General features: G+C 44.9%; 1 protein-coding gene across 1 annotated transcript; it reads left to right on the top strand.

The window, feature by feature from the left end:
- The first annotated feature begins 29,208 nt into the window (after positions 1 to 29,208).
- LOC101284510 (guanylate cyclase soluble subunit beta-2-like) lies at positions 29,209 to 64,997 on the top strand. The gene is given in 20 exon segments (XM_012534728.1): positions 29,209 to 29,258; positions 29,482 to 29,551; positions 30,359 to 30,361; positions 33,067 to 33,160; positions 33,971 to 34,170; positions 35,176 to 35,221; positions 35,224 to 35,283; positions 36,482 to 36,585; positions 38,392 to 38,521; positions 38,524 to 38,595; positions 42,550 to 42,660; positions 42,663 to 42,869; positions 44,483 to 44,571; positions 44,573 to 44,640; positions 45,181 to 45,325; positions 51,223 to 51,377; positions 52,406 to 52,579; positions 52,713 to 52,770; positions 64,361 to 64,448; positions 64,789 to 64,997. Coding segments are annotated over 20 exon segments (2,133 nt in total).
- The last annotated feature ends 203 nt before the right edge of the window (positions 64,998 to 65,200 follow it).

The raw sequence follows: 65,200 nt of genomic DNA, 5'->3' as shown, positions 1-65,200 counted from the left end.
ATTCACTTTGTTATAAAGCAGAAACTAACACACCATTGTAAAGCAATTATACTCCAATAAAGATTAAAAAAAAAAAAAAGCCACATACGGCGGCCTCCCCTCGGATGGAGGAATTAATTACACCGCAGCCCGGTGCTATGTGGTCATTGGGCCACACGGTGACGCTTCACGCCTAACAATTCCGCTGCTTCTTTTGCCGTATCACGGAGGTTTGAAATTCAAACGGAAAGCAGAGGAGGTGTGCCCTTTCTCAGAACAGCATAGATACCGTTCCCAGGGAGCAAGGGGCTGTAAGGGAGTGGAGGTGAGCTGGGTTCAATAACTGAGGAAAAGCCTCTGTCCTGCTTTATAGGATCGTGGTAAGGATGAATTAATATTAAGTGCAATCAAATGAAATTGTCGATATCCAGCAGCCTTTGACCCACAAGACCAGCAATTTCATGTGGTTCATCCTACAGTGCCTTGCGCCAGGTCCACAGTGAGACTTTGTGGAAGTGAGCTGTTCTCACGGCTAGCATGACAAGAGTACAACAAGCCCTTACTATGGACATTTAGAAAATAAGCTGCTTTGTCTTCTGGAAATTTTTTCCTGAAGATTCTTACTAGTAGGGGACCCTGTTGTTTCCATGGACTAAAGTTCCAAATATGAAAATATGCCTGAAAGGAATCTATATATCACAGCTATGCCGTTAGCCAAGCCATTTCTACCTAAAGGCTTCCTTCAGCAAGGTTGGTCCCAGCAAGGTTGAAGCATGGTACCAACTCTTCTCTGAGCAAAGCTGAACTCTCACCTTCTCTGGGTCCAGGGCCCCCCTCTGCCATCCCCTACAGAGCTGGCCTCTCCAAGAGGGCACTCTATGCCCTTAGCTTTCTGATGCACACACATCAGAGTTTCTCTCTTCTGTGTCTCCTTCCCTCTTAGCAAGCCCAGCAAATCCTAGCTGATCTCATTAGCCCAAGGAATAGATACTATTTTCATTTTGGCAGAATTGTCAAAGCTGTAGCCAAAAGCAATGAGAATTTCAGGTACCTGGCAGGCCCATGGAGGTGGGGGGAGCGGGTGATATTTTTGATCAGAAGGGCGTCTGGGAGTCCAGGAGTTTGGCCACGTCCCACTTGGTGGTCCTGCTGTATTAGGCCCTGAGAGGGAACCAGAGGTAGGCTGGGGGTCCCCAACAAGAGTATGGCCACTGCAGTCCTAGGAATTCAACAAGCGAATAAAAACAGATAGTGGTTATATTTTATCAGAGAAAGTTTTCTTCCCAGATACTCTTTCTTCGCACTCTCCTTCTCATTTCTTTCCTCCATCTATAGAGATATACCCCTGGAACCTCCCTCTGATAGCTCACCCTTCCCCCCCTGTCATATGAAAAAGGAAAGGTTTGTGTTTCTCACTGCATGTCAGACACAGACCACGGGAGATGAGCGGGTGTCTCATAGGATCTCATTACATATCATTGGTTATGTATCAAATGAGGCTGCGTGTTTACAGACTTATGTTTAATGTGGGGAATGGGGTTTGAACTCTTCAATGCACCAAACATGGGTTAAAAGTTAGAATCTGGACACCAAAGAGAAACATACTGTATGATTCAATTCGTATGGAGTTCAAGAGTAAGCAGAACTAATCTATAGAGCGCGTCATCAGAACAGCAGTGGCTGGGCGCGGTAGGGCAGGCTGAGAAGGGGCACGAGGAAACTTTCTGCCACGATGGAGATGTTCTATCTTTTTATTAGGGTGTGAGTTACACGGATGTAGACATTTGTCAGGGTTCGTGGAACTGCACATGGAGGGTCAACAGAAGAAGCAGTGAGAAATGGTTCTCAGAACCACAGTCACAGTAGGGGCAGGAGGCCCCTTATGTCATGGAAGAGAGAGGGAGTTTCCATGTACTGCAACTTCTCACCAGGCTGTCTACATGATGGAAAAACATATAAAACGTCAGCCAATTTTCCAGACAGTTTCAAAATCCAAGGACGTTTGTCTCGGTGCTCACATGTCCTATGTCTTTTCAAATGTTTACAGAGTATTTACAGGAAGTAGTCCTTTGGGTGGCAGTTGAAATTAGGAAAACTGGCAGCGAAAATTAACACATACCATAAAAGAGAGATAATTGCTCCACTGCCATATACAATATTATTATCAAATGGTATTCACCGAGGCATCCAATTGGTCCCTACCAACTCCATCTCATTGTTCTAGGAAAGATCCCCCTTCCTTGTTACCCTGAGGATGAAGCTGCCACAGCTCGAGAATGGTATGCCATATGGTACTAACATCAGAATCAAAATGAGCTTGTGCTTTTTGTGTGAGATGCTGAAATTTATTAGAAAATCAGAAAGCCTCATTTCCACTGAGTTCCTGAGACCTGCCATCTGCTGCATGAAAAAGAAATGGAGATTTTTTTTTTTAACCATTTACTTATTGTGAAATGTGAGAGTACTGGTGTGTTTGAAAAAGCAGGGTTGGGGGCCGGGTTTAGGGGGGTGCATAAGACCCGGCCAGAGCAAGCCCACTTGGCAGGGAAGAAAGGAGACTGTCAGCTGAATGGTGGCAAAGGCTTGGGAAGCATAATTATGGAAATCACCTATTCCAGAGCCTTTTTTTTCTCTTCCTGACCACATGTTTCCTTCCACATAGGAACAGCCCATAGGCCAGCTTTCGAGATAAGCAGTCTCTGTTTCAGAAAGGAAGTAGAGGGCGCTGTTTAAACGAGCACCAGCCTCTCTGAGTATTAGGTCTCTCTGGGGAGAGGATAGTGCAAGTCAGACAGGAGGGAAACAGACAAGGGAGCCAAAAAGGCTTAATGGACGGTGACGCAGGGAGGGCTTTCTAAGGGGAGACGCAGGAGCCGGGAGGCAAGATGGGAGAGTGATCTGATGCGCAGGGGACGGTGATGTAGTGCCCAGTGAGAAGGGAGAGATCTTTCAACATTGTCTGGGATTTTTCTGTAAGTGTTGGATGCTGAGGATACAAAGATAAAGGTGCTTTGTACTTTAAGGAGGGCGTGTCAGCTGCCTGGGAATTCATTTCGGGGGAATGTCTCCGTCTCTGGCATTGCTGGGTTTGCGACATGCTCCCTTGACCGTGAGTCACATCCATGTGGCTGTCCTGTACCTCTGCAGAGCACTGCAGACTGGAGGGCTTACCTAACCCCTTGATTTTACTATAATTATTTATTTTTACTCTTGTTTTCACATCAAAGCTGGCGTGTCTGTTGGAAGTGCTGCAGGCAGCATTCACTGACATGATTAGTGCCTGGGTTTCTCACCTCTGATCACAACACTCAACAAATAGACCTCTAGGGCTTCCCTGGTGGCGCAGTGGTTGAGGGTCCGCCTGCCGATGCAGGGGACACGTGTTCGTGCCCTGGTGCGGGAAGATCCCACATGCCGCGGAGTGGCTGGGCCCGTGAGCCATGGCCGCTGAGCCTGCGGGTCCAGAGCCTGTGTTCCGCAACGGGAGAGGCCACAGCAGTGAGAGGCCCGCGTACCGCAAAAATAAAAATAAATGGACCTCTAGCAAATAGGCTACCAGAGCCTGAAAGGGAGCAGCAGTGGGGGAGGTGAGGTGGAGGATAAAGCTTTAAGGCACCAGGGAATTTCACATTATAACATTATATAGTCAAGCTCAGGAAAGGCAGGCCTTTCCTGGACCACATTCAAGGAGGTTTAATTAAAGGAGAATTAAAAAGACCTCTCACTAGGCAATGTCATCTCGGAGGCAGTCTTCCAGCAGGACCCCAGGCGCATCCTCAAAGTCAAGTTCAGGTTCTGGACGTGCTCTGCGGCCATGAGTGGCCCCCTGAGAGCACAGCCCCAACCTGCCTCCATGCTCCCCAGATGCTCATCATCACCGTGGCCTCACGCAGGTAGGGGACCAACAATCTGACCAATGAAAGGATGAATGACTGCAAAAGCCTTGGGTGGTTCAAGGATCTTGACCTCCCCCATAAGCCAATCCAGGAACGAAGCCTTCATAGAGAGTCAGCGCCGACCTCGCTGAGGAGGAACTGACAGGGAAGCGAGCAAAGTGAGTTTCTGAATTTGCAGCGAGATTAAGTGGGAAGCGACCATAAGCCCCAGGGTCCAGCATGATCAGTATGTGCTCGTCCTCCAAGCCTTCTCCCACCGCGGGTAGCAATCGGCGAGGGCCACCTCCCCAGTGCTCGACTCAGGCTGGCAGAAAGGTGCTGCTGTGGTGTCGGCCCCTCAGGGAGAAGTTCAGGGTCAGCCTTGGGGTTGTGCCTCCGGGGCGCCTGGCAGCAGGTCCCATGCACTCTCCTGGGGTGGGGAGGCAGCCTTACTTTTTACTCCCTTGGTGAATAAGGGCCCCACGGGTAGCTCCTGACCTGGGGGCCAGGGGTCAGCTCTGATTTCCCCAGGGTGGGTGTAGGGGTGCCCGACCTCTACAGGACAGGTTTCCGCAGATACCCAGGATTCTCCCAAACCACTGGGGGCAGACAGGATGGTCGTGATCGCTCAGACCTGAAGATGAGGTGGTGAGGACATGGTAAGCAGCTCTCAGCATCCTCTGCCCTGACTTCCCCTCAGCTCCCATTTGTCCAACAGCTATTAATCAAAATGCTTATTATCTAAGAAGACTGTCTGTCCTTTCCTGAGCACTTGCTAAGTGCCAAGTGCCTCTTACCTATTATCCTGTTTAATCCTTACTACAACCCTGTGAGGTGGGGACCATTCTCATCCCTATTTTCCAGATGAAACAATTAAAGACCAATGAGATTTGGTGAAGGGCTGCGGTCAAACAGCTGGTGAGACATAGGGGTGGGCGATCAACCCCTGCAGTCTGGCTCCAGAACTATTACTCTACAACCCCAGTAACAGTCCTCCAAGAGTAAGCACTCTGATTTCCAGTTTACCTTGTGAATAGACTGGATTCAGAGAGGTTAGGTAATTTACCCGAAGCCACACAGCTGTAGGGCCCAGAGACAGAAACCCCTCTGGCTTCAGAGCCCAAGCTATTTCCTCTCAGCCACACCCCCTGTCCCGGGCTGTGTAGCATTATGGACCCCCGTCCCCCAGCCAACAGATGGAAGGCACGGTAAGCAGGATTGGATTTGGACTCTGCAAAGTCATCTTTACTGGAGATTTAGTGAAACCTTAACATTTTTGGACTTTAAATAAAAAGAAACAAATTGCTTCTTCTGAACACTGATGTTTCTCAGAGGTGCCATGGTTACTACTCAAGTAGCCCTGGAAAGATTTGGATGCCATCAGCCAATGAGAGCGCCTACCTGTTTGATGAACTAACCTGTTTATCAGCTAGTTCCCAAGTGTTAGAGAACTTGGGTGCTGTTTGTCATGCTTACCCATTTCACTTAGGCCCTCAAATGTATAAGGAGTACGTTAGGGAAAAATCCCTGTGACCTGGTATATGAGAAGTCAATACAAAAGACCTAAGACGTACATTGAACAAATTATGTGGGACCAGACTTTTTTGCTCGCTCTGGGGACAGAGGAAGCCCCATGATTTCAGCGCCCAGGAGAAAGGCATGTTTATAATCAGCAGAGGGTGAGGGGGTTGAACTATATGCTCAGGGCCCCCAATGATTAGTTATGCCACCAGCTTTGGGGGCCATTGAATGCCCCCAAATGACTTAGGGTGCTAGACTGACCCTAAGTAATCAAACTGAGCTACGTTACCCCATGTGGTTATAACCCAGCAACTGACAGCTGGATTCCCCTGTGCCTGGTTTCCTTTGTCACACGCTAGGAGGCTTAGGCATGATGTTTTCATTGGACTTGGCACTCTTTTTGCTAAGATTGCTAGGATGAACAGTTACTATCTTTGTTAATGTTGGAGTGATTTTAAATGCCTTTAAAATGTATTTAACAATTTTCATGAGTTTGGACTTGAGGCTTCAATTCAGTATTTATTTATTCAATAAGTATCTATTAAATACTTCTTTTGTGCCAAGGACTGTCTTGGCACTTTAGTTGAAATATAGATAAATTATATCTACTTTTTGATCCAGGAAGCTTGTAATTTAGCAAAGGAGAGGGGAAAAAATAGTATATATGTATGTATACATATAGCACATACATTTTATGTGTTGTGTGTGTATATGGGTGCGTGTGTTAGAGATAGGTGGATAGAGAGGAAATATGCGTGTGTGTGTGTGTGTGCATGCACGTGATATTTTAACAAGTCAACCCCATGGTGATGAGGACATAGAGGGGTCTAGTGGTAAGCCTGGGACACAGGGAAGGTCAGCCAGTGTCCAGTGCAGGGAGCAGTAACGGTCTTAGAGACAAGATGGCAATGGAGCCGAGACCTGCCACAGGTGACTGAACAAAAGGGGGAGAAGACGGTCAGAGAAGTGCTCTCTGTTTGGGGAAGAGCAGAAGGCATTTGGGTTGCCCCACCACACGGTGGGGCAGGGAGAGCCAGGAAAAGATGAAGCAAGGGGAAAAGACCACATCTAAGGGGAGCTGAAGACACAACCAAGCAGGACACACGTTTTGTTCCCAGAAAAGAGCTGCTAGGCTTTAGAGCCCTCTCCTTCCTGGTGGCATAGGCCTCGTTCCCTTTGAGAAATCCCCATAGATGAACATTCAAACTTATAAGATAAACCTTCAGGCTGATATTTGTGAGACAGGACGATTCTTCACTCTACAAAGATATCTTTTTAAAACTGAGCCCTCTTGGTGCTTTTAAACAGAATCCACTCATCCACAAGCCCCCTGGTTAGGAGCCCATATTGTGGACAGTAGGCTGACCTGCGTCGGTTGCACTGCCCTTCACTCAGCAGAGGCATTCGTGGACCCTCTCTTTTTATTAAAAAAAATTTTTTTTAATCTGAAGGAAGGAAGAAGGCAGATCACAGATGAAAGAGTAAACCCAGTAGAAAATTCTTTTTGTTAATTCCAATGCTTGCTCTTTATTGTTGGTATCTGTCTCCCTTTATTTTCCTGCACTTTATATGTCTTCCTCCACAATCACACCCATCCCTAGATTCTTTTTTTTTTTTTTTTGCGGTACGCGGGCCTCTCACTGCTGTGGCCTCTCCCGTTGCAGAGCACAGGCTCCGGACGCGCAGGCTCAGCGGCCATGGCTCACGGGCCCAGCCACTCCGCGGCACGTGGGATCTTCCCGGACCGGGGCACGAACCCGCATCCCCTGCAACGGCAGGCGGACTCCCAACCACTACGCCACTAGGGAAGCCCCTTAGATTCATTTTTATAAAGGAAAGAAAACTGTACTTTCGTTGCCTTCCTGACGTGACAGGAGATGACAGCCAGTCCTCGTCCCTCTAAGCAACCCCTTTGCCACCGTTGTGTTTCTGACCTCTTTGTTCTATCCAAACGATTTCCTATTTCAAAGATGATTACAATGAACCTCTTCCAGTTCTAATCTGATTTCAAATTTAGCTCACGTTTTCTCTATAGAAATGATTTTTCCCTAAGTTGGGAACGAGCACAGTAAACTCACGAGAAACAGGAAAAAGGTATAATTCACTTCCCATTCATTTTAGGATGCCATTGCACGTTTCCTAAAAGCAACCCTTCAGAAGTCTATGACTGGGGGCTCCATGCTTCAGTGTCCATATTTCTCCTTCGTTTCGTGTTCTAGTATGGATTCATCAACACCTGTCTGCAGTCTCTTGTGATAGAGAAATTTAGTGAAGAGACATTGGGAAAAGCTGAAGTAAGTATATTAAAGGAAAAATGAAAACCCTCTGGTACAATTGGTAAGCCTCCAGTGTTTTGAAGTTTAAAAGGTTTTTTACTAACCTTTTGATTAAACCAGTTAGTTGTTACTAGGGAGATCAATTCAAATTCCTTGAACACACTAAGTAAATACAGAAAAACCTGGTATCTCATATTTGCCTTTAAGGAAGGTTTCTATCTCAATTCCCAGAACCAGCCTTAAAACAGGGCTCTCATGTGAATAATACCAACATTATTTTACCTTTTATTTCATGAATGAGTTCTTATTTACTCTTTTTAATTGCAGAAGAGGAAGTAACTGCATTATTTCCATGATACAAAAATGGAGCTGCCGAAATCCTATAGAAGAGGGGATGTCCCTTTTAAGTTTAGCCAGAATCCCTCCTTAGGTTTTCTTTAGATAACTGTTATAGTTTTCCTCTCTGCCTCTGTCTATTAAACACTTAACACTGTTATTTACATCTTCATATAGTCTCTTGTCTGATTCCAGTAATCTTACGCTGTCCCTCGGCTTTCTTGGAGTCTCCCAGCCTTGAAATGTTAGGGGAAGGGGTGGAAGGGGTCTCAGAAATCTCCTGGTCCTATGAAGAGGGAGGAAATGAAAAATATGGAAAAATGATTAGCTTCCTCAGTTAATGAAAGACATGCAAATGGAAACAATTAGGCAGTGCTTTGCCTATTAAATCTCCAAAAAATTTAAATGATAATAACCAATTCTGGTTAAGATGCAGCAAAATGGGTAATTGCTGATGGCATTTTAAGTTAGCGCAGCCCTTTTGGAAATTTGACAACATGTACCAAAACTATGAAGATGTGGAAATCTTTTGAAGTAGTAATTTCATTCTTGAGAATTGACTGTTGAGAAGTGATACCCTTAGAAACACACATACTTATATACAACATATATATGGGTGGGTGTGCATGTATATGTAACATAGCCTTACATTTATAAATAGTAAGAGAAAAAATTCTTTAAATGTTCAAAAACGAACCAACAAACAAATGGAATGGCAAAAGGAACATGCACCATTATTCGGATGATTGCAAAGATCGTGAAGCAACCTGTAAAATTTTACAATTTAAGTAAAAACAGCAGCAACAACAAAAAACAAAAAGCTGCCTCAAAACAAGACACCAACTTACAAAGCCACTGAGTAAACTACACAGATGAAAAAGGAACAAAATAATTAATTATTCATAGTAATGGAGTCAGCAAGATAAAATGCTAGATGACTGACTTTTTTTTTCCTAATACCTGTATTTTTTCATTGTTTTTGTAATGTAGAAACAATTCAAAATGCTTAGTGCAAACTTTCCTCACCCCGCCCCCATTTTACAGGTGAAGTAATTGGAGCTGAGAATTGTGGAGACTTAAACAGGGGACTGAATTGGGGAGGAGCCAGGGGAGCCCTACAGCCTCGGCCCCTCTGACCATGTCACCGCAGCCACTGCCTACACACGTGTGACCTGACCCACTTGTCTAGGAAAAGGCAGCCCGGGCCATTTCCACAGCATCCCTGGGGTAACTTGCTTAGCGTGCTACAAGTTTGGGTGGGAAAAAGGAGCTCTGGCCTATATAGGCAAAGACTACTCATTTCCAAGTATTTCAGAGAGAAATGCTCTGCTGCTTAAGACAGGTCATTTCACCTCTCTGAAGCTCTGTTTCCTCACTGATGAAAGGGGAAGACCCTGTCTTCTAGGGTCTCCTAGGGTACCCCAAGTACATAGTAGGTACCCAGTAAGTGTCATTCCTCCTCCAATATCCAGGTGCAGCATTGGGATTAGGCTATATTTGACATTAACAGGCACCATTTTGCTGCTGGTCAGATAACCCTGCCTTCCATCTTGAAGAGGCAGACGTTCCTCTAGGGCCTCTGCTTTGCCCAGAGGAAACCTGGCTCCTAAAATTAGCATCATTTGGTGGATGGCATTGCCTCTGCTCCTCTTTTCGGACTAATGTCCCCGACACCCATTGTCCACACCTGCCTGGAGGACCCCCAGTGACCGGCCTGGGAGAGGGAGGGAGGGATAGGCGTTTGTTGATTGATTTTTGATTGATGAACCTTATACCAGCTGAGCCTTAGCTCAGCTGGAGGCCCAGAAGAGTCTGTCCTGACTAGGAGAGAGGTCAGGGCTCTGGAAATAAGTGAAAATAACCAGAAGTAGCTGGAGCACTTAGACATCATTGGAGGTAAAACGGTGTTGTCTGCCTATGACAGGCAGCTGAGTTGTGTTATTTAGAGAAGGCCTCCTGCCCTCCCTTACATGTGGAGCAGACGTAGCATGACCAGCTCTCAGGATCTTGATTGGTTGAGATATTCAACGGATCTTTGCAAATCTAGGGGAAAAAACCCCAGCTTCCCATATGTAAGTAGATGGAAGAAGCTTTTTCCATTTTGGATCTTTGGTGTGACCTCACTGAAAATGGTACATTTTCTCTTCCTGCCCCAGTGGGGTACTTCTCACAGCCTCCCCAAACAAACGGCCAGCCTTGGCATCCACAGGCACCAAAGGTGATCAGGACATTTGAGCAAGAGGTGCAGAAAGGTGCCAGGGAATCAGAGGAACATGTCCAGGGACAAAGAAGCTGGCAGGGCCATGTCCTGAGTTTGTGTCACTAGATTTCACCTCTTTAATCTTGAAGTACCAATTTTCTGCTTAACTGAATCTCAAAGGATGTGTTTGTATGTAGAGCACTAGACACTTATGTGATCGCATTGGAAATGCATCTTTAAACCAAAAGCAAAAAGCCTATCTAACAAGCTCAACCAGTGACAAAAATTGCATCGTATTAGAACACATTAAAAATACACAAAACCTGTAGTGCAGAAAACTCAACTTATGAAACGCAAATTAAGGCAAGGTTATTTGTGTGCAAAGATCTCCTTCAGGCTACGTTGAAATAACAAGTTCCCTGGTGCTTTTAAAATAGAATTTTAGCTAAAAAATAAAGCCCCATCAATTCCTACAGAAATTTTAAGAAGAAACGATTAGGTAAAGTAAAGTATGTCTCCAGATTTTACAACATAACTTTTATTTTATATGGAATAATCAGAAACAGACGTTTCTCCTCCTTTGTCTGCATTGTTTATTTCCCTCTCATATGCCCTAGATTTATAGATTTCTAATTATGAACCACTCTTTCATAACCTCCTGGCTAAAACCTTTATCAAGACTTAACGGTGAGAAACAACTAATAGATTAAGTATAGTAAGACCCCTGGAATCAGATAAACATTTACTTTTTGCCTGGGTCATTTACTAGCTGTTTGACTTGGCGAAGTTTATTTACTCAAGTATTTATTTAACTCCTAGTGTATGCCAACCAGAATTCCTGGTCCTGGGAATAGTGATGGAGGAAACAGATGAGGGCTCTGTTCTCTGAGAATGTGTATTCCATGGTGGGATGGCAGACTATAAACCAGTAAATAAAGAATAAATAAAAGAAAATCTTTCAGATTGGGCTAAGTGCTATAAAAAGTATAGGGTCCTTGATAGTGACCAGAGAAAGAACATGCCAGTTTCCCTGATCAGAAAAGACCTCTCTGCAAAGGTAATATCTGAGCTGAAATGCAGGGAGGAGCCAGCTTTGAGACAGGGAGGTACATGTGTTCCAGGTGAAGAGAACAGCAAGTGCAAAGGTCCTGAGGTCGGACTGAGTCTGCTGAATTTGAGACCCAGAAGGAAATTCAGTGTGACTGAAGTTAGAGTCTGGTAGAAGATGGAAGTGGAGAAGTCGCTAAGGATCAGAATATAGGTGAGCAGGAGACAGAAAGCAGTTGAAATTTTATTCTAATTGCAGTGGGTTACTGAGGTCCCTGAGCTTCCGTTCCTTGCATGTGAATGGGGATAAGAAGGGGACTCACTTATGCACTTGTGAGGATTGAGATGGCTAACATAGGTGAAGTGTTTGGCACTTTGGTTGCAGAACTTAGTCCAGGATTTTGCTTTCAAGGATGAGTGATTCACCATGTGAACTGAAGTTTAAAGGAGTTAGTTGAAGGATTCAGGGGACTCACACAGTTCCATTGCAGGAAGTACAGAGAGACCTCAGAGGAAATGGAAGTTCAGAAGGACTTGGTCCATTTCTGTGTCTCTCTTCATATTTACTCCCTTCTCCTGGCTCTCTCTGCAAGTCTTTTAATTTCTGTTTCTTTCAAACTTTTCTATATGTCCTTTTGACTCAAGAGATTACCATCACCTGATGGACTCAGTTTCTCAGTGTCTCAACTCCAGATGCTCCGAGGCAGGATTTGATGGGCCAGGTTTGGTCAGGTGCCCACACCAAGCCCAATCAGGTGTACTTTGGAAGGGAGGGTCCCTAAGAAGAGTTATGTGTAGCGCCACCGTGATTGGCATATCTTCTCCGCTGCGTAAACAATGCGTGGAGAAGGGATGACTGATGTATGTATGAAGGGGAGGTAAATTCATGAATGGTAGGTGGGTGATGACTACCAAGCCCAAACCAATCCATTTAGGGAGAGGTGGGTGGAATTACATGGCTTCTCTCAGGGTCAGGACTTCTTAACTGGAGGTTTTTGAATGGGCTTGGGAGGGTCTGAGAACCTCTGAAATCATCTATGAAAATGTGTACATGTGTCTACATGTATTTTCTGGGGAGAAGGTCTATAGTATCCATCAGAATCTCCAAGAGCTCTATGACCTAAAGTCAAGGGTCCCTGCCTATACATTCCTGGCTTTTTGTTCTTACTGAATGAGAAATGCTCCTAACCTTTTGACAACTTGAAAAGCATCCCTTCAAATCTACTGAAAAACTATTTGAGTAAGAAACAATCAGGATTGTTCCCGTTCGTGTCCCTTCTTCTTTACCTCCTCTGTTCCCATTGACTCACTGAGCCTCTCAAGCCTTCCTTAGAGACCGAGAGCACTCCCTCCCTCCAAGTTCCCTACTTTTTCTGTAAATAATGTCTAGTTTAAAAGTAGTTGAAAGCCAAGAGTTTCTATTTTTAAACTTCTATCCAGGAACGCTGCCTGTCGTGTAACTCATCCTCCATTTCTGGCCATGGATGTGTTTGCTGGTTTGTCTAGCTCCCTGAAATCATAGGTCATCAGAACTAGAAGGGCCCTGAGAAATCAGTTTGGTTAGGATATCGCAACTGGGGGGACTTATTCCCCAAAGATCATATCAGAATATTCAAGGGCTTAGAAAATTTTAAAATACCTATTTAATATTATATTCTTATATATATAATAGAAATTGTTTTTCTAGTAAAGACCATTGAAAGTAAAACTTGAAAAATATTTTTGTTCAGTGGGAAGATAGATAAATTTAGCACGGGTGAAAACAGATATTATAGGTCTCGAAGCTTCTATAATTTGGAGAGCCTCCTTTAAAAAAGAATATAAAATTACAGATAAACATGTAGTTACAAAAGTGAGCACTTATTTAGAATGAGAAAAAAATTAAAAGCTGACAGATAACAAAACATCAAAGGCCCCAAAGGTAAAGTTTATTTATTATTACTATCATTAATTAACTATTGATCCACTTTTATAACATTTTTACTCACACCTTTGGCTGCTTTTGGTTTGCCCGTTCATATGACAATGATTTAATAAGATCATTTTCCATAAAGAGAATAGAATGAATATTCCTCTGACATGGCTGGCTGAAAATTATTTTTATTGTTTTATTTGTATTGATAGCTTAGACAAATTTCTCTCTGTACATCTATAACTTTCTCAGCAGTTTCTTACCAAGGCATGCTTCTTTCCTGGTAGCAAGTCCCAGGAGAAGGCCAGCCCTTCATCTCTACCTGTCTCCCCGCTTCTTCCCCCACCTTCTATCAAGTTCTCTGGGATGAGATGGTCCCCAGTTAAGGGACTGTGGCCTTTCCTTTGGATGTCTTTTTTGGGGGTCACATTAAGGTGTGGATGCTTGTTGAGTCTTCCAGGGGAAGGTGGCCCTTGGAAGCTGGGTGACCAGAAGTCCCTCCCACAGGCACCCAGGACCACCATCAGGGCACACAGGGATGCCCCCTCCATGCTGGGGATGGCTCCAAGGTAGAGGGGGCTGGGCAGGGTTGATTCCTCCAGCTTCAGCCTCGTTGGCTTCAAAAGTAAATCTGATTCACTCTGGGTATAAAGGAGAAATTCTCAAACATTTTTGTCTCAGGTAGCCTTTTTACTCCTAAAAATTATTAAAAACCCCAAGGACTTGTGTTCATTTATTGGCATTTACTATATTAGAAATTTAAACTGAGAAACTTTAAAAAATAGTCATTTATTAATTGATCTAAAAATACAATAATAAACCTATTACATATCAGCATAAATATTATATTTATGAAAAATAACTGCATTATCCAAATAAAAAAATTAGGGAGAAAATTGAAATGTCACTCTTTTCAGATTTTCGCAAATCACTTTAACATTTGAATTGCTAGAAGATAGTTGGATATTCTCTTCCATACCCTGTTTGCTGTGATCTGTGGTTTTGGTTGAACTATATGATGAAAATATAGGACGAAGTATTTTGATGCTCTTTTTAGATAATTGTGGTGAATCGTTTAAACCCCACCAAAGCTCCACAAGTGGTTGTTTCTCAAAGATCTGTTACAATATTGAGTGTGAAACCACACCAATGGCCCTTTTTGTACTCTGTTATGTGCAAGTCCCAGGGCCTGTGTTACCCTTTGAAATAAATATTTTATCATCGTTTTGAGCTGTCATGCATTTGCCATTTGGAAAATACTAGCTCCTTGAGTTATGCAGATCTTATGAATGTTGACATGATACAGTACATTATACAATATCAAAATCACATTTGTCAATATCACCACAATCTCACCAAAGCCTCTTAGAATTGGGGAGCTAATGAGCTCACAGTAGCAGATGCAAGTTTTCCAAAATTCCAATTTTCACTTGAAAGCTTGAGTTTGATCATTGGCAACAAATTCTGTCAGTTACTTTCCTTGAAATGACAAGCTAACTTTGTTCTTTTCTTAAGAAAATGTCTGTCTGAGTAACCGTTATTTGTCTATCAGCGGTTCTTTCAAGTAGAAATGATGTTCCATGAAAAAAGTGGCTAATTCAGCTCACAAAAACAATTGCAGAAGTGCTTTTCCTTGAGGTGACCCTCTACACTTCTGTATACAGCAAAGTGCTTTCTGTGTACACATGCTTCCCACTTTGTCATGCAGAATGGTCAGAAGATGTGTACTCAAGGCCAAGATTTAATAAGACATAATTTTTACTGCGTCATAAAGGATGATCTGAAGTGAAGCTGACCTTTCCTCTTTTGTCTTTTTTAAACCATGAATGTGTGGCAGTGAAGAATTCAGGGCTACTTAGTACAGATTAATGCCACTGCTATTCATGCTAAGGCACCAGTTGTTTACCCACCAATGCTTTTGTACCATTAGCACAAATATCAACCAGTGAAGAGGGCAAATAATGTCTTGATTTTATTATGAAAGTGGTTTTGAACTCATGGACCCCTAAAAGCATCTTAGGGACCCACAGGGGTTCCATGGAACACAGTTTGAGAACTGTTGGTTGAAGCATCAGAGTCTTTCTCAGTGAATTCATCATGTCATGTGCTGGCTGGGGAGAGTGGAGGGCACAAGAGGGGAGGGATGGACCTCAAAATCTCCATGGAAACATTGACCTAACCCAATACTATCATTATAAAGATGAAGAAATGGAGGCACAGTGAGATCTGTTCCAAGTTACCCAGCTGCATTATGGCAGAACCAGGATTAGCTCCCAGGTCTCCCGACTCACATGCAGGGAATGTGTGAGCCTCTGTCAAGGTAGGTGTCCCTCATCTGCTAAATTCTCTTATAAATATCCATCAGGCCCTATTGTGTGCCAGGTACCATGGTAGGTGTTGAAGATATGAAGTCAAATGACATTCCCCTGCCCTTTGGGACTCTGTAGTCTAGGGAGCATTTGGACAGGTAAATCCAAGCCTCCACTTGCAGCCAGTGTTAAGGCAGGTAAACACGGGGAGGCTCTGGGCTCTGAGGAGGGATGCCTGCATCTGACTCTTGCTCAGAACCACCAGGGTCAGTGATTCTTAGGCTGAGCTGGGAAGGAGGAACAAAAGATAGCCAGATAAGAGGGAGTGAGGGCCCTTCCCACGGAGGGAGAGTCTGTGGGAAGGGAGGGAGGAAGAATGGGCATGGCTGGAATTCTGAGTAGCTGGAGGAACGGCTAGAGGGGAGTCTGGAGGAGAGAAGTGGGGGTGGTCCAGGTGTTAGGTCATGGAGGACTCTCTGCAGCAACCCAAGAAGTCTGGACTTGTCATGAAAGCCTGGGGAGCTGTGGACACCAGCCAGACGACTGGCTGGGTGACAGGCTGCTGCGTCTTCCAAATAGCAGATGGCCACGACACTAGGACAACACCCCTCCTCCCCCACCAATTCTCAGCACCTCCCCTTCCCCAGCTATACCTTGGGTCACGCGGTGACACTCAGATTTGTTATATGAATTCCCCACCTGCCATAAGGGAACTCATGAAGGAACAATTTCCCATGCTTTAGAATCAATCCCATTTTCTTGGCCTGAAACTGGCTACAGAGTGCTATTTATTTTTCCTGTGGGCTTTACGGCTCACTCTGGACTCTTAGAAACCATTACATCAGTTTAGTCATGTCGAACAATGTAAGATCTATAATTTGTAATCCTTTGCCTTGCCAGATTGAATCCTAGAAAGTGTTTCTGAGCAGTGGTATCCAAGCCTGGAGAGTCATCAGAGACAAGCGGTTAAAAAAATATGCATTTCCAGACACCACCTCCAGGGGCCAGGAATCTGTACGTTTATTTTGCTCCCCAAGTTATCCTGGAAGAGGCAGCCTGGCCGTGGTTTCCTGCCCAGATATTTTGGGTATCATTAGCTGGAACTAACTAAAGAGGAACATACAGTTAATGGCTGACTGTTTTAGTTAAATATTGACTCGCAGGATCTCCTGAGTATGTGTCTATGTGACCACCTACGTGGTTGGCACTTTTCGTGTTACGTGAAATACTCTGCTCTTTTTTGAGCTGGAAACACTGACCTCTCACTTCGTTTCCCGCATTCATTGATTTTCCAATCCCCAATCCCTTTTAACATGTTTTCTGATGGCCATTTTTCTCTCCTTCTCTTCTTACCAGAGGCTTTGCATCTCATTAGAAAGATATCAATTGGCTTATTTATTTTTTTAATTCTTGGTAAACACACTGTTTCACTAAAGCGATTCAAATGACTCTATATGTAAGCACGCACTGACTCTGTGCGAAGTGTTAGATGCAAGATCCTGGGATCAGTAAACAAGGCTGACAATCTCTGTGTAATCATAACAGTCTGGGCATGTCTGGCATTCCAGAAATGTGCAACATATACACACTTGGACACTAAAGTGCTAAGAGCTCAGCCTACGGGAAAGAAGAGGCTGCCAGGCCCAGACAGGTATGAATGGGTGGTCCCACCAAAGGCCTGGGGATGCCACAGAGTTTGTTCCATTTCCAAGGGTCCTGGAAATGACATAATCTTTCTGGGGCCTTCAGAACAAACCATGGTACCACACCAAATTTAAATATGGGTCTTGCCCATTACGTTTCTATTTTGCTCATAGACACAGAAGCAGGGCACGTGTTTTCACAAAGGCCCACAGGCCCTGGGGAGGAGGTGGAGGGCGATGGCCACATGGCAGAGAGCACCCCACTTAAGGGAGAGGTGGTGATTTAGATCCCCCATCTGCCCCGGGCCCCACCAGTTTCTCTGAAGAGCTGCATCTGCTGATGCTTAGGGACCACTGTACAGACATGCACCCGAGCAGGAAGCCTTACAAACAGAGGGAAACTCAGGGAGCTTCTAGTTCAGTCATGTACGACCGCAGGTCAGGGCCCCTGGGGCTGTCTGAGAATCCCCAGTGAGTATGTATATGAAGAGGAGGAACATGGATTGAAAAAATGGTTGAGGAACACTGAATTCACCAACCACCTCCTTTATTTTACAGATAAGGAACTGAGGCCTAAAGAGAGGGAGTGATTTTTCCCTCAGAGCTCATTTGTGTCAGGATGGGCCTGGGACAGTCTCCTGCCTCCCACCCCGAGTCACTCCCCAGTTTCCCAGGTCACCTCTGTGTCCTCAGTACTATTGCAGCTCCTCCTGGCACATGAGACGGTGTTTCTTATTTTCACCAAGCTCTCTCCCTTTGGTCATCCTCTTTTATCCATACTCCTGTCAGAAAGGTGGGACAGTTATCGTTACCGTATTTTGCAGTGAAGAAGATGAATTCCAGAAAGATAAAGGAGAAAAATTTAAAGATTTAGGAGTGAGTAAGGATCTTCAAATACAGAGGGCTAGGTATCTGGAGGTGGGACCAGCCCAGTTTGCCTTTCCCCTAAGGGCAGAACTAAGGCCAGTAGCAGCAGCAAAATGCAGGATGTATGTGGTCTTCAGAGATCCTTCATTTGTCCACTGGCTGATGCTGGCAAGACCCTAACCTCTCTGAGCATCAGTTTCCTCAACAGTACAAGGGGTCATTAGAAATAATCTGTCATCTGTGGCCAAAAGCAGATGCTCAACAAATAGAAGGTATTAATAGGGCTCAGAAGTAGGTTTCAGCTCAACTTAAGAAAGAACCTTCTTTCAGAGAGAGTAGTCTGTGAATAGAATGTACTGCCTTCCAGGGAAGTGAGATTCTTGTTAGGAAGAAACTGAGTTATAAGGTGGGAAATTGGACAATTAGGAAATTTCTCGCCTCCCCCAATTCCGAGATTCTACAGTGTGTTCTGGGATCAACTCAAACGTTCTGTACTCTTCGCTGCTCTTCAAATGTGCTCTCTGCTGCCACGAAGCACATTCTCTGTGTCCAGAATGCTCCTCTTGGCCTACCCATTCCTCAGTTTCAATGAAACCTCCCTGTCTCAGAGAAGCATTCCCTGACCTGCCTCCTTCCCCCTAAGTTGACTGAATTGCTAACTACACTTCAGTGATTCACACTAGAGCCAAGCCAAGAGTGCAAACCTTCTGACTCCCAGGTTAAGCCTCTCTTCACCAGGTCTGGTTAGCTGTTGCAAGACCAAAGTCCAGCAGTAACTCCTACAACCCAGCCAAGCACAGTGTAAAACCGTGAGCTACTCTACCTGCTTCAGAGAAGGAGGCTCCATGACCACAGAGCTCCAAGTTCACTACCATGTATTAGGTTCTTAACACATGCCAAGCACAGTGCTGTCTGCAGGGTCTTCAAAGGTGTCACAATAAAAGTCACAATCAAGGAACCCAGTCTAGAGGGTAAGACCAATAATCTGGATAGAAGTTGGGGAAACTCATAGCCTGCTGTGGGTACTCAAGAAGGGAGCTCTTGATCAAAACTGGGCTCCAGGGAAGCCTTCTTTGAAGAGCTGACACCCAAACACTCTAATGCTTCCCATCCCTTATGATCAGGAGTGTTCTTTCTATATCTTGCTGGGTCGGTGGATATATTCCTGGGGCAAAGCTCCAGTTGCTGGATTTCCATTGCACCTTGATTTATCTTTCAGAGCTTCTGCAGAAGTGCAGGATGCCTTCATGACTTACACAGTGTATGATGACGTCATCACCATTAAGCTCATCCAAGAGGCTTGCAAGGTTCTTGGTAAGTCTGAATAGGGCTTTTTTTTGGCTTCCTGGGGCTGCTGTAGCAAAGTATGTTCAGTTCTCATTATTTGCGGTAGTTCTGGTCTGTAAAGTTTACAAACACTGAATTAGCAAATACTGAGCCATTGTTCCTATAGGAAAGATAAGGTTAGGCTCCTGAGAGCCTCTGGCCACAACCATTTTCATTTGCATAACTCATAAATACATAATCTTATTTTGTGTGTGTGTCTGTTTAAAGACACATTTTTCCATATGTATTGTTGATTCATTAACATTGAACTCACGGCCAACAGCACTGTAACTCGTGCCTGAATGAAGCTTATCTAAGGCATGTATTTTCTCTGTAAGGCACATCACAGCCTTCCTGTGATTAGGACACTGGACAGCACTTCAGCACCAGGCTTTGGAGCATTTTAAACAGCAGACCAACAAAAAGAACAAAAATGCAAAAACGTAGTACTACATAGGTTGCCGAGAGGACACTTGTTTATAGTCTGAGAACCGAGTCCAGAACGCAGAGCATTGCCTCCTGTGACCTTAGCCAGAAACACGCATGTTCAGTGGCTCACTTTTTTCCCTGCTCTGTACACATCCACGAATGACCACGAACGCTCTGATGAGTATTGATTTGGGGGTTACAAGTACACTTTAGGGAGTAGGTAAATTTGCAAATACGGATCTACAAATAATGAGCCTCAACTGTACTACTAACTGGGTGGCTTCAACAACAGAAATTTATTCTATCATAGCTCAGGGCCCAGAAGTGTGAAATCAAGTTGCCAGCAGGGCCAAGCTCCCTCTGAAGGTTCTAGGGAAGAATCCTTCCTCTTCCAGGTCCTGGTGACCCCAAGTGTTCCTTGTGACGGCATACTTCCAATCTCTGCTTCCGTCTTCATATGGCCACCTTTCCCCTGTGTGTCCATGTCTCTAGGTCCAAATTTCCCTCTTCCTATAAGGACTGCAGTCGTATTGGATTTCAGACCCACCCCAACCTGGTAACTCATCCTTTCCATTTGAGTAACCTTATGCGTCTTATGGGCAAAAATTGTGAGCAACACAGAGTTTCATCATCTGCAACACCACTGTCATATCTGGCCTCGATGTTGTCTCTGACAGATGTTGTTATATCTTTGAAATAGATCGTCACAATGACTTCTGGCTGTCAGAAAGAACAGCACTGAGAATCCCATTGTGTTTCTCTGGAAATGGATATGGTGTGCTTTGTGGGGTGCTGAGGGCCATTCTTCCTCATCTGCTCTGCCATGGGACATCTTGCCATCTGCCCAGACACTAAAATGCCATTGACAGGGTCATAACTGGGGGGACAATATACGGATGGTCCCATTTACAATGCACATGTACTCCCAGAATGGATATATCAGCAAGGGATGGTTTATTATATTAACTTGCTCACTCCCCAGGCACTAAGGGGCACAGCTACAGGACAAAGAGAGACGTTAGTTCTTTGCCTTTCTAGTTTAAGGACCGAGGACAACTAACTTATTCTGTCATAGTTTTCTCACTGTTCAAATGAGAATAATTATAAGATCTACCCTTCAGAGTTGTTTTGAGGATTAAATGAGATAATGTATGTGGAATATACCAAATGTGGTACCTGGTGTATAATAAGTTCTCAAAAAAATCTCCTCCCTTCCTTCCCTCTGTATTAATTTCCTAGGGCTGCCTTAACAAAGTACCACAAATTGGGTGGCTTCAAACAACAGAAATTTATTCTCCCATAGTTTTGGAGGCCAGAAGTCCAAAGCCCTCCAGTCTACAGTATGTAGTTAAGGCAGCCCTGACAGACCAGTACCGGAACGTAATAAGTTTTTATATGTCCAGAAAGAAATGCTACATACGTCTAATACCATGCCCAGGCTGTTATCGTAACTATGTATGATTGTGGACACCATGTGGTGTAGCAGTACCTTTAGCAGAGAGACCCTGTCACACACCTGCCACAGTGCATTCACAGTTCCAAACCAACTAATCCGTTCAGAGGCAGCAACAAGTTTATAGACCAATGTGTGGTCTGACTCACACTGCCTTTCTACCAAAGGCCAAAGTCTACCGCTGTGATTTCTATCTGTCCAGCTTTGAAAATCAGAAGGGTGTTTCCTTCTTGTTTATCTCAACGACATCTATTGACCTATCCCTGAAATGGTATATAAGAACAGTGAATGCATTTTTCAAATCAAAAGTTGAGATTCAAATCTGAGTAAACACATGCTTGAGACTTGGAGACAGGATGGCCCTGGGAAGCGTAGGCTGTGTAGTTTCTCTCCACATCTATCTATCTATTGATAGAAATAGATACAGACATAGATACAGATATAGATATATAGACTGACTACGTCTCTAGCAAAGGCTTTGGAATCAGATAGACCTGAGTGAGTGCCCTGGTTGTACATCTACCTGCCTATCTATCTATCATCTATCTATCTATCTATCTTTCTATCTATCATCTATCTTTCTATCTTTCTATCTATCATGTCTAACATCTATCTCCCATGAATCAGAGAGAGCAAATCCCTGCCGAAGGAAAGAAGTCTGCAGGAAGGGCATTTCACTGTTTAATAAAAGACACTTGTCAGTTGAGACAAACTCTTCCCTTAGACAAAGAAAAAAGCACGCTCCATTACCACTCGTTAGTGCTTTGCCTTCCAAGTGGGCTCCAGAATGCCGTTTTTCTACCTTTAAGCAATTGTTGGGACTTTTCCAGACCACTCTGCCACTGCATAGCTCTGTGCTTTCTAATTAGCATAATTCAGGATGGGACCAGATGGCAGGTTGAGCCTTGCATAAGAATTGTTCTGTATATGAATAAGTGCCTACTTAGTCTGTAAGTGGGTTATTAGTGATCTGAAGTGACAAAATTCAAAACAACACACAACAGCCATTGGACACAGTCGTGCCCGTCTAGGCTTTGCTCGCTAAGAAACCAGTAGTGAAACGCATTTCAACAGTTAGCCATTGGCAAGCCTTCTCCGCACCTACCTCTGTAAAAAGAAGAGTAACAACATAAAATTTTACAAAGTCCTCAAATCAGGCCTCATCATATTTGATCCTTACTGTGACCCTCTGAGGTAGGATAAGCAACCCAAACCCTGCAACCAACCAAAACTGGAGCTGGAACTCAGGTGTCCCGGCTCCAAGGCCATCGCTGCAGCCTGCGGGCGGGAGGGGCAGTTGGCTGGGTGGGCATGAGATCTCTGGTGAGGGCTTTGGAATCAGCGAGCCCTGGGTGAGTCCCCTGGCTGTATTGTCTCCTAATAGGGTAACCTGGGGGCAAATTCCCCATCGGTAAACATCGCTGGTACCTACAGCACCTACCTTGGATGGTTATCCTGAAGATGATGTCCAGTAATGTAAGCAAAGTGCCTACCACAGAGTGGGTACTCAGCAGAGCAGGCCCCTCTCTCTCAGTGGACCAGCAAAGCAGGTCCACTGAGACCACCCGGTGGACCCCTAGTTGGGCCAACGTCTCTGTTTCAAAGCTCACCAGGAAGCTGGCAGCTTATACCAGGCATGAGTGAGACTGCGCCCTGGCTGCAAAGGGTCTCCCACCTGAGCTGCCTGCATCCATTTCCCAGCTCCCTTTTCTCTATTGCCTGATCAACTTATTGCTGCACCTGGAACCCAGCCTTACCAATTTAGAGTCTGTTTCCTTCTTGCAGCCTATGGTACCAACATGGGCAGCTGTTCCTCTCCTTTTCTTCTTCTTCTTTTTTTTTTTTTAAATTTTTTTTGGCTACGCCGTGTGGCATGCAGGATCTTAGTTCCCCGACCAGGGATCAAACCCGTGCCCCCTGCAATGGAAGCGTGGAGTCTTAACCACTGGACCACCACGGAAGTTCCCTTCTCCGTTTCTTAAAGGCCTCTATCTCCTCACAGAAGATTTCCCCACTGGTTATCTTGTGCCTGGCTAAAGCCATATATTATTTGAGAAGCAGAGTACTCTAGATGAATAGTTCTTTCCTGATACCTAAAACTTATTCTTTTGGAAACCAAAGCTTTGGGGGAAAAAATACCCATTTTCAACAGAAAACTCTCAAAAATGCGTGGCAATCACTTCCCTGTCTTGTGGAAGAGCACATGCTTTTCTGGGTGCCTCAGGTGGGTCACCATGAGGAGTAGCTCCTGTTGCCTGTTTCTGGGTGATGGGAAGCAGGCAAGGGTCGTGGGAAGTCCAGCCCTGAGCAGCCCTTTGCCCAGAAGACCCAGCGTGGGCAGCAGTGGCTCTGGGGCCCCCACTGAGCCTTAGCAGGTGTCCCCTCCCACTGCCCTGCACAGCCTACCTCTGCTCTTTCCATTCCCTTGAGCTGTCGCCCAGCAATTAGTAAACATTTCCTGGTGACACCAAAGAGTCAAGCTTGTTAAGTCAGAAAGTTTGAGTTTATACATCATTCCAATTGAAAAACTCCCCAGAAGGCTCTACAGCTCTCCTGGGAAGCCAAGCACAGACGCTTTGTGACACTTATTTCCCTGCCATTGAAGAAGTCTTCTATTTTTAAAAAAAAAAAAAACCCACTTTTTAATAGAATTTTCACACATACACTAAAGTCGAGAGAATTATACACTGAAGCCCACATACCCTTCACCCAGCTTCAATCATTATTCCTATTACACCAATCTCGTTTCATCTCTCTGGTTCCTCTACCCTTTTTTCTGGTTTTGTTCTTGCTGGAAAGTCTTAAAACGAATCTCAGGTTTCCCATAATTGTACCTGTAAATATTTCAGTATGAGTCTCTAACAACATAAAGACATTTTAAAGCATGATCATAATACCCTGATTATACCTAGCAAAATTCAAAATTCAGAATATTACAGAGGCCCAGGACCCAGCCGTATCTCAGCTGGCCGTGGATAACTGTGGTCTTCTAATATTAGATTTCCTAAGGTCTTTTCAGGACAATCGGAAAAACCTTTTTACTCTGACAGAATTTCAAACTCACAGAAGGTTTGTAAGAATAGTACAAAGGATTGCCATAGACTCTTCATCTATATTCCCCAAATGTTAACATTTTACCATGTTGGCTCTATCCTTCTCTCTATATCTATATCTATTTTTTTTTCCTGAATCGTTGGTATGTTAAGAAAATGATGTCTCTTTATCCCTAAAAGTTCTCTTAAGTAACTACAGTACAACTATCAAACTCAGGAAGTGAACATTGATACGATGCTATTATCTCATCTACAGATTTCATTGAGATTTTTCCAGCTTTCCCAGTAATGACCTGTAGGACAAAAGAAAACCCTGGATCATGTCAGTTGTCACATTTCTTTGGCTTTCTGCAGTCTGGAACAGTCCCCAAGTCTTTCTTTGGGTCTTATAACATTGACATCTTTGGAAAGTTCTGGTCAGCTCTTTGGTAGCATGACCCTCCGCTCAGGATTATCTGGTATCTTCTCATGATTCAATTCAGGCTGTGCTTTCTTGGTGGAAAGACCCCAGAGTAATGTTTTTTCCTTCCCAGTTCATTGTATCAGGAGGCATCTTATGTCGATTTGTCCCATTATTGCTGTTAACTTTGATCGCTTAGTTAATATGGAATCTGCCAGGTTTCTCCACTGTAAAGTTATTATTTTTCCCCTTTGAAATTAGTATCTTGTGAGAAGATACTTTCAGACTATGTATATTATCTTGCTGTTTCTCAAACTTCTCCTTCCCTAATTTTAGTATTCATTGGTGATTCTTATCTGAATTAATAATTATAAGAGTGGCCAAATGGTGATTTTCTAAGTATATCATTTCTTTTACATTTATTAGTTGAATTTCTACTATAAGGAAGAATTTTCCCTATCTATCTATCTATCTATTTATCCACCTATCTATCCATCCATCCCAGTGTGAACGCTTGACTCATTTTTTAGTAGGTTGTAATCCTTTAATTATTTTGATGCTCAAATTCTCCAAGATTTAGCCAGTTAGAACCCCTCCAAGCTGGTCCTTGTGTCCTTGATGTCCCCATCATTCTTTTTTTCTTTAGCATGTTTATTGGAGTATAATTTCTTTACAATTTTGTGTTAGTTTCTGCTGTATAACAAAGCGTATCAGCTATATGTATACATATATCCCCATAGCCCTTCCCTCTTGTGTCTCCCTCCCACCCTCCCTCCCTCATCATTCTTTGATCACTTCTTTACTTTCTGGTGTGACAAGATGTTATAAACTCATCATTTTCCTGCCCCAGCCCTGAAATCTGCCATTTCTCCAAGGAACCCTGAACACACACGCACACACACACACAACACACACACACACACACACACACACACACACACACACACACACCATCCATCTATCTGTCGTCTTCCTCCCTCTCTTTCTTCCTTTCTATCCATCTATCTGAAACTGTGATGGGTTTTGTGGTCTTCTTAGGGTAGATTTCCTAACCTACACCACAAGCTTCATTCTAGTCTTCTTTCTTGCATAATGAGAAAGCTGCTTCCCATCATTTACCACGTATCTACTTACAGGTTTCATCCTTGAGTGTTTAGAAAATCGTTTCAGAATTGCTGACCCATACTGCTGTGAGAAGGAAGCCTACTCGCTACAGTCAAATATTTGTTTAAATTTTGTTTTTTCTTTAGCCTAAGGAGAAATTCTAAATACCATGTTCAGATTTTACTGGGTTATTTTTTTCTTGGGCAATTAGGTTATTCAGAACTCTTCTGTTGAAATACTGTTTTGTTAATTATGTTTCTGTTTGTATTCCATCTTAGAGTTTTCCCTATCCTTATTGATCTTATTTTCTTTAATTTAAGCATATGAATCATTAACATGATTCTGCAAACCAGAACTCTGCAAAAAGTTACACTCAGAGAAGTTCCCCACCACCTGCATACACACACTCTCCATAACCCTTCTAACATCTCTACCCATTCCCAGTGCCCTGTAGATAAAGTCTCAATAGTCTCTTGTGTTTATTTTTGTACAAATAAGTAGATGGATGGATATTTCTTTATTTCCCCTTATTTGCTACACAAAAGCTAGAATACTAAGCATGCTATAGGCTCTCCTTTGCACTATCAAAACATACGCTAAGGCATCAAGGATTTGTGTTTCATTCTGTCTTGCATTTTCTTGGCATTTCCTATATATTTCTGACCCCCTGTGACTTAGAAAACTCGTGGAATCCTACGTTCACTGAGGGGAAACTGTATAACTACACTATTCAGGTGTTGGTTTTGAAAAGTGACCTTTGTCCTCTGCTGGACAAGCATTCTCAACTACAAATCCTACAGGAAGCCCCAAACCCAGCACGGATGGGAAAGACCACACCCAAACCCAAGATGCTTGTTCAAGGAAGAGTCAGCCACTCCGCCAGATGTCCTTCCTATCAACAGAGCTGGGTGCCCAGAGACAAAATAACCAGTGTCTGGAACAAGAAACTTCATGGATTTTTGTATGTTTATAGACCTAAAAGTCAAGCAGACAGTCTCTCTACACAAGGCTGCCACTGCCACTTTAATACAACTTTGCTGGTCTTGCAGACAGCCCAGTCCCCCTGAGAGAGGTCCCTGGGATGGGGAGGCCTCTGGGATTGTACTTTCCCAGCGGGTTACAGGATGCACCTGCTCAGAGCTCCAGCCTAGGGGATGCGCAGCACAGCTGTTTTTTTTTGTTTTTTTCTTTTTCCTCAGCTTGAACAAGCTAGATTTAGCAGGAAAGGAGGGGTGGAAGGAGGAAAGAGGAAGGAACAATTCCACACATGTCCATGTACTTTTCAGGAGTTCTCCTCCCAGGGTCTCATCAGCACTGGAAAAGACAGGAGTGGAATTTATTATTCCAGTTCCCTTGGGGGTTAGCAGGTGGCTCTTGATTGCTGTTATAGACAAACCTGCCTGCATCCAGCTATAGGGATGGACCCACGAGCAGAGAACCCGGCAGAGGCAATTAACACAAGCCACATACCACACCCACCCTACCGTCCAAGCTTTGTTTGCATCCTGAAGACCTGGCTAATACATTTTGGGGACGTATACATAATTCATCTCCGCTGAGACCTGACCAACTCAGTGGGGACGCTCTGCTCAGCTTGCAGAACGATGATGTGTCCAACAGTCTGGCTATGAACAACGAGCTGCAGGAAAGCTGCTGCTCAGGCCATCCTAGGAAGCAAGGAGAGGCTGGAAAGTGCCCAGACCTCCTCGGATCCTTTGCCGCTCCCGTAGGAATTGGTCCTGGAGAGCGTAGGAATTGGAGAGCTGAAAGCCACTTGTGAATTCTAGGCCCAGCCAGAGCCTCATAGAACCTGCAAGGGTCCAGCCACGGATTCTGGTGACTGTGAATCTGGCAGGTCTCCCATCAGCCTGGGTATTCCAGACTTTCTCCCGGCGCTCAGGACCTATCGTGATTCACCACACCAGCCTAAATAAGAGAGTGTTCTCTCACGGAGAATGGATGTGCTGTCTCCTGTATCAATAATGAAAACCTATAAGCAGCCCCTACCTTGGGGGGAGACCCCTTTTCTCTCTAACTGCTGCTCCAGAGGCTGTGGGATATGGCACAAAAAGCACCACATTTAGAGTTAGAGCCTCTGCCACCCTGGGTAATTTAGGTCAATTCACATAGGTGACTGTCAGCCTCCACGGTCTCACCTGTGAAAAAGGGGACATGTTAATAAGGTGATCTCTCTTACAAGATTTTGGCAAGCACTGAGTAAAATAACATCGATTAATGACGGTTTCAGGAACTACAAAAAGCATTCTTTAAAAACACTCCATGGCCCTCCACAAAGCAAATGATGGCACGCAACCTAGTCCAGCAGAGCAGATGCGGCAATAGCCCCGCTCACACCGAAAACCTACCCCCAGGGATTTCTCAAGCACCCACTTTGTGTCCAGCTCAGAAAACATGTAGTGTGAGGTCACTGCCCTTCAGAATTACCATACAGTTAGGAAGAAACGAAAAATGCAGCACTTAGGAAGAGAGAAGTCAGTGTGATGTAGGATAGTCAGAGAAATTTCTGTGGAGGATGTAATGTAAAAACTGCCCTGAAAAGAAGACTAGAGACATGGTTGGACCTAGAGATTGTCATACAGAGTGAAGTAAGTCAGAAAGAAAAAAACAAATCTCATATATTAATGCATATATGTGGAATCTAGAAAAATGGTACAGATGAATCGGTTTGCAAGGCAGAAATAGAGACACTGATGTAGAGAACAAGTGTATGGACACCAAGGGGGGAAAGCGGGGTGGTGGTGGTGGTGGGATGAATCGGGAGATTGGGATTGACATGTATACACTGGTATGTTTAAAATAGATAAGTAATAAGAACCTGCTGTATATAAAAAAAGAGTAAATAGCATATAAAGATCCTAAAAATAAATATTTGCATAATTGGTCTTATCATAAAAAAACAAGATTAGGATGCTGAGGAGATGAGAGAGAAAGGGGAAACCACTGCAAATATTTGGTATCCTCTTCTGGCTCAATTGATATAGTATGAATTTGTTGGTATTGTTTTTCAGTTGCAATATTAATTATTTCTCAGAGATAGATTTTTAGTTCATTTAATGGCCATTGTGTTCAAAGATGTCTAAAGATGGCAGGAGAGATTGTCACAGGAAACTGACAGCTTTGAACCCCCTTCTGGATTCTAGAGAAATTTCTGCCATGGGAGCCATGGAAAAGACCAGGGTAGGACTGGGGGGGACTCACCAATTTAACGAGCACCTACTAGATGCCAGTCTGCATGGGGCTTCTTGTGGTGGCCCCGTGACCTCGATGGTATTATTGGCATTTACTGATGAGGAAAGTGAAGCCTTAGAGAGAATTCAGAAACGTATCACAGAGCTGGGATTGGAACCCTTTGGAAGCGAATGAATACCTGGCCGGTGCTTTTATTTTGGATTCCACAGGTGTCTGCATGGAAGCCATTCTGAAACTCTTTGGGGAATACGTCTTTAAATCCTGCAAGATGGCTGGCGATGACCGGATGTTACGGACACTGGGAGGAAATCTCACGGAGTTTATTTTATTTTTTTATTTGTTTGTTTGTTTGTTTTTGCGGTTCGCGGGCCTCTCACTGCTGTGGTCTCTCCCGCCGCGAAGCACAGGCTCTGGACGCGCAGGCCCAGCGGCCATGGCTCACGGGACCAGCCGCTCCGCGGCACGTGGGATCCTCCCAGACCAGGGCAGGAACCCGCGCCCCCTGCATCGGCAGGCGGGCCCCCAACCACTGCGCCACCAGGGAAGCCCCTCTCACGGAGTTTATTGAAAACCTAGATGCCCTCCAGAGTTACCTGGCGCTCCCTTATCAGGTAAGCCTATCTAGGTCTGATCTTGCTGGCCCTGAGAAGAGGCAGGTGACTCTAGCAGCTCTGGGCCATCTCACCGCTTCCCCCAAGAGGGTGCAGTTGCCAGGGGCCTGTGGAATGCTCGGTACGCGGCATCGGTGGGCTGAGTTCTCTGGGGGAAGGAATGGAAAATGAAAACCTGTTGCCCATTTTTATAAACTGGCCGGCAAGAATCAAAGCAGGGCAAGCTGGAGAGGTCGCCTTTGTGATGGGGGAGGGCCTATTCTGATGGCGGCTGGTGGGGGGGTTGACATTAAATCCAGAAGATTGATCACAATGGGAACAAAGGCTGGGAGCCAGTCAGGTTTCAGTGGATTTGCAAAATCCCTCCTCAGGTTTCCTGGCCTGGAAGGAGCTGATAAATAACTTGTGCAGCCAGATTCATTTATTCATGTATTAGAAGGAAAGACTTGACAGGGCCAAGAGCCGGAATCGGAAACCATCCAACTCTGATTAACCCACGAAGTGACTGCCTGAGGTGCTAAACTAATTTCCCTACTGGGATATGTCCTTCTGGAGTTCAGTCCTTGGTTTTCTTGTTTGTAGAGATCATTGGAAATTTAAATGGCCAGACTCCCTTTTCTTTTTTAGAAAAGAAAATGCTTCATTGAAAAGGCAAAGCGGCACTTGCACATATCATAATAATAGTTTATTATTTTATATAAAATCGTTAATATTTGTTTCTAGGGCCCTTCAGAGTTTGCTAAGCTGTTTCTTCACCGTTTCTATATTGAATGCTCATAACTACCCTTGACGGGTAGTCATGAGGAGGAAGTGGGATTCTGAATGTGAAAGTGCCTCATGAACCACAATGTATCCTCATAGGTGTTAAATGGGAAAACAGGTATTTCCTCCAATTTTCAAGTAAGGAATAAGAGGCTTGGTGACTTAATTGACTTCAAGTAGGATGAGTAGTCGGATCCGTCCTGTTGTTATCATGTGAACTACTCAGGAAGAGGGAGTGAAGACAGCCCTGGCTGTGGGGTCACATAAGCCTAAGATGCTGTCTGACCAGCTCTGCAGCTTCCTAGCTGTGTGATCTTGGGCAAGTTACTTGCCCTCTCTGGTCTTCAATTTTTTTCACTTATTTGTTTAATAAATATGTATTGAGTACCTACTATGTGCCAAGTACTTTTTAGGCATTGGACACACAGAGAGACAAAAAGGAATGAATAGGAAGAAAAAATTTACTCCATAGTGATGTGTGGATTACAGGAGATAACATGTAGAAATCTCTAGCATTATAATCAGTCCAGATAAGGCATTCCATGTTTAATAACTTCCTTCCTTTATGTTTTCTTCCTCACTTTTCTGTGTGGCCAGTTTTAAAATTACAATAATTCATATGACAACTTCCTTTCAAATTTCTCTGCTAAAGCACTACAATTACTATGGAAAGAAATACAATTAAGGCCCTTAAGTAATCTTCCATAGTATTATAAATATCACATCTTTCATTTGAAAATTGGGCTAATATTTTAAGTCACAGTTCTGGAGAAGATATTAATATTTTTTTATTCATTAAATAAAAATATTGTGGAATCTCTTTTATGTTCCAGATATTGTTCTCACAATATTATTGTCATTCTTAGGAATAAGATGAAAGGAACCAAGGTTCTGAAGTCCCAAGGCCATTGTTTTTATGCCTACTCCTGCTACCCCTCCTCTGATAGTCATTCCTTCATATGCTAAAACCAGTGTTAGAGAAGCAATAGGCTAGAACTTCTCTGGGGTCAGTAAGGACATTTTGCACATAATGAGATAAATAAAATATATAAATATACTATACACACACACACACACACACACAAGCTGAAATAAAATACGTGCAATGATATCTGATTGTTGTATAGTACTTTCTACTGGACAAAAGGTTATAGATTATCTCTTTAGGCAAAAATACAGTAAGATAAACCTGACTTTTTCTTTATGTCTGTCTCTAGTAATTTCACAGTACCTTAAGGCTTACATTTCTGGTTTTAACTGTGCCTTTAATCTTGTTATTTTTTAGCTAACCTTCATTTGAGGGCCAATTATGAGACAGATATTGGACTAACTCATGTATAAACATTTAATTATCCTCTTACCCCTAAGATTAAGTACTCTTATTCTTCCCATTATACAGATGAAAAAACTGAGGTCCAGAAAGGTCAAGTAACTGTCCCAAATTGCCCAGGTTGTGGTGGCCGAGCCAGGACCCACCCCCAAGTGCGTCCGTCTCCAAAGACCATGCTCTGGTCGACTTCTCATTATGTTCTCATTGCCCTAGTTCTCCACTTTTATAAAACCCTATTTCAATTTTTAAAAATAAAAGTATAATCTTATTATTTAGAGAGCTGGAGACATTGACCAGAAGGATTAAAAGCACAAACTTCGAGAAGTATGTCTAGGAAGTGGCCTAGGCTAGGGTGAGGAGTGAGGGTGGACATGGTAGCAAAAGCTTGTGGATTTTAATTTCAGCCCTTTTGTACTCTGTTATTATTATTTTTCTGCTATGTAGGGTTTGGATATAATTTTTTGAAATAACTTAATTTTCTGTTTCATCATATGCTTTTTATATGTGCTGCCTCAAATCTTTAGATTCAGTCAAAATGTAAACACACAAATACATACTTTCTCTTTGTATATGCTTTTGGAAAGATAAATACTTGGCAAAAAAACCTTCGTTTTAACTAGCATCCCCTCCCCGCCTCCTCCCTACTCCCCCTCCAGCCCCCACTACCACCACCACTTTGGAAGAGAACAAAAATCTCAGAAGGAACACACTTCCTTAATCTCTTCTCTCACTCAGACCAAAAGCTGTGAGCCAGGGTGCTGAGCTGCTTACTAATCAAATGGGAGAGAAAATTGTTTCTCTCAGGGATTCCCCCAGACAAAGTCTTTATCCTTATGTCCTGACATAATCTACCATGGGATGGTACACACTTGATGTCAACATTTATTCCTGGAGAAAGATGATCTCTTCTGATGTATCCTTGATTTTCCAGACATGCAACTTTGCACCACAGATGGCATTATCCTTCCAGAACAAGAGGTGAACTTTTCTCCACTTGCCAATTCCTCTGAGACCCTGATCTTTCAGAGTAAAGATGCTCATGGTCCCTTAGTCACAGGCCAAGAATGGCAGCCATCCACTCCTTGGAGTGTAGGTAGAAGCAGCATGGCATGGCAGAAAGGTTCATTTGGGTGTCAAGATGTTCTACCATGAATTTGGCCTTAACTTCCCTGAGGTTCAGTTTCCTCCTCTTTACAATGGAGCTAATGCTTGCCATATAGAGTTGGTTATGTGATTAGGTATAATATAAAATTCCTGACTTTTAGGGGCTGAGACCATGGTAGATTTTATTTTTATGTGATTGGAGGGGGTTTGGGGATACAGTTCTGCATGATGTAATGAGTAAGTTTCACAAAACCTCAAAAGCATAACTTAGAGAAATTGTATCCACTGGGAAAAATATGCTGTGTCTTTTAATTGGGAGATGAATGCACCATCGTTTTGTGTGGAGAGAGGAGGAGACAGGAAGATGCTTCTCCATGACTACTCTGATAGAAGTGGTCTGTGCCCCATCGTACCAGCTATGCAGGTGGCTTAACCAGACCCAGAGTGTCCATTGACAGATGAATGGATAAAGAAGATGTGGCACATATATACAATGGAATATTACTCAGCCACAAAAGGAAATGAAATTGAGTTATCTGTAGTGAGATGGATGGACCTAGAGTCTGTCATACAGAGTGAAGTAAGTCAGAAAGAGAGAAACAAATACCTTATGCTAACACATATATATGGAATCTAAAAAAAAAAAAAGGTTCTAAAGAACCTAGGGGCAGGACAGGAATAAAGACATAGATATAGAGAATGGACTTGAGGACACAGGGAGGGAGAAGGGTAAGCTGGGACAAAGTGAGAGAGTGACATGGACATATATACACTACCAAATGTAAAACAGATAGCTAGTGGGAAGCAGCCACATAGCACAGGGAGACCAGCTCGGTGACCACCTAGAGGGTTGAGGTAGGCAGGGTGGGAAGGAGACACAAGAGGGAGGGGATATGGGGATATATGTATATGTGTAGCTGGTTCACTTTGTTATACAGCAGAAACTAACACAACATTGTAAAGCAATTATACTCCAATAAAGATGTTAAAAAGAAAAAGAAATCAGAGTAGGAGGGATATATTTAGTATCCAGTGTGTAAATCTCTGCTTTGAAGTTATTATTTTTAATTTATTAATCTGTCATATGCTGCCTGCCTTGATGCAGGGCCTGGGCTTGGTGAACTCTGGAATATTTATCAAAAGTTGTATAACCTGATTATTTTATGATTTTTGCTGACACAACTGCCTTCCGCCATCCCTCACCAATAGGTATCCTTCTGCTGCAGGTATCACTGAGGCTGTGGCCAAAGACTTCTTTGACATTGACGTGACCATGGATATCCTTGACGTGAATCAAGAGGAGGAGAGGACAGGGAAGAAGGAGCACGTTGTGTTTCTGCTCGTGCAGAAGTCGCACAGACCGATGAGAAGGGCAAAGCCAAAGGGATCACAAGACACTCAGGACAGCCAGAGAGACCAAGAGGTACCAGTGTGCTGTGTCTTCAGAAAGCACAGTTCCTCCTGGTGGAGTGACTAGTCTTGGAACAATCTATGCAAAGAACCGGACCTTTTAATTGTGGATTTATGGCAGGGTTTCTCAGTCTCAGCACTGTTGACATTTTGGACCAGATAATCTTTGTTACGAGGCACTGTCCTGTCCGTGTTTAGCAGCACCCCTAGCCCGCTCACTAGATGCTAGCAGCGCCCAGCTCTCCCCCTCCATCCCAGGTTGTGGCAATCAAAAATGTCTCCAGACATTGCCAGGTATCCCCAGGGTAGGGGTAGGAGACAAAGTCACTATTGGTTGAGAACCACCGGAATAAGTTCATTTGGATCAAAAATTGGGAGGCTCTCTGGGATGGACCTTAGCCTGAAACATTTTTACCTGTAAAAAAAAAATGACAATGTAAAGTCCTTGGAATTTGGATCTGGTGGCTTATTTTGCAGTTCTCGTGGTGTAAATTGACTTTTCAAGTCCTGAGTGCCCGCTTGTGCAGCTGGGGCCAGTTAGGGATCTGGAGTCAACTCATGAGCCTGTGGTTGGCTGCCTCCATTGCAGCTTGCGGTGTGACTGTTATCTGTTTAGGTACCACACCTGTTAGGTGCACAACTCTCTGTGTCCATAGAGCTCATACGAATATCCAGAGAAGTCTGTGATTCCTGGAGCACACAATGTTTACATCTTAGAGTATTCAAAGCTCACCTCAGAGTCTTTTCACTGCAGGATCTTCAACCACAGGAAGAGAAGTTTCTGTGTGATTTTCCTGCCAGCCTCACCTTGAGATTTTGTAAAAAGTTCTTGCTGCCTTTGGTGGAGAAACAGCATGAGGATTAATTGGATAACAATTTGGGGGCTTATGAAGTTTTGCTCAAGTTCATCTTGTGTGGCCTCACGGTTCCTCTGGCCCCATCACAGAGGAACAGTGTATCCTCGTGCATCTCCTGTCACATGACCAGACCTGTATGCTTCTCTCCCTGCCATTTGCAGGCCCTGGAGGCAGCTTTCCTTAGGATGAAAGAGAAATATTTGAGTGTCTCTGTCCCGTGAAAAAGTCCAGCTGGGAAGCTGTGAGAAGCATAGTCATGTTTGGAAAAGGTAAGTGGGCTCTTCTCCCAACCTCGGCTCTCAGAGCAGAATGATTGCTTTGTGCACACAGATGGGCAGAGTCCTCTATAATCAGGATGTCACTGATTTCTTCAGGACTTGGACTTGGCAGGCACGGTTTTTAACTTTAAAACATCAAACTCTAACTTGTCTTCCTTTGCCCCTTTTATTTGTGTTGGGGGTCACTTGGAGGCGCAGTTTCTCCTTGTAATCAGGGGAAGCCGCTGGAGAGGGGATTGGAATCAACCCCTTTTGGTGACTGTGTTGAAGCGAAGGAGGATGAGTGCTGACATATTATCAAGAACACTGAATTTTCCACAGCTCCTCAGGCCTTCGGGACTGGGATGTATTTCTGGCCCGGAAGTCTGTAGATGAGAATCATGGTGTCCAAGAGTGCAAAGGACCCTGGATCGAGAACCAGGATAGTAGATTTCTGGCTCTGTCCCTGGGGAACCTAAGTCCTCCATCTTCCACCCGCAGAATGAAGGCATTAGGTTCTCAGAAGTGCCCCTGTTGGCGCTGAGCTGGTCTCACGATCAGCACCTAAGATCCGAGTCGGAACAGGGGCTCCGGCCCACTGGGAGAAGGGAGTTGGAGACTCCTGGTCATGCCCCGTGGGTCGTGATGACATGCGTCTGGGAGAAGGTCTGCAGGGCTCAAAGGACTGAATTTTGAGTCCCTCAAGCCATGGCAAGCGAGTCAAACATGCAATTGACGTGCTTTGTCTAGGAGATTTTCATATCAAAAAGGCTCCATTTCGAATCTCTACCCCCTGCCAAATAGGGCTGTTGGTTAAATTTTCATGTGCCACCCAAAACTGTCAGTCTCCAAAGCTCCATGGCAAATGTCCCTGACACCGGCCGGGCGTGCGCGCTGTGCTGCGCGAGCTCATTGTCTGGCTGTCAGCTTTTCAATGCCGGCCCTGTTTTCATGGCGAGACACACTCAATTGGCCCAGGAACTCTTCAGCGGCGGGCAGAAACTTGGCAGGGGGCAGGAGGGCTTCTCAACCTGGTAGCAAGTTTTCTGTTTGTTTTAATTTGGAAGCAGAATTGCCGTGGCCATCTGGAAACACTGAGGGAGCTTGTGCTGAGCAGCGGGGACTGCGCTTTGCCCGGGAAACATTTGAGATACTCTCTTGGGTTGGTGGCCTGAGTTGCCTGTGAACGGGATTCTGTTTCTCCATCCAGGGCATCTCAGGGACACCTTTGAACCAATTTATCCCGAGTGGCTCTGGACTGAAGAGAAGACATTCTGCGATGCTCTTCCCTTCCATGTGGTATTTGATGAATCAGTAAGAGGCCCTTTCCCTCTTGAACTGGGGATAGGCTGGGGAGAGGAATAAGTCACATAGTCTTTTTTTTTTTAAATTAATTTATTAATTTATTTATGGCTGCGTTGGGTCTTCGTTGCTGTGTGTGGGCTTCTCATTGCGGTGGCTTCTCTTGTTGTGGAGCACGGGCTCTAGGCGCATGGGCTTCAGTAACTGTGGCTCCAAGGCTCTAGAGCGCAGGCTCAGTAGTTGTGGCGCACGTGTTTAGTTGCTCCGCGGCATGTGGGATCTTCCCGGACCAGGGCACAAATCTGTGTCTCCTGCATTGGCAGGCGGATTCTTAACCACTGCGCCCCCAGTCATATAGTCTTTTATGGCTGGGGGGCCTTTCAAGTCCCTGAGGAGTGCCTAGGGTTTGGGAGGCTAGGATTTAGCTTGGCAGGACCACTGCCTTCCTTTTCATTGTAGCATCCTCCAGAAACCAGAACGCCACATCTTCTTGATAGGCACAGAAGGGAGCAGTGCCAAGGGGTTTGAACTAGTGAGTGCAAGAGCAAGTTTGCCATTAAAGAAAAAGGAAATGACACTGAAATCACTAGAGACAAAAGAACACAGTAGCAATGGCAGGGTGGGATTCTAAATGTGACCACTCCCCCCATCCTTGTGGCTACCATGGATGGCTCAGTTCCACCAAGCTTCTCTTTCTGCATCTTGAAGGTGGAGGAGAGGCCTGTGCCCACTCACGCTATTGTTCTGTGGGAGGTGTGACAGATGGTGACCATTGAAGTGTGGTCATTATCAATTTCCTTGGATAAAATTGATGGATAAAATTGATTAAGTTGAATTGATTATGGACTCATTCAAAGGGCAATTAGGCAAAATAAATTGGTCCAAAAATTATCAGTTAAAATGCCTTCAGCCATTTTGATTTCCTCTGATATTTATGTGAATGCACAGACATGTCAAATCTTCACCTACCAGTGGATGCTGGATACAGATTCTCTAATGTTTACTCACTTGAGGGTCATCTCTGATTGCAGAGAATTTATGATCTAACTAAGGAAATCAAACACCCCTATATGAAACAACCAGGGAATTATAAAGCTATGTACTGTGGCTTTTCCCCAATGCCATGAGGATATTATTATTATTACTACTATTAACATTTAAAATTCTGATCTACTTAAACACTCCCTTTCTTTTTAAGTTTTGGGCATAGAAACCAAAAATTTAATGACACTATTCCATAAGACTAGGTTGATTTCTGCAGCCTGACAGAGTGAAGTTAATTTAAATATTTCTGGATAACCTGGGCTGGCATTGGACTTTTTATGTAAAGGATGCTCGTTTTGTTTTTTCCTTCTGTGTGTTCCCTGGAGATGGCAGTGAAAGTTGTCTCCCCACCTCCACGATGGGTTCCTTCACCCACACCTGGGCATCAGATCCAACTACAGTTTTTTCTGGTTTCTTTATTAGTTAATTCCAAAGAAAGAAGGAGACAGAGACAGACACAAAGACAGAAAGACAGAGAGGACTGAAGCAAGGGAAGAAATATTATCCCCATCGAGAGCTTTAACCTCTGTTTCTTGTTAGTCAGAGAAATGCTGTGCTTTCAGGCACTCTCATGCAATTATTCTTTGCTCTTTCAGAGATTAGCTGCAGATTTGCTTTTGAAAATAATATTTATTGCTTCCATGGTATTTATTCCATTACTGGCCCTTTTCCCCCTAGCAAGTCACAAATCATGGGCGGATGCTATTTCTAGGGGAACGTTTACGTGCAGGTTGCTGTCTCTTCCGTGGTCTCATGTGTGTCCTCTGTGGATAGCTGTGGGTCAAACAAGCTGCAGTGAACATTCAGAAGTACGTCCCGGGACTCCAAACCCAGAAGATTCGATTAGATGAGTACTTCTCCATCGTCCATCCCCAGGTTACCTTCAACATCTGCAAATTTATCAACAATTTGTCCTGAAGGCGCAAAGGGAGATGATGCCTGCAGCGTGGAGAAGTCAGCCTGCACTCAAACTCCGAGGTAGTAACTCCTTCCTCCTCGTTGCTTTCTGCTCTGGGAGACTGGACAAAAAAGGGAAGAAGCAGTTTTCTAATTGCCTGAAAAAAGTTGGATAAAAATTGGGGGACTACATTGAGAGCAGTATATTTTTTTTTCCCATTTGGCTTAATCTATAGTTAACAATATATTTTATTTCTTCAACCATGTCTAGTTTAGACATGAACTCTAATTGTATTTATATATAATTATAAAATTCTGGTCTGTTACCAAAAGTTTTAGAATGCACGCGCAATTATTTGTACTCTTGAAATGGCCTGTCCTTTATACAGCAACGTGATCATCTGACCTACTGTTAATAGGGCACATGTTTTGTTTTTGGTTTTGTTTCAATTGTGGTGAATTTTACATAACATAAAGTTTACCATTTTAACCATTTTTGAGTGTACAGTTCAGCAGTGGTAAGTACCTTCCCAGTGTTGTATAATCAGCACCACCATCCATCTCCAGAACTTTATCATCTTGCGAAATTGAAACTCCATTAAATACCAGCTCCTTGTTTTCCCCTCCCCCTGCCCCTGGCAACTACCACTCTACTTTCTGTCTCTATGAATTTGACTGATTTATGTACTTCATATAAGTGGAATCATACAGTATTTGTCCTTTTGTGACTGTCTTTTTTTCACTTAGCGTGATGCCTTCAAGGTTCATCCTTGTTGTAGCATATGTCAGAATTTTCTTCCTTTTTAAGGCTGAATTATTATTATATTATTCCCGCATGTATAGACTACATTTCACTCATCAATTCATCTGTCAGTGGATAGTTGGATTGCTTCCACTTTCTGAATAATGAATAATGCTGCTATGAACATGGGCGTATAAATGTTTTGAGCCCCTACTTTCAATTCCTTTTAGTGTATATCCAAAAGTGGAATTGCTGGTTCATTTGGTAATTCTATTTTTAATTTAGTGAGGAACTTCCATACTGTTTTCCATAGCTGCTGCACCATTTTATATTCCCATTAGTAGTTCACAAAAGTTCCAATTTCTCCACATCCTCATGGACACTTGTTATCCTCTGTTATTGTTTTTTGGTGGGGTTTTTTTTTTGGTTATTTTGATAATAGGTATTCTAATGGGTATGAAGTGGTATCTCACTGTGGTTTTAATTTGCATTTCCCTAATGATGTGATGCTGAGCATTTTTCATGTGCTTATTGGCCATTTGTATATCTTCTTTGGAGAAATGTCTATTCAAATTATTTGCCCATTTTTAAATCAGGTTGTTTGGTTTTTTATTGTTGTGTTATAGGAGTTCTTCAGATATTCTGGATATTAACACCTTATGATTTGCAAATATTTTCTCCACCCCGTGGGTTGCCTTTTCACTCTGGTGATTGTGTCGTTTGATGCACAGAAGCATTTAATTTTGATGTTGTCCAATTTACCTATTTTTCCTTTTTGTTGCCTGTGGTTTTGGTGTCACATCCCAGAAATCACTGCCAACTCCAACGTCATGAAGCTTTTCTCCTCCGTTTTCTTCTAAGAGCTTTACAGTTTTGGCTCTTACATTTGGTCTTTAATCCATTTTGAGTTAATTTTTTATATGATATAGGGGGCACATATTTTATATGATATAGGGGGCACATATTTTGAGCTTTCTATTGGACTGACAATAGTCAGGTATTCTAGGCACAAACACAGGCAGAGCCATGGAGACATTGGAGAGGAAGATGAAATGTTCTGGGAACCCTGAGTGAGTTGTACAGGGAGTGATGGGAGAGAAGGCTGGTGAGATGAGAACTTGAGCTCTATCATGTCACTGGAAATACTTTTAAGTGTCTACTGGGATCAGATTTGAGATTTAGAATGATCACGCTGGAGCCCTGTGAAGGATGGACCAGAGCATTGAGAAGATGGAGTCTGGGAGGCCAGGGGAGACTGTTCCTGGAGAGCAGGTGAGAAGTTTTGAGTGCTGAATGCAGTCAGGCAGTGGCTCTGGGGTGGAGATGCGGGAACAGATTTAAGTCAGAAATTGGTGACTGGATGTAGAGGTTGAAAAAGAGAGACTATTTGGGTAATTATTAATTTTCTTGCTTAGGTAACTGGGTCATAAAGGTGTGATTAACTAAGAGAAGACATGATGTAAACACCTTGAGGGCAGCTTTGTCAGTTTGAGTTGCTGCTGTACCCCCTTCCACACCTAAAACAGTGTGCCTGGCTCATGGTAGAAACTAAAAATGTCTGTAATAAAAGAATTAAGTTGTGAGGCAGAAATAGAGACACTGATGTAGAGAACAAACGTATGGACACCAAGGTAGGGAAAGCAGTGGAGTGGTGGTGGTGGGATGAATTGGGAGATTGGGATTGACGTATATACACTAATATGTATAAAATAGATAATAAGAACCTGCTGTACAAAAATAATAATAATAAAATTAAATTAAAAAAATAAAACAAAAACAAAAAAAATTAAAAAAGAGGAGAGTTACAGTGGGGATTGAAGGCAAGTTCAGTTGTAGACATCCATGTATAAATACCTAATAGATAATACAATAATTTAAAAAACAGTCATTGCTGGGAGTGTAAGTTGTCACAATTTAGAGGGCAATTTGGCAATATGTATCAAAAATCTTAAACATGAGCATATTTTTGTCTAAGAATATATCCTTTAACAAAATAGCTACAGTTATGCACAATGATGTATCTCAGGCTTGTTCATTGCAATGTTGTTTGTGGAATGATAAAATAGACATAATATAATCAATGTTAGCTTACTGCTTAAGTAAAATACAGTATAATCAATGTACCCAGGAAAAAATAATACCTATCCATATTTAATGCTATGGAAGAATACCTATTACATAATTTAAGTGAAAAATTGAGGTTACAAAAAGATGGCTGATAATCCCAATTTTTGGTAGTAAAAAGATATACCCTCAGATATTAACTGTAATTATCTCTGATGTGATTATGGGTGATTTTTATTATTTTCTCCCACTTTTTTCATTTTCTTTCTTTTTTTAATTAAAAAATTTTTTAAAAAAATTTTTGGCTGTGTTGGGTCTTCGTTGCTGCATGCGGGCTTTCTCTAGTTGTGGCGGGCAGGAGCTGCTCTTTGTTATGGCATGTGGGCTTCTCATTGTGGTAGCTTCTCTTGTTGTGGAGCTCGGGCTCTAGGTGCGCAGGCTTCAGTAGCTGCAGCGTGTGGTCTCAGTAGTTGTGGCTCACAGGCTCTAGAGCTCAGGCTCAGTAGTTGTGGCACACGGGCTTAGTTGCTCTGCGGCATGTGGGATCTTCCCGGACCAGGGATCGAACCCCTGTCCCCTGCATTGGCAGGTGGGTTCTTAAGCACTGCGTCACCAGGGAAGTCCCCCACTTTTTTCATTTTCTGCGGTGAATGTCTACTGCTTTCATAATAAGATAATAAACATCTATTGTTAAAAATAATAGGCATCCTGAGTCCAGGAAGCAAGGTTTCTCTGTAAATTCAGATTCTCTGTCAGCCCGGTGGAGGATGTAGTTGGGGAATGCGAAAAGAGAACACCAGCATCTAAAGAATGAGTGAAAGTCTTGAAGGAGAAATCAAAAGAGGTGGGGGAGATCTGAGTGAAAGCAGCGTCAGGAAAGTCCTAGGAAGTGAGATTCCAGGAAGGAGGGTTTGCTTAACACCCTCAAAGAGCAGAAGGGCTGAGTGAGGAAAGGACTACAGACTTGTGCTGGGGGAGGTCGCTTGGAGGCCGTGGACGGGAGTCAGCTTAAGGTCAAAAAACAGAGTGGAGAGAGCCATTGTGGAGAGATGGGGAGAGGAGTGCGTGGAGACAGGAAGTACAGATAACTCTCGTGATATTCGGCTAAAAGGGAAGGAGTTGAACTGTGCCGTGGAGAGAAGGACGTGTTCTGAGTGGTGGTCTGGTGCGCTGCGTCATTGCCTGCAGGTGACATACTGCATTGTCCCGTTTCTCGCCGTGGGGGGAAGGCCAGATGATCTGGATGGAGTCCACGTGGTGCATGATATACGTGTGCTCCCCTAAGATCCGCAGCCTGCATGAACTGGAGGAGCGCCAGATGCACCTTTCCGACATCGCCCCCATGATACCACCAGGGACCTCGTCCTCCTGAACCAGTGGCGCCTGGAGGAGATTGAGCTGTCCAGCCAGCTGGAGAGGAAGAAGGAGGAGCTGCAGGTCCTCTCCAAGCAGTCGGCCATCGAAGAGAAGAAAACGGAGACCTTGCTGTACGCCGTGCTGCCTGAGCACGTGGCCAACCAGCTGAAGGAAGGCAGAAAGGTCGCCTCAGGTGAGGAGTGCCCTGCCCTTAACAGTGCCTCTTGGTGGTTAGGGGCGCCGGCTCTGAAGCCAGACAGATCTGGGTTTGGATTCTGGCAAGCAACGTGGTCTTGGTCTAATTACTTAAGCTGCATAGCCTAGTTTTCTTTTCTCTACATTGAGAATAATAAAAACAATGCAGTGACCATTGATGGGCGTTCTTCACTGCAACTGAAAATGATACACTCACACACTAAATAAATCATGGGGTGCCTCTAAGGACCATTCTGGGAGAACAAGGCGTTTCTGGAGGACGAATGCCATGTTTACTCCAAACTCACTTTCCATTTGTCACCGGCGAGTGTTCATTCACCAGACAAGCATGGGAACTTGCCAGGGTGCTGTCCCGGGTCCTGGGGACCCAAAGAAGCTCTTAGTCTTGTGGGTTTGACAGATACATACAGAATACGTTTATGGGGGTGGGGTGGCCGACAAAAAGGAAATTTATGTGCATTAAGGAGAAATTATTGTGCCAGCATCTCTGTTAGACATTATACGTATGCTTTCTCACTTAATTTTCTGAACATTTCTGTGAAGGAGGTGTTATTAGCCATAACAGCTAAGAAAATTCACTCCAGTTTATGAGTAAAAGAGCTGGAACCCAGTCAGAAGTCCATTTAACTCCAAAATTCGTACGTTTTCCACCACGTAAGTTACTGTGGAAACATAGATAATATGGAAATTAATAATATATAAATGTCAGAAGAGAAAGACGGGTGGGTGTGTGTGTGAAGGCCGATATAAAACGTGTGGCACTTGAGTTGGGCCTTGAGGCTGAATTTCAGCAAGAAAATGAGGGAAAGGCATTTGAGGAGAAGGGCACAGCAAGCGCCAAGGTAAGGCACCGTGAAGGTCAGTACTGCAGGGCGTTATCCCTAGAACAAGAGGGTACGTGGCAAAGTGGTGCTTCTGAGGCTGGGCAGGTGTGCCTCTGGTAGTAATCTCCCTTTCGAGTAACTTTCCCTTCCCTTTGGGTCTCCCATAGTTCAGGCTCTGCCTTGGCCCACCTGCCAAGGTCTTCTCTGTAAGCCCGTACCCACCCAATCCATCCTGTCATCCCCCAGCACTCTGCATGTCTTTTTTTTTTTTTTTTTTTTTTTTACGGTACGCGGGCCTCTCACTGCCATGGCCTCTCCCGTTGCGGAGCACAGGCTCCGGACGCGCAGCCTCAGCGGCCATGGCTCACGGGCCCAGCCGCTCCGCGGCATGTAGGATCTTCCCGGACTGGGGCACGAACCCGTGTCCCCTGCATTGGCAGGTGGACTCTCAACCACTGAGCCACCAGGGAAGCCCACTCTGCATGTCTTATTGAGTGTTTGTTTGCGTTCTGACTCCTCACTAGACTAGGAGCTCCTTATGGGCAGGGACCCCGTCTGCTTCACAGTATAAGATTCTCCAGCATGATGACCAGATCATAAGAGACAATAAATGTCTGGTGGGTGGATGGTGAATGGTGATGGGCATTCTGGCTCCTTTACTCCAAGGCACAGTCAGATTTGGTTCCCAAAGGGCACTTGAATACAGAATTGGTAGAACTGGTATTCTCCATCCTTGGCTATCACTGACACCCGGTTTATGTTGCAGGAGAATTTAAAACCTGCACAATTCTCTTCAGCGACATAGTGACATTTACGAACATCTGTGCTGCCTGTGAACCTATCCAGATGGTGAATAATGCTGAATTTAATGTACTCCAAGTTCGACAGGTTAACCAGTGTCCACGATGTCTACAGAGTAAGCGTGTGGTGCTCTGGGGTGCGTGTCCCTGTGTGCCTAGGCAGGTCACGTACCTGGCGGTGGGTCCTCATTTTCCTCTCCCCTCACTGGTCTGGGGTTTGGTGTGGATGAGAGTGGGGTTGGGAGGAAGAACTAAAAAGGAAGTAGAGGTATTTTAGGATTTTAATTTTTAAAAAATCCTCTTATACTACCCAATGCTAAGATTGCCTTTGAGGGGCATACTGTTTTCCCAGAGAATAGTACTCCTTCATTTCAGCAGCAAGTCTAACCTAAATAATGTGGATCTAAAACACAGCATCATACAATGACCCCAGGAGCTTTGTCTTCTCTGGGACTTGTCTCCACCAAAAGCAGAAAGCCCTTTTGGCTCCCTCATGGCTGTTTCCTGAGTCATTTTTCTTCTCACCTTTCCCCTCATGCCCCTAGAAAATAACCACCAGCTTTAATATGGTCCTTCTATCAATACATGGAAAATGACAAAAATATTTAGTGTTTAGTGCATTAAGAAAACCCTCTGAATCCCCCCTTACCGCTGCTCCTTACAGGTGGAAACAACCTGATGCTTATATGGTGGTAGGGGGTGTACCAGTGTCTATTGGAAGCCACGCTCAAAGAATAGCTAACTTTGCCTTGGGGATGAGAATTTCTGCAAAAGAAGTGATGAATCCTGTTACTGGAGAACCCATCCAGGCAGAGAGCAGCTGAGTTCTTTGCTTAATACCAGCTACCTCGCACAAAAAAGTGGAATTCTGTTTATTAGTCTGCTCGGATGGTTACTGGGTATGTGACAGTAATTAAAATGGGTCATTTCTCCCAACTCGTCTCTTCTCTTGCATATGTTACTAAGTAATAGAGATATTAGTCCGGATGTTATTCTCTCAAATTTGAGAAGAGGCTGTGGAGCTCGGGATTGTGATGCGATTCACACTGGCTTCCTTTGTCCATGACCTAGGACAGCGCTGAGCGCGTCTCCTCACTGACTTTGTAGCACTCGATCCATAGGGAGCCAGCTCACTTCTAATTCCTGCCTTTTTGTTCGAGACTTTCAACAAGTGGTTCAGGTTCACTAAACAGCCCACTTTTCTTCGCTTAGGGAAGTTGTATATCCAGCATGCCGTCTGACAGGCTTGGAACTCAGGCTAAGGTGTGCAACTGTCTCCAGCCAGCCGTCCAGACACTGGGGTGCCATAAGATATTCAGAATAGCTTTCCCTTCAGCACGTGGCCACGAGCGACACATCTGCTCGCCTTTCTTACAGGAATACAGGAAGCTACTCTTCCACGTACGGAAGTTTGTTCACAGTGTAAAAGTTGGACATGTTTGGTGATGAAAAGTAAATGTCTTCTGTCTGCTCGGCTGATCCTAACTGCCTCGCGGTGGCGTAGAGCAGTGTCTCAGTCTTTTAAAATCTAGATCCCTTTCCCACTCCTGTCAGTCAGATCTGCAAAATAAACAGCCAACTAAAAATAAATAAAGCCAATTATAAGATGGAATAGGATTTTCCCAAATGATAATCCCTAGGTAGGAGATTCTGAAAGTGCACCACATTCGCCATCACTTCAATAATTTAGAAGCTGAGAAGTGCTGCAGGTCCTGGTTATGGTGTCCATGGCAGTCTTCAGAGTAAAAGCTGGCCATGTCTCATGTCCATGATACCGGCCCATTGCAAACACACAGATACAGCTGCTGTATAAAACCCCCAATGTAATAAATTAGAAGATCAAGATGGGGGGTAATGAGGGAGAAGAGAGAAGGTGGTCAGATACGAGATAAGTGTTTTGGTTAAAGAATTCTAATGTAAGCTGTTGAAGAATAATTGAAAATATACTGTTGTGTAAATAGACAGCATGTGTGTCTGTTTGTGAAGGAGGCGTGGCAACAGAGATAATAATAGTGCTACACCAAAAAGAATGAAATTAAACAATGAATTCCTGGAAACTTGCGTAGTGGATTTACCAAGAAAAACACAGGAAACGATGTTATCAATTCTAAGATAAGAATAGGGACATAGTTAAGAGCATCATTAAATATCCACCAGAAAATGTATATCATGTGGGTTTATTTAAGGAAGTGGGGGAGAGGGCTGGAAACATTCTCTCTCTTAAGAGAATTGTGCTGCTACTTCTACAGTTTTAAAATTAATATTCATTGAGATCTTTTATTCTTTCATTCATAAAACCTTTAATACACATTTGCTGAGGTCACACTATGCATGAGTGCTAGGTGCTTTGAAGGATTCAGAGAAATGTATGGTAGATTCTTTTTCCTAGAGAAATTTATAATCTTATTTTAGGGAAAAGAAAATCTAGCATGAAAAGATGAAAAGACAAGTAAGTCTGACTGGGATATTGAAAGCTGCAAGAGAATTCTGTTTCCATGCCAGTAGTTAAAAAAATTTAAAAATCACATAGCAAAGAAATATAAATGAACCAAATTCCAGAAAGTGGCAAACCCTTTTGAGGAGGACACCCATGACTGATTACATTCATCCCTTGTAGAGCCCCAGGAGAAGTAATCTACCAGAGGTGAGGGTAAGAAGAAACCAGTCTAAAGTTTAGTGAACTTTTTTTTTTTTTTTTTTTGCAGTACGTGGGCCTCTCACTGTTGTGGCACAGGCTCAGCGGCCATGGCTCATGGGCCCAGCCACTCCACGGCAAAAGTTTAGTGAACTTTTAATGGCCACCTTGGAGCTGGAATAACAGGTTAGAATCCCAAAGAGCCTGTCTTTGTTAAGTTCTAGCCACAGAGTCGGTACCCATTTACCAACTTTTTCCCCACAGGTCTTCACCAAATGCATAGGTTTATTTGGTCAAAGGCTAGGGATAGGGGAGGAGACCTGAGAGAGATCACCAGTTCTAGAGGAGTGTGGGCCTTTCCCAAATGCAAGGCCGTGGTCCATGGAAGGGTAATGTTAGAGTCAGAGAACTAAGACAAGTTGCTCTGAGGTGCTCTTGACCTTCACCTAGTGCACTACAATGACCCTTTGAAGTCTGGGGGCAGAGAAGAATGGTAGAGAAAAATCTCCCAAGGTGCAGAGAGTCCAGGTGGGAGTGAAGAACAAGGAGACAGCCCAAAATCTCACTGTTGGGCTGTAAAGCAGAAAGAGATCTCCCACAATTCACAAAGCTCTGGAAGCTTGGCTGGGGTTAGCATAAGGACGTCCTCAGAACCTTGGTGGTGCTCAGATCCTATGTCCTGCTGGAGAGAAAGTCCTGATCCAGCCTTCATAATATTTAAAACCAGTGCTGCATAGCCAGGACATGGAAGCAACTTACGTGTCCATCGACAGATGAATGGATAAAGAAGATGTGGCACATATATACAATGGAATATTACTCAGCCATTAAAAGAAATGAAATTGAGTTATTTGTAATGAGGTGGATGGACCTAGAGTCTGCCATACACAGTGAAGTAAGTCAGAAAGAGAAAAACAAATACCATATGCTAACACATATATATGGAATCTAAGAAAAGATGGTTCTGATGAACCTAGAGGCAGGACAGGAATAAAGACACAGACGTAGAGAATGGACTTGAGGATACAGGGAGGGGGAAGGGTAAGCTGGGACGAAGTGAGAGAGTAGCATTGACATATATACACTACCAAATGTAAAATAGATAGCTAGTGGGAAGCAGCTGCATAGCACAGGGAGATCAGCTCGGTGCTTTGTGACCATCTAGAGAGGTGGGATAGGGAGGGTGGGAGGGAGGTGCAAGAGGGAGGAGATATGGGGATATATGTATACATAGAGCTGATGCACTTTGTTATACAGCAAAAACTAACACAACATTGTAAAGCAATTATACTCCAATAAAGATGTTAAAAAGAAAAAAGTGCTGAATGGAATCTAACAGTATCTCTGGAAAAAGCCCTGACTTAACTAAAATACAGATTCAATTCACTCAGTTTCCAGTTTAGCAGTCTGCCAGAAGGGGTATAAACTTTTCTGAGGGGTAAATATTACCTATTTCAGTCTCCACTGTACTTTTATACAATTAAATTGTTAAAAATATGAGCTGTAAGAAGAAATGAGAAAATGGTGGTGTGGTGTATAGCCAAGAGAAAAATAGTCAATAGAAGCAGATCCAGAGATGGCCAGATGTTGGAATTATCAGACAGTCTTTAAAATAACTTTGATAAATATTTTAAAGAATCTGCTGGAAAAGGGGAACAACACATTTGAACTGATGAGATATACATATACACTACTTATCTATCCATCCCATGGAAGTGAAAACCAAGATGTCAGAAATCAGAAGAATTCAATGTATGGGCTTAAAAGCGGCTAGACACAGTAGAGGAAAGGATCAGGAATTTTGAAGTCAGAGCAATAGAAATTATTCCAACTGACACATAAAGAAGAAAACAGGGTGAAAAAAGTGGAATAGAGCATCCTAGATCTGCAGGATATCAATTGGGCTACCATATGTGCACTGGAGTACTAGAAGGAGAATAGAATGAGAATGGGTCAGAAGAAATATTTGAAGAGACAATGGTTGAGAATTTCCCAACACTGATGGAGGATATCAACCCACATATTCAAGAGCTAAAGAAACCCAAATTGGGTAAATTCAAAGAAGGGCACTTCTAGTCAAATATACCAAAATCCCCACCCCAGTGCAATAAGGCAAGAAAAAGAAAAATAAGACATAAGTATTGGAAAGGAAAAAGTAAATTTATTTTTATTCATAAACCAAACAATGGTGCACCTAGAAAATCCTATAGGAACTGCAGTAAACTACCAGATCTTGTAAGTTTACCAAGATCACAGGATATAAGAGCAGTATACAAAAATTAGTTGAATTTCTATATACTAAGGATAAACAAATTGGAAAATAAAAATAGACTGTTTCAAATGTTGAAAAATAACAAAATTGGAGGACTTACACTACCTAATTTCAAGATTTATTTTAAAGCTGCAGTAATAAAGACAGTGGAATTGGCAGAAGTATAGACAAATACATCACTGGTGCAATATATAGTGCCCAGCAATTGACTACTTATTTAAGGACAATTGATTTTTGACCAAGGTACCAAATCAGTTGAGTGGAGAAGGAATCTCTTCTTAAGAAGTGGGTTCTGGGCTTCCCTGGTGGCGCAGTGGTTGAGAGTCCGCCTGCCGATGCAGGGGATGCAGGTTCATGGCCTGGTCCAGGATGATCCCACATGGCGCAGAGTGGCTGGGCCCATGAGCCATGGCCACTGAGCCTGCGTGTCCGGAGCCTGTGCTCTGCAACGGGAGAGACCACAACAGTGAGAGGCCAGCATACCGCAAAAAAAAAAAAAGTGGATTCTGTTACAATTGAATATACATATGGGAAGAAAAATGAACCTCAATCCTAATAAAAAATTAATTTGATATATATTACAGACCTAAATGATAGAACCATAAAGTTTCTTGAAGGAAATATGAAGAATAGCTTCATGACTTTGAAGTAAGCAATGATTTCTTAGTGCTTCAAAAAGCACAAACTATGAAAGCAAAACAGTGGTTAACTTCATTGTTCTAAGCCAAATTGTGTTCCCTTTGAAATTCATATGCTGATGCTTTAACCGCCAGTACCTCAGAATGTGACTGTATTGGGAGATAGGACCTTTAAAGAGGTAACAAGTCAAAATCAGGCTGTTAGGGTGGGTTCTAATCCAATCTGACTGGTGTCCTTATAAGAAGAGAAATTTGGATACATGAAGAGATACCAAGAATGTGTGTGCACAGAGAAAAACCATGTGAGGACACAGCAAGAAGGCTGCCATCTGCAAGCGAAGCAGGGAGACCTCAGGAGAAACCAAACCTGCTGACACCTTGATCTTGGACTTCCAGACTCCAGAACTGTGAGAAAGTAAATTTCTGTTGTTTAAACCACTTAGTTTGTGGTATTTTGTTAACCCTAGCAAACTAATACATTCATTGAAATTAAAAATTTCTGCTTATTAAGGAAAACGCATATATAAAAATCACAGAATGGGAAAAATATTTGTAATACAAGTATACATCTGCCTTGTGATCCAGGAATTCTATTTCTAGGTATTTTCCTGAGAAAAATGAAAAATGTACGTCCATGAAAAGATCTGTAAAAGAATGTTCACAACAGCTCCAAATGGGAAATAACCTAAATGTTTGTGAAGAGAAGACTGGACATAATAAATTGTGATATATTCTTACAGTAGACTAATATTTAGAAATAAAAGAATGCACTACTGATACATATAACAGTATGGGTGAATCTTAAAAACATTGACTTGGATAAATGAAGTCTGATACAAAACAGAATATACTATATGACTCCATTTATGTGAAGTTGCAGAACAGGCAAATTCATCTCTGGGAGGAGAAATAAGAAAGTGGTGACCTCTGCAGGGAGGGATGGACCTTAACTGGAAAGGGGCACAAGATAATTTTGCAAAGGTGATGGACCTAGTCTGTATTTTATTTTGGATGGTGGCTACAGGGATATTTGCCAAACTCGTGGAGCTAAATACTTTAAGGTCTGCATTTTATGTATGCCTTTTATGTAAATTATACCTTAATTTAAAAATAAAAACAAGAGTATCTGATGGTCCCTTTTCAGTGAGGTTCTCTCTGCAGATTGGAGTGGGCATCCCTACGGCACCAGTCTTGGCAGGTGTCATGGGGGACAAGATGCCTCGGAACTGCTTGTTTGGTGACACTGTGAATACAGTCTGTAGGATGGAAAGTCACGGGCTTCCCAACAAAGTGCATCTTAGCCCCAGGGCCTGCAGGTAACCATTCACTTATTCATGCCTCTCTTTGTCCCTTTTTCTTCCAGAACGTACAGAGTGCCTAGTAGCCACCAGATGGGGGTAGTGGAGGAAGCCTGTGTTTTTCCTTCCATGCCACACTTACAGAGGACATTGTGGCAGACAATATTGTTGAGCCTCTACTATAAGATAGTTTTTGCTCTCAAGGAGCATATGGTGCAGTTCAGGGATTGGCAAATTATAGTCACAGGCCGTATCTCGGCTGTTGCTTGTTTTTGTAAATAAAGTTTTATTGAAACACAGCCAGGATCTTTATTTACATATTATCTACGGCTGCTTTCATGCTACAACAGCAGTTGTGTCTGTATGGGATTAAAGCAGAAGATAATCAAGTGAGATGGTTTTTACTTCTATTTAGGATGGAAGAGACCTTGGCGTGCTGGCAGGCTGAGGGGAGGTGGCAAGTGAAGAGGGAGCTGAAGATAAGGGAAGAGGTGATCCAGGGCGCCAAGTGTTGAGGAGGTAGGAAGGGAGCGTGGGTGGGATGCCCTTGAACAAGACATCCTCTCAGGTTGGGGGAAAGGATGGGTGTGGTCAATGGGATGAGAAGGTGCAGGGTCTCCGCTCTAAGGGTTGTAATTTTGTGGATGGATCACGTCACGAAGTAGGAGGCATGGTCACAGCGTGAGGGTGGGGAGGGCAGGGGCTAAATGCGGGAACGTGATGAGCATGGTGAAGGTCTGCAATCTCCACAAAACTGGCCAAGGATGAGGGAAGGTTGATGAGTGCTGAGCCCTGGCTGAGGCAGCTGGCCATGAATCGGAAACGTTGCTGGTCTGCACCGTTCTGTGGTTTGTCTCCAGCATCTCTCAGCGGCCAGTAAATACATAAGCAACTCCACGTTTCGTAGTCATCCCGCAGCCCTGTCCCTTTGCATGGTCCCCTCCCTGTACTCCTCTTCTCGCATCACCCTTCCCACTGCAGCTGACTCTCAAGTTGTAGACCTGCGATCTTTGGATATCAGGGGCATTTTTCTTTTCTCTGGGCAGAGCCCTGGAAAATCAAGGTTTTGAAATAATTGAGAGGGGTGAAATTGAAGTGAAAGGGAAAGGGAAAATGACCACATACTTTGTGATCCAGAACTTGAATGCTTCAGAGGATGAGATCATGGGGAGACCTCAAACTCGGCTTGATCCTGAGGGTAAGCAAAAAAGATAAGCCTTGTCATTTGTGCTGAATGTTGTTTTTTTCCTCACTAACAACTTCAGCTGCGTTTAGTGAGCTCCTTGGGTTTGAGGGCCAGCGTGGGTACCATCCCTGCCCATGCCCACGCTGCAACCTTCCATTTGGTAACAGCCCCTGAGGATCTGTGCGACCAGTTTGCCCTGAACACTCTTCTGTTGCATCCTGGATGGTAGGATGTCTCTTGAGTTGGCCTAATGGAACCAGCCTAAAGGGTCCCTCATGCGTTTGTTTTCAAGGTTCTTCCTTGTCCAAGGAAGGGGCTTTTCTCTCAGCCTCTGCTGCAGCAGGGGGAGGATTTCCCTCTGCTCTTCAGCCTCCAGGGAGGCTCCAGACAGGCTTTCTTCACACACTGGCAGCTTCCACCTTCCTCATTGTCTGTTGGCTTTGAAAACAGGGAAGAAAGACAAAATCTGTGACTCACCTGGCTCCAGTGACGGCAAGAGAGTGAGCTTAGGTTAAAACACCATTTGGCTGGAGTCCACCAAAGAGGCCTCCTTCAGCTGTATGGAGGAGCGCATCCCCCCACACGGTCAGGGTTTCTTAACAACCGCCCTAGTTAATGCTGGGAAATGCTGACCTCAAGGGGAGACTCAGTAGCCGAAGGCAAACCTTCCTGAACCTCTGAAGCAAACTGGTGAAGGAAATGGATTCATTCTGACAGGAGCTAATCTTTAGCTGCTCCTGGGGCCTGCAGGGGAAAATCTCTAAATCCAGAGGTTCCTCGTTTACGTAGCTAATTTAGGAAGGATGTCTCTTTGGGACAAATGAATTATATAGTTACTGTTTTTAAAAGTGGGGCTATACCAACGAAGAGATAGAAATTTGAAAGCTTTTTAAATGGTTTTGGTGGTGCTGTCATTCCGATAGCAGCTCACCTTAGCATGCCTGTGAGCTGTGACTGGTTTGGGCCACATTTTATTGCTGGAGACACTTGAGATAGAAAGACCTAAGTTAAAAAGTAGAAATAGCTTTGGCTAATAAGAACCAGGAGCCACCCTCATTAGAGTTTCTGAATTTCTAGGCTCTGGGCGCTTCACCCACTGACATCGCCGGTCCTTCTCACCAGCTGGTCCTCCCCACAGGACAGAGGGCTGTACAGGGTTAACAAACTAGGTGTTCCTAGCTCAAACCCGAGACCACTTCCTCCCAGAGCCCCCCCTGCGGGTGGCTCTCAAGCTGGAAATCTGAGAAACAGGATTCTAGAACAGGGTCTGTGTCAGTAGGATCTAACCCGCTTTCAGTTCTGAGCTGGAAACAAAACAGAAATGAGTAAGGATGTCTTGGTTGAAAATCTCAAGATGGACCCTGAGAAAGAGGACAGGAGAGGATGTGAAAAGGGCAGAGGGGACAGCCCCTCCCGGACCCCAGTGTCTGGTGCAAAATGGGAAAAGGCACCAAGGTAGGTAGGGGGTAGGTAGCCCCCGGTTATGGCTTATAATAGAGGAAAGTCACCCCTTTCTCTGGGCGGATGTCAGCCCCCATCTCTATTTATTTATTTTTCATGCTTGTCTATACTTCCCTCACCTTTTCCCTATCAGCCTAGGATTTCCCACGTTGAGTCTTGGCTGTCAAGCTCTGGGGAAGGGGGTCTCTGCCCCTCCCCTCCCCACATCCGCACCGGGGTGCAGCTCTAGCAGGAACAGGAAGGCAGGGATCCCTCAGGGGAGACCCCGTGCTGACACTGCTACCTCAGTGTCCAAGGCGTCCGAGAATGTGACCCGTGAGCCTCCAGGGGCCACGGGACATTTCCCCCACGCGGCTGGATCAGCCTCTCAGAGCCCGGGATGGAGGAGGGGAAACAGAAAGACTGCCGCGCGCGGGGTGCTCTTCCCAAGCTGCGTCCTCCCTCAGGTCATCCCTGGGGGACGCCCACGGGCTCTGGGTGCCTCGCGGAGGCCTGAAAGGCCGAGCGGTTGAACTGGAGGGGAGCCGGGCGTGCCCTGGGGGCGGGGCCTGGGCAGTGCTCTTCCGGGTCTTCCGTGCGTGACCTGCGTGAGGAGCGCCCCGGGGCTGCTGCCTTCCGCGGCAGTTAGGAAGGCCGCGCTTGGGCGCCTCCTCGGAGGCCTCCGCCTCGTGCTTTTCTTGCGGAAGCGAGTGCTGAGGGACGTCGAGACAGAGGAACTCTGGCCGTCATGAGGTCCGCAGACAGCCGGCAGCTGCTCCCCAAGAGTGAACCAGCCCGCGGTGAGTAGCCCAGATGGTTAGAGAGCCTCCCAGCGCTGCCGCGGCCTCAGAGGACCGGCTCCTGGGGAGGGAAAAGGGCCGGAGTGGGGCAGCTCAGGTGGAGTTTGGGGCCCCGGGGCAGGCTGCTTCTGTGTTTTGAGAAAGCTTTTTAAAAAATGGTCCCTCAACCCGCCCAGCTCCCCACCGCAAGTGTCCCTCATTATGGGAGTCCCTCATTATGAAAGTGGGAGTCCCTCATTATGAAAAGGGCCCTCTCTGCCCCCTCCAGAAGAACCTGTGATCCTCAGAAAAACTTATTAGCCGCCGTGAACCCACAAAATGAAGATTCTCTGCATGCGGTGCCCTCGGCGCGCTGCCTGTGAGGGAGGGGTGCTGGAGACCTCCCGGTACCGCGTGGTGCTCCCCTAGACACCTCAGAGCATGGAGCCCACCACAAAGCCCGGCGCAGGGACCCTCTTTTCCTCGTTGTCCCTGAAGGCGGTGGAAATGAGGGTTTCTCTCAATTCATGCTTACCCTCGACTGCCCTCAGGAGTCCTTCTCAGGACTGACCCAGTGGGGTCCCAGCGGGGTGCTGGAGGACCAGGGACGGGCTTGCAGAACGAACCACTGTAGCAGCAGGCCCGCCCCCCTCTCCTTTCTGGCTTCGTGCTGCCACTGCCTCCTTCTCCCTTTCTGGAAACCCCATTTAGGGTTCGGTGATCCCGGTGGAGTTAAGCTTTTGAGGCAAAGCAGCAGTGTGTGTCTGTTACAGAGGATCGCGTCCCAGGGATCTTTCAAGAACCATCCCTGGTCACTGAGACAATTTCATAAGACAAATGAGACAATCCACGTAAAGAGTTAGAACAGCTTAATAATCCTTGCAAAGAATTAGCTATCTTTTTTTAATAGACGTCTCTTAGGTTGAGTGTCGCTTGAGCCCTTGGCGTTGGGCACCGCCCCAGTGCCTGTACACTTCCCTCTAGTTTGATCCCAGAACATGAGGTTGAGGGAATGACCAGCACCCTTCTGTTCAATTCCGGTGAAAGGAGACAGAGCAAAACTTCCCTTGCTCTGATCTGGGGGCAGGTAGAATCTTGGATTCTGGAGCATGAGAAGCTCAAAGCAGACTTCTTGCCATCACCCAGAGGCGTTTTCCTCCCCGCCCCGCTCCCTACCTGCTTACAGTTAACATGTTTCTGACAGTGTTCACGCCCTGAACAGCTGTCCAATGCTATTACAGTTTGGAATGTAACGTTCATAGATTCATTCATTCAGTAATGTTTCTTGATGCTCCAGGAATGCAGAGAGTGGAGGCCAGGCATTATGTGGGATCTGTGATGTTCCTTGGACTAAACACATGAGGCCCCTGCCTTCACACAGCTTGGGTTTTAGTAGAGGGAGACAGCCAAAATGTAACAAAATAAATGAGATCACTTCAGGTAGTGATAAGCATTAAGAAGAAAATAAAACTGAGTAATGGAAAAGAGGGCCAAGAAGGGTTCTTGGAGGGGGCAGCATTCTTGGAGGGCAAGAGCCACTCGGCTCTCCAGCTGCGGGCTTCCGGGCAGCACCCTGCTCTAAGGCAGACACAAGCTTGGCAAGTTCACAGGATAGTAAGAGGGCCAGTGTGTCTAGAGAGGGATGGGAGGGGAAGGGAGCTGGAGGGGACGAAGTCAGGGAGGTGGGCAGAGCCGTGGAAAGCCTGGCCTTGCGCTTCCCTATCTACACATAAGAAGTGTGAGCATGAAGTATGGGACAAGCTAGGAGCTGCTGGGTCTCCATGGGGACACCCAAGGGGAGAAGACCTCTGCCATTGGTATTCCTCAATGGCTGCTCCATAAACAGCTCAGAGGGGGAGCCCTAAGAACGCCTGCTCTAGGAAGGCGAAGAGATTCGTTTTTCAAACTTCTGCTGCGTAAGGGGGTGCCTCCATGGGAGAAACCAACAGGGCAGGGCAGGGCTGGCCTCTTGCGAAGAGGTGAGAGACAAATTTCTCCCCTGGGACCCTGATGCAGTACCTCGTTTAACTGCTGCTTCCCTGGACAAAAACTAAACCCAACAGCAAGAGAAGGGGAACCTGAGGCCACCTCAGTTTGGCGGGTGGGGGGAACTGATGCTGGTTGTCCTGGGCATTTTACCCACATGATCGTATTTGATGCAAGTCCTGTGCTACACCAGTCTCATGCCTAGTCCCATAAGAGAGGCAGGAAACTTGAAGTTCAGAAAGGTGGTATAATTTGTACACGGTCGCACAACCAGCAAGTGGAGGAAGCAAGACGCTCCTCAGGCTGTCTGTCTGCGGCAGCCCACATCCATGGGAGCCCTCCTTCAGGAAGAGACCAGGTCGATTTCAGAGTTCCCCCAGGCATAGGCAGCTGCACTTGGACTTCTTGGCTTCAGGATGGCCCAGCCATGTTTGCGTCAGATCCTCTGAGCCCCACCTGAACAGGTTTCTGATTGTTGGGTGTGATTAGCGGAGTTGTGAACAAGGAATAGCTCACACGCTGGGGGTGAATGGGAAACCGTGTCTCGTGAGCTGGAGGCCTGGGGAAATGAGGACAAAGCCAGCTGGGCCGTGGGCCTCAGGCGAGCCACCCAGACCCAGACCCACTGAATCAGGAAGTGCTTTTAACGGCTTCTGCAGGTGCTCTGAGTTCCAGTTCGCCAGGCTTCTTCTTATCACTGATTCTGCCTTGAGGGATTCGTGTCACCTGCCCCCAGGGCCGGCCTTTTCCTTTTCATCCTGGTTGAGGTCCCAGTTCTCCTGGGTTTCTAGCTACATCTGATAACGTCCTGCTTAGCTCTGAGGTAGGTGAGGGCTGCCCCAACTCTCACCTCCAGTCCTGGGCCCCTCTGTGGGCGTCATCCTGGGAAAGGGTTCCCATCAGGCACCACCAGTCTGGCAGGACTCCCTCCAAAGGTCAGGCTGTTGGGTCTCGATACGTCAGAGACCAGCCTGTTTCCCAACGTCAGGACGCCAGCCGAGGCTCTCCTCACCGATCAACCTCACCAGGCTGTCACCTGCTGGCCAGGCCTGCGACTGCTCCGCAGGGGCACGCATTTCCCTCTGACTGGGCTCCAGCGCCGTGCCTCCCTCTCCCTGGGAGAACCCTGGCTCCTGAAGACTCCCCCGGGGCCTGGGCAGTCCGTGGAGCTGCAGGGGCAAGGCGCGACCCACAGAGCCCTCTATGAGGGCAGCTGAGACGGACCGCCCTCCTCAGCCCTCTCTGCCGGGGTCGCCCGGAAGCCCAGCCAGCGCCCGCGGGGCGGCAGGAACCTCTCCAGCCGGACCCAGGCCTGCAGGCTCCACCCAGGACCTCATTTGCACTTCAATAACACGCTTTTCTTTCACTCCGCTCTGTATCTGGGTGTTAGATGTGTCAGTGGAGAGACTCCCCAGCGCAATTAAACGGGAGTATTGAGCCGGAGAGAAATCATGTGTTTGACTCGGATATTTAAGCAACCACCTTTCAGTATTGACTAAAAAATTGGCCTTCCAGCTGTCCCTGCTGGCAGGCTCTTCTGGCATCTCTTCAGACCCCTGTTAATGTGTTTTTCAAATTTCAACTTGCTTCAACTTGTCTCCAAGCTGATTCCCCCAACGATTATCATAATGGGTTCCAGGCTGACCCGCATACGGCGCTTAGGCAGGCAGCCCGGGCTCCTCCCTGGAGGCGACTCCTCCCCATAAATCACAGGCCGTGGGTGTCCACTTGCTGGGTTCACGGCAGGTTAAGTCAGCTCGGAGGACTTCTTACAACAATTCCTAATCGTTCTGGAGAACTTGAGTGCTGAGGGTCTCTCTCCTGACTGAGTTTAAGCAGCGTGCCTGCTGGGGAACTTGCCGATTCCCTTCATATTTTACTCACTCTTCCCAACAGGAAGAACTTTCCCACCCCCATGGGTAATTCTTGGATGGGTTTGTGGTCACTTAATTGCCAGGGTCCTTGCCCCTGGCTTTACAGAGTCTTGATGATACAAGTGCCTTTCCCAGACGTGTCCAACGAGCTGAGATCCAGCTGGTTTGGAGCCCGGCTGCAGAACCTGGGCCCTCGTTCTCGGCTCCAAAGCTTTTCAACAGCTTTTCTGAGGCCTTCATAAGCATGGCTGTCAAACTTTCCCAGTCTCTTCTACTTGGGGCTGATGAATGGCATAGCCATTTTTAACCTCAGGCTTTCTAGAAGTTAACCTGTTAACCTAGCAACGTTCCATAGGAGGAAGATCCTGGGAGGTGTAAATGAACTCTTTACAAATCAGCAGGTAAATACTGGAGGAACATGCGACTTCTGGGTCAAGTCACTGGTTGTCAGCTTTGGTATCATTGGCCGGGATGTGGCATCAGAGCTGTGGGTGGGAGGCAGCCGTGGGTGGGAGGGCATCAGAATCACCCGTGGTTGACAGTACAGGTGGCGGGGCCTGTGCAGAGAGTGACTCAGCAGGTCCAGAAAAGGGTTTGTTCCGCTCTGGTTGGTCAGCCACCTCCACGGGGCAGTCGGATGAGCTGCTGGGCTCAGGAACTGTTGTCATAGTGGAAGGAGCATTGGCCCTTCATCGGAATTCCTGGGCCTGGATCCAGGTCCTGATATCCAGTCACCAGCTGTGTCACTTGGGGCGAGCCTCAGCCTCTTCGCTTCATTTTTCTCATCCTGAAGGCACAGGTGATAGAGTGCCTGCTTTACGAGGGAGGTGGCTTTGAGGAACATATGAGATACTGTGTATCATCCGAAAGCTGTAAAGTGCTGAAGACAGGTCAGGTGTGCCGACTGCTTAATCACTTAGGGACCCTATTGTTGAGAATTCATTCACTTAACAAATATGTGAGTCTTGGCACAAAACTCTAAGTGGTACTACAGGGGTTAAAAATATAATACTGGGCTTCCCTGGTGGCGCAGTGGTTGAGAGTCCGCCTGCCGATGCAGGGGACACGGGTTCGTGCCCCGTTCCGGGAAGATCCCACATGCCGCGGAGTGGCTGGGTTCGTGAGCCATGGCCGCTGAGCCTGCGCGTCCAGAGCCTGTGCTCCGCAATGGGGGAGGCCACAACAGTGAGAGGCCCGCGTACCGCCAAAAAAAAAAATATATATATATAATACTGCACACAGGGAGCTTTAGATCAGCAGGCAGAAGGAGAGCCACAGGCAAGGTGAGCGCAGGGTGTTACAGGGCTGACAGCGAGCACAGGTGAGGCTGGAGACACACCGAGGACTTGAAAGACTCTTAGAGGACGTGCAGGTGACGGCAGGAATGGGCATGGCAAGGATGTGGCCTCTGCTCTGGTCCCTGGAGAATGCAGGGGCTTCTGGAAGCTGGAGATGTAGTTCCTCCAGGGCATGGCCTCTTTTGCCCATGGACAGAAATAGGAAGCAAGGGGGTGGGTGATCCTAGAATGGCAACCCCTCCCCCAAGTGTGGAGACTCCATTGAACCCTTTTCATCACTAGGATAAAATTCTCTCACTGATGGTGTCGCCCTCCACAAATATTTCTAGCATCCATGGCTCCTTTCTCTGTTCACACCCATGAACACTATGGTGTGGTCAGCCTGCCCTCCCCCCAGAGCGGGTCGATTTATTGGAAAATTAACCCCGATGGAACCAAGCAGGAGGAGATAAGGTGCTCCTCACATGTGGAGACCCTGCAGAGTAAAGGCTGGAGCAGGGCAGGGTGGGAGTTACGGGTGGGGTGGGACGGAAAGGCCAGCAACCGTCCCTGTGCTGGGAAGGACCGGGACAGGGTACTGGGGAGACCCGACAGAGTCTGACTTCAGGCTCCAGCCAAGCCCCCTCCCCAGTGGGGGAGAATCAGTACTGAAACCAAGTTGTGATTTCCCATATCTGATTCTATCTAGGAGGTTAGAAACAGATGCAGAAATGCAGACAAGGAGTTATTTTAATTGCAAAAGTAAGAATCCCTTCTGTAACCCCAAATCCTATCATATCCTTTATGACCACAGAGTCCTGCCTGTAACGTCTAGGCGATGACCCAAATCCCATGTATATTCCCCAAGACAACAGCGTTCTCCCAGACTCCACCTTGCTATCACTTCTGCACCGCTCCCCCCCCTCCCCCCGGCCAAGTTCACATTTGACAACATAGCATGTGTGATGGCTGTTTTGCAAACAGCGGAAGATTTATTCTGCTACCACTCTTTTCATTTAATCCATTCTTAATCTACATTGAAATGGGTTTCTGTGCTGCTTTTAATTATTTATTGGGCTGTGTTAGTTTGCTCAACTAAGGATTGTTTATTCATTTACGTTATAGAAGGAATTATTATTTTTTATAACCAGAAAGTGCAGATAAACCGAAAGAAGAAAACAAAAGCACCTGTTAATTCCATCACCCAGAGAGACTGTTGTTAAAATTTTGGTGCCCATCCTCCCAGACTTGTGTGTGAGGGTATGTGTGTACATGTGTACTTTTTGTTACAGAATTGGGATTATCACATATACTGTTTGGTAAATTAGCAGGTGATAAATTTCTTTCCTTTAAACATTTAAAACATTTCAAAACACATTTCAAGTTTTATAAAAAAAAATAATGTGCTTGAAATGGTACACTTATTTCCCATGGTGCTACACACCAAAAGCCACATTTACTTTGTATCAAATGAAACCCCAATTATCTTGTACTTCTGCACATTTGCATCCATTTCTGATGACCCTGATATTCTGAAGTTGCCTCTGAATTTTCCAAGAAGGACTAACCGAGTTCAATTTAGCTTTGGTATTTAGATTATTCCTGGTGTCTAGATATTAGTAATCCATGGAAGATGTACATTGTAATTCTCAATTAGTCAGAAAACGTAATTAGCCAGAATGCTGCATTTCCTAACCCTGCCCGATAATGAGCATTAAACTGTAGCAAAATGATGCTCCTAATAGGCAGTCCTCAGGGGCTATGAGCAGTGGTCTCATGGGAGCAAAAGATGAATGAGAATTTATCTCAAGTAAACAAGGAAGTTCTTCCACCATCTGGATTGTGGAATTGCACTGGGGTAAAATGTCAAATATATATGTGTAGAAATTCCAAGAGAGTCTTGCAATTCCATGTTGACCAAGTCTCATTTGAATTGTCAGGCAGCATGAACTCAAAATTTGACCTGTCCAGCTTTCAGTAGGCCATCTCAGTTCTTTCCCCAACACAATCCCAGCTGGTCGTCTTTCTCTCACTGTTAATCAGGGGATTTTTTCTCAAGGAGAGAAAGGGGAGAGTTTCATAGGAGTGAAATGGGAGTAGATATGGAGGAGGACCACAGTTAAGACACAAGTGAGAAAATGAGACACGGCCAGGTTAGAAGAGAGAAAATTGTGCTGTGGATGCAAGAGAACGGAATCAGCGGTGAAAAGCTAAGTTGAAAATTTTTTGGGAAGAGAAATTGGAAGAAAAACATGAAGAGGTGTTGCATAAAGGGGAGACTGAGAGATTTGTGAAATATTATTTCCTAGTGTTGAGTTTACGTCCAAAATTTTTTGTGAGAGGTTAAACCAGAAAATAGATTATTCATCCTGGTTACAAAGAAATCTTGGTGCCGTCTGGAAGCAGGAGCACATCAGAAACAGAGCCTGACTGTCGATAGGTAAAGAGACAGTTTTCTTTGCTATATTCCCTCTTTTTATTTTTATTTTTTTTTAAAGCAACTCCAACTCCTTCTTGTTCAGTTTTTTATTTTTGTTAGGGTAACCCCTACTTGGGGTACAAAGACAAACCAAATAAGTTCTGTGATCACAGTACTACTTTGTGGAGATTTTCTCTCATAGGTTCTTATAACATTTCTGTGAGTTGAGTAGGAGACGGATGTATGGTCTAGTATCCTGTTACATCTGGAGGAGCTGAGGCACAGGGAGACACTAGATGGGGAGGCTGAACCCTTTTCTGATGCTGATGGGCAAACTGGAGGCAGTACTACTTTTTCTCAGTAGAAAAAAACCCTACATTCCCATCTGTAATCAGTTCCTTTTTCCTTTGTTTGCGATGGTGCCAAAACAAAACTGAACTCAGACTTTTCAAACATACTGTCCTTATCATTTATCCTGAATGTTTCCATTTTTGAAAAATTCAATTCCTTTTTAAATTATAATAGGGCTTACATCTCAAAGAAAAACAATACTGCAATGAACTCTGTAATTCAAAGTGAAAGGGATAAAGGGTATTTGGAAAAAGACTAGTAGTGAATTAGCAAAAAAACAAAACCAAAATCCCACCCCATATGGGAATAATCTATTTCCAAAGAGCATAAAATACTGCTGAGCAGGAGTCAGTCTTTTGCATGTGTTTGGAGTGGGGTGGGATGTGCCACGATGCGCAAATGAACCTGTAGTTAATGACAACTCCACTTTGCCAGCTCCCGTCGAAACCCATACCTTATACAAATGCCGCATCTGAGGGCTTTATGAACCTTGTCAGTTTAGCCCCAACTTCTGCAAGAGCAAAATACTCCATATGAATCATCACCCAGAGTTGCCCCAGTGACATGGTTCTAGATCCGCCAAATTCTCACCTCATCCTGGGCCTGAGCCTGGGAGAGACTGGGGAAAGGTCCAGTAGCCCACGTTTTTCCACATGTGTCATCAATTATGTTCATTAATGACCAGTCCGTTAGCAAATTGAACTTGCCTCCATCTGATTGTTTTGTGCTAAAAATTACCCATTGCTTTTAGGATCTTAAAACAGAGGTAATCACTGATCCAGGTTCAGGAGGAAGGGAGGTGCTAACAGCCCCTAATGGCAAAGGAAGTCATTCATTCGTTTGGGGGCAGAAGGCTGGAGACGAAGCCCCGCCTGCATTTCCTAATTTTTAGAACTCCGGAGCTTCAAATCAAATATGGGAGCCTCTCTGAACTTGAGCGTCTCTGGAACAATGATTAGTGTAAAAAAAAAAAAGAGAGAGAGAAATGGGAATATAGATTACTTTAAAATCTTCGATGCTGACCTCTCCAAATGAAAGTGCAGGGTGAGCAGGAGATGTGTCTCTACCCAGCCTCCTTGTTTCCATTCCTTCCGAGTCCCGCTACCTCCCTCCTCGTTGTGGCTCACAGACCCAGGTTCTTTTTCGGTGCCTTCCCCATGGGCTTCTTCCCATACTTAGAAATAAGAATTGGCATCTTTGAGTTTGTGCTGTGTGTGGGGCATTGTGTACTCACTTTGTAGACGGCATCTAATTTAATTATCACAGCAACCCTGGGAGGAGGGTATAATCGTTATTTCCCCACTTTTCAGATGAGGACAAACGAGGCCCAGAGAGGTTAGTGATGAACCATGGCAGCACTGGGTCTGAACCCTGTGTGTATGGATGCTCAGACCTCGTAGACAGTCACAGGGCAGCAGGTATGGAGGCTGAATGCTGTTATGTGAGTTAGGCATGAGTAAAAATAAGTGACCAACAAGATGACACAGCCTCAGACAAAAGATGTAACAAGGCAGATAGGTCTGAATGGACCTTTGTGGCCTCAGCTGTGAAGATGTTCTCTTGCTCAGGAGGTAGCAAAGTAAGCCCATGGTGTCCACTCTGTTCCCTGGGGCTGGGCTCAGACAGAACCCCTGACCCGGGACCAGTCTGAGGCCTGACTGTTCGGCTCACCCCTCTGTCTTGTTTCAGCTTCTGACCAGTTGGCACCCGGAGGCAGTCCAGTGGAGGGACAGGAATCCGTGGAGGCAGCTGACGGACAGTGGTCTTCAGCTCAAAGGTACATCGCTTTCCTAATGACATGCTGCTGTCTGGTTTCTGTGCTTTGTTGTGACAGGGAAACACGAACCCCTCGGGTTAATTTTTCCCCTGCTCAGTTTAATGGCAGCAAAGAAAAGTAACTTCATTTCTCAGCTCAAGACTTCTTAAGCTGCATCTCTTCCTCATTGTCCCTTTGAGAATAAAGGTCTAGAAATGAAACACAATCCTGACAAGTTTGGAAAATGTGCTTTCACAGTCTCAGTTCAAAGCCAACCCCGATACTTGGAGATGTTGGGTCTTGTTTGTTCTCGTGGATGAGAAGTTGGGCTGTAGGGCCTCCTTCTGTTTTCTTCTGACAGGAGTGAACGGCTCTCCTGCTCTCATCACTGTGGTTCGACTGAGTCTTTGCCTTGGAGCAGAAGCCCCAGTGGCTGACTTCGGAGGACACCCTGACCTCAGAGCTGGCCATGGGCAATGTCTTATTCTAAATGATGATGGGAGAGAGGAGGAAGAAAGAGCCCCAGACCCCGCAGTTTATAAATTGCCCCAGAGCACAGCCGGGATGTGAAAGGCACTCAGCCAGGGATTGTGAAAGGAAATCATTTTCATTCCCAGCCCTGGGAATTATGTGAAGCGATAGAACAAAAGCCGCATTCCCCAGAGATTTTCTGAAAGTAAAATGGAGGAGAAAATGTGAAAATCGCCGGAAGGGCAGAGTTAGGAAAGATTGGGAAATTAGGCAGAGTGCCGCCAGCCACCAGGTCCCTTGGC

The sequence above is a fragment of the Orcinus orca genome, chromosome 18, assembly GCF_937001465.1.
Source record: "Orcinus orca chromosome 18, mOrcOrc1.1, whole genome shotgun sequence".
Lineage (NCBI taxonomy): Eukaryota > Metazoa > Chordata > Mammalia > Artiodactyla > Delphinidae > Orcinus > Orcinus orca.
This window is presented reverse-complemented; position numbering and strand designations above follow the sequence as displayed.